The sequence below is a fragment of the Macrotis lagotis genome, chromosome 6 (assembly GCF_037893015.1).
Source record: "Macrotis lagotis isolate mMagLag1 chromosome 6, bilby.v1.9.chrom.fasta, whole genome shotgun sequence".
Taxonomy (NCBI): Eukaryota; Metazoa; Chordata; class Mammalia; order Peramelemorphia; family Peramelidae; genus Macrotis; species Macrotis lagotis.
This window is the reverse complement of record NC_133663.1, coordinates 6,652,985-6,718,214: the sequence shown is the minus strand read 5'-3', so window position 1 is coordinate 6,718,214 and position 65,230 is coordinate 6,652,985. Positions and strand designations below refer to the sequence as shown.

The window sequence follows — 65,230 nt, the reverse complement described above, 5'->3', positions numbered from 1 at the left end:
AAAACTCCTAAGGTAAGTCCTCAGGGTTAAGCAATGAATGCCTTTGAGCATCCCCAAATAAATCCTGGTTTATGCACAGGGGAAGAAGAAACAGACAGCACAATGATGCACTAGCCTGGGTTGCATTTAACTGATGAAAAAATGAAAGCTGGCCAGCTCCAGCTGATGAATGGTATTTTCCCATTGGGCAATAAATGAAGCTACTGGCATGTTTATAAAACAAAAAAGACAATTGCAGTAAGTTCACAAAGAAGTGGGACCTACCAGGGTGGAGAATGTCAAGCCTTTGGAGCCTCCCCCTTCCTGCTGCTCTAGTGATAAACTGAGATTTTCTGGTAACCTATTCCTGTGTGTGTCTTTTTTTGTTCAGGGTTTCTAGAACAGACTGACCAGAAGAAACTGATGATTTCCCAAAAACACCTATGCTTCCCTTGACAAGGTCAGCTACTCTGCATTGTTCACCTATGTTGTTTTTGCTTCCTGCAATCCCCAAGGACCCCTAGGAGGTTTGAAGTCTAGGGATGAGTTGACCTTACTAAGCTCAACTTTGGAAGGGCAAAGGATGGCCATTGTCTAGAATTCTTCCCATAAAATCATTGATTTACAAATCCAAATGGAGCAATGAGTGAAAGGTGGCTGGGCAATGGCTCAGCTTTTGTGTGCTTCTCCCTCTTTAGACAATTCTTCACTGGGAAGCCCCTGCCTTAGATTGTTCCATCCAGAGAGCAGCTCTCTAGGCTATCTATTGTTCTTGTCTCCTTTTCTCCTATGGTGACCCACATTTTTTACAAAATGCAATGTACAGGGCAAATTTTATTTCATGTAATTCCACTATTGAACTATGCTCAGGGCTATTTCAATTCTATGGAAGGAGGTGAATACTAAGGCTGTTCTTTCCCAAGATGTTTTGATCCTGACAAGAGAGCATGAGGCTAGAGGATGGAAGGCTTTCAAAGAATCTGGTGTATGAGGAGAGAAAAAAAATGAAATAGCAGGTATAAGCTTCACATGGTGACCCTAGAAGAGAAATGGGCAGTCAGGGCAATAGAATTAATAACAATCTCCCTCAATGAGAATACAGTACTAGATGGTTTTCAAAGGGCTTAAATCCATTAGCTTGTTGACCTTTGCAAGCACTATTATGGATGAGTAAAATGGAGCTTGGATGAAGTGACTTCCTCATGGTCCCACAGTCAGTAAAAATAGGCAGAAGGAGGAGGCAGATCCAACCCAAGTTGCTTCTTACTCCAAGCTCAACACCTAGGTAGTTCTATCACGACTCCCCATGCTAGTGAGGAGGAGGATGGTTCAATTCTGCGACGTCTAAGGCTGGGGATCCCCTTGGTGACTGGTGCTGATATTGCTGCTAATGAGGAGGTAGACAATGTTAGTAATAACTTCCATCTATAGTACCAGAATCTCGTGTAGTAGAGAATAGGTGGATTTCCATCATCTTGATGGGGATTTATATGACATGGGCTTCCATGACTTTGGACAAGCTATTACCCCTGCCCTACATGTTCCCCCTCCTCCCTTCTGCTTGCCAGAGCCCCTCCCCCCAGTTCTTTTCAAGGCTCAGTTCAAGTGCTAGCCCCTCTAGCATTAGAGAGTTTAGAGTTGGAAAGGACTGAAGAAGTCAGAGAAGCAACCTCCTTGAATTTATAGAGAAGGAAACTGAGGCTGAGAGAAGTGACAGCTGCCTTTGGTTGCACAGCTAGGGGCTGAAATGGGATTTGAACCCAAATCTTCCTGTCTCCAGTCACAGCACTCTGTCCCCTACAATCCACTACTTTTTATGATTCTTGTCCCATTCCCTCACAGACCAAATCACTCAGTTTTCCCTAGTTTATGCTAACTGTATTTCCTGCTATGTGAACCTATATCACCCCAGGGGAAGGTGGACTGCTTGAGGGCAAGGATGGTCTCACTTTGGTATTTCTTTCCCTAGCAGCCCAGAGTCTAGCACATCCAAGGTCTGTTCCATTAAGGTTTGTTTATGGAATCCTTGAGGCATTGATTCTGGGATCCCCTTTAAAAATTCAAGTGTCAGATAATTCCCTGGTTGAATTGAGTCACCTCAGGGGCTCCTACCAATTCTCAACCAATGAGCTGCTGCTTTGATTATAATTCAAATTTGCCCAAGATCAGATAACACTGCAAATCTGATCCTTCTTGGCCAAAAGGCCACATTTATTTCAATATGGCAAAGTTCTTACTGAGTTGGAATCTGAGTGCTTGGTGATCTTCCCTGCCCTCTGCTGGCTATTTGCACTAATAGCTCCCTCTTCTGTGGAAATGAATTCTAATACCTTAACTCTACAAGAAAGAGGATCATGAGATCTCAGGCGGACATAGCATGGGAGGGGGCCTTCTTGAGACATCATCTAGCAGATCCTCCCATTTTCCCTTGAGAAACTGAGGTTTAGAGGGAACAAATGACTTATGCAAGGTAACCCAGCTTAGAGCAAACCAAAAAGTCAAATTCAGATCTTCTGCTTCTAGTCTTTTCAGTTCCCCATTCAAAGTGGGCCCTGAGTCATTGGGGGAGCCTTCCCATTCTCAGGAGATCAGAGACTTATAGGTGAAGTTTAATCTGAAAGTAAGACTAACAAAGAGAGAAAAAATGAAAAATTTCTAAAAATGAAAAATAACCAAGATGTCAAATGCAAATACAATCCTTGCTTTTCCGATGGTTTAAAAAAAATTAATTATACAGTCCAGGTGGATAATTTTTGGACCTTTTATTGACTATCTTTCTTTTCTATTTTTTGTTTGTTTTATTTTATTTTATTTTTTAATTCTCATTTTGTACAAATGTTTTTTTTACATTAATAAAATATTCTTAAGAGTAAACAAAATACCCCCCCCCCCATGAATATAGACTTGCTTGGGCGATAAAGTAAAGGGGAGAGAAAAGATTAAAATAAAAAAAATAAAAGTAATAATTGTAGCTATTGCCAGGTGGCACAATGGACGAAGCACCAGCCCTGGAGCCACGAGCACCCGAGCCCACATCCAGCCCCATAGACCCAACAATCACACAGCCGTGTGACATGCAAGCCACCTGATCCCCACTGCCTTGCAAAAACCAAAAAGAAGGGAAAAAAAAGACCCAAAATAAAATAAAATAGTAATCATAGTAGGGGTGGCTGGGTGGCAGACAGAGCATTGGCCCTTGAGCCAGGTGCACCCAGGTCCAAATCTGGCCTCAGACACCCAAAGATCACCCTGCTATGTGGCCCCAAGCAGGCCACCCAGCCCCATTTGCCCTGCACCCTCCCCCCAAATAATAATAATAAAAATTTGCTTCAGTCTTTGTTCCAACACCACCAACTCTGTTATGGGTGGATCACATTCTTTATGGTAAGTCCATTGCAAAAGTTGCTTCCATATTTTTCCAACGTTGCCATTGCTGATTGCAACTCCCTCCTTTCTTATTTCTCCACTACCATGTACTATATTTTCTCTCTCCTTTCACTCTGACTTTGTTGTAGGGTCACTGAGTGGCACAGAAGATGGATCCCTGGTCCTGGGGCCAAGAATCCCTGAGCCCCCATACCACCCCTTAGGCCCAGAATCCACCTGGCCCCATAGTCCTGGACAGGCCTTCCAATCCCAGCCACTTGCAAGAAGGAAAAAAAGAAAATGTGTTATATCTGACCACTCTCCCCCATGGTCCATCCTCTCCTCCTTTATTCACATCCCCACCCCTTCCCCCTGTCCCCCCCACTCTCCTTCTTACTCCAGATGTCTATACCCCATTGAGTATATATGCTGTTTCCTCTCCTAGCCATCTCTGATGAGAGCAAAGGTTCCCTCATTCCCCCTTGCCTCCTCCCTTCCATATCATTGCAATAGCTCATTGTAATAAAGAAAAAACTTATTATATGAAATATCTTGGCCCCTCTCCTTTTTCTTTCTCCCATTACATTTCCCTTTTTTTTCTATTGACTCCATTTTTACACTATATTTTATCTTTGAATTTAGCTTTCTCCTGTGCTTCAACTATACAAGCTCCCTCTACCTGCTCTATTAGCTGAGAAGGTTTATATGAGTATTATCAGTGTCATTTTTCTATGCAGGAATACATGCAGTTCATCATCATTAAGTCCCTCATATATTCCCCCTCTCCTCCAATCTCCGTGCTTCACCTGAATACTGTATCTGAAGATCAAACCTTCTGTTCAGCTCTGGCAATTCCAAAAGGAACCTTTGAAATTCCCCTGTTTCATTGAAAGTCCATCTTTTTCCCTGGAAGAGGACATTCAGCCTTGCTGGGTAGTTCATTCTTGGCTGCATTCTAAGCTCTTTTGCCTTCCGGTATATTATATTCCAAGCCCTATGAGCTTCCAGTGTAGTTGCTGCTAAGTCCTGTGTGATCCTGACTGCAGCTCCACGATATTTGAACTGTGTCCTTCTGGCTGCTTGTAATATTTTCTCTTTGACTTGGGAGTTCTGGAACTTGGCTATAATATTCCTGGGGGTTGGTTTTTTGTGATCTCTTTCTCGGGGGGATCAGTGGATTCTCTCAATTTCTATTTTGCCCTCTGCTTCTAGAATATCAGGGCAATTTTCCTGTAGTAATTCTTTGAAAATGATGTCAAGGCTCTTTTCCTGATCATGACTTTCAGGTATTCCAATAATTTTTAAATTATCTTTCCTAAGTCTGTTTTCCATATCAGTTGTTTTTTCAATGAGATATTTCACATTTTCTAATTTTTCATTTTTTTGGTTTTGAAGTATTGATTCCTGATTTCTGGTAAATTCATCAATCTCCCTGAATTCTATTCTTTGTCTGAAGGATTTGTTCTCCTCAGAGAGTTTTCTTATCTCTTTTTCCATCTGGCCAATTTTTCTTTTTAAAGCATTCTTCTCCTCAATAACTTTTTGAACTGTTCTATCCATTTGACCTAAGCTGGTTTTTAGCATGCTATTTTCTTCAGCATTTTTTTGGATTTCCTTGACTAAGCTGCTGACTTCATTTTCATGTTTTTCCTGCATCTCTCTCCTTTCTTTTCCCAGTTTTTCTTCCAACTCCCTCATTTGATTTTCAAAGTCTTTTTTGAGCTCTGTCATAGCCTGAGCCCAATTTCTGTTTTTCTTGGGGTCTTTAGATGCAGGAGCTTGTGCTTCCTTATCTTCAGACTGAGTGGTTTGATCCTTCTTGGGCTTATATGCAAAATATTTCTCAATGGTCTTCCTCTTATTTCCCTGCTTGCTCATTTTCCCAGCCTGGCCCTGGTTTTGGGGTGCTTCCTGAGCTTTTGGGACACTCCCACAAGGGTCTCAGTGTGTGAGGCTCTGTCCTCCCTCCTGGTCTGTGAATGACCATAAGCACCCCCCTCTGCCACGGGGCTGAGGTGGGGGGGCCCTACTGTTCTATGGGGGGACCTAGACTGCCATCAGGATCTGAATGTGATCAGAGCCCCAGAGTCCTGTCCAGGGGCAGAGGACAGAGCTCGGCAGTCTCTCTCTTCACTCCCCAGGTTCAATGGGCTCATGCCCTGGGGGCTCCTGCTTACCAGCCCTGCCTGCTTCTGTTTCCAGATCTGCACTGTTGAAAGACCACACTTCTGTGTGTCCTGGGGGCTGGGCTCCACCTGCTCGCTCTGGCAGAGGTCCCCCGTTGTTCCCCCACTTTGTGCCCAGTGCTCCCCGGGGTGCAGCTCAGGAGACTCGCCCGTTGCTGTGAGCCGCGGCTCCCTGGGGCTGCCTCTGAGAGGTTGAAGTTCTTTAGCTCTGGTGGGCCCCTCCTCTGGCAGGCTGCCTCTCTGATCCCAGGGAGCAGAGCCTTTCTGCTCTTTTCCAGGTTACCTTGAGTAGGAGAACTGCCTCACTGGGTCCCTTTGTGGGTTCTGTCTCTTGAAAGTTTAGTTAGAGTCCTTAGTTTCAAGTTTTATCAGAGAGCACCTAAGACTCCCTTCTTGTCGCCATCTTGCTACTGACTATCTTTCAAGGACTTCAAACATCCCCAATGCTAGACCATGATGTTCCATGTCTGTCTAAGGAGTAATGTCCATCTCCCAGAGAGATAGCATGGTGAGAAGTCAAGAAAGCCACTGGCAGTTGGCTGTGTTGTTTGACAAGGAAGGAACTGAGGTGGGGGGCAAAAGGGACAGGGGGAGGGAACAGCCTCTTTCTGAGCCCACTTTCATGGAAGTCTATGGACAAATTGTGTCCTCTCAGCTCCAATTGCCACTGGCAACCAATGTCCAATGGCCCATAATCCCCCTCTGATTCCAGATGTAAGAAGGAACACAGCTCAGGAGAGACAGCTGTCCTGGTTCTTGGAGAAATTGTCTCTGACTCAATAAATGGAATATATTTGCTCAAAGCCAAAAAAAGAAAAACAAATACTCTTTTCTGAGTTTCTTATGTGAAAAAACTTTATTATTGATAGTCTAAATTTGTCATATTAACAGAATGCTTTATGATTTTCTTTTGGTTTGCTTTTCTGTCAACTGTACCCTCATGGGACAAGTCTGTCCATCTTTACAGTGACATTGAGATACAGGAAGATGTCACTTGTCAAGAAAAACCTTTGAACTAGGGGTTCCCCCTCCCACTCCCCCCCACTTGCCATTTGTGACATCATCCTGCCTTTCCAGTCTTATTATATAATTACTCTCTTGGATCCAATCAAATCAACCTTTTTACTATTTTCCTCCCACAGATAACATTCCACCTCCCATCTCTGTTACTTTACACAGGCAGGTCCTCCTGACTCCTCACCTGAACTTTTTAGAATCTGATCTCCTCAGCTCTTAACACCCTCTCCTGCCTCATTACTTTTGTCTTGACTAATAAATACATTGATCTTTCCCCTGATAGGAAGTAAATTAGAGGGCAGCACCAGTCTTACTTTGGTAGTAGTACATTGCCAGGGGCTAAGGATCCGTTTTCTGTTTGTCTTTCTTGGGGCCATGTCAGATGAAGAACAACATTTGAAAATAAGATGAGTCCATGATATTAGCCCCTCATGAAGGGGTTGAATACATCAGAAAATGGAAAATTGGTGTTTCAATGGGCTGGCCATTGTTCTTTACAGAAAACACTCTGGATTACAATCTGCTTGTCTTCTGGCCATCTTCATATGGAGGTGGGGGGCCCAAAGGGGTACTAGATTCAGGATATAATTCATGGTGTGGAGACCGGAGGTCAACTGTTGGATCCGTGACTGTTTCTCTTCCTGGAAGAACAAAGATGGAATGAACTTTCTATTAGGCGTGGAAAACAACTGTGTCATCCAGCTGTTGACATCTGTCCTTTTTTAGACTGATGGAACACTAGAAAAGTTATGTATAGCAATATTTAACATAAAGACATATACACAATTAATTACTAATCATTTAATCACCAATTAATTAATTAATTATTGATTAATTAGCTTGGATAATTAAGTTAAGTTCCCACAATGTTATTTTTTCAATTTGGTTGAATGAAATACTGGGTGACTGGCTATTCAGGAACCATGCACCATTTAACAGTCCAACGTAGAGAGCATATCACCTTTGGTGGCTATAATGTCCCAGCATGATGAGAAGACATTAGGGCAGACAAGGACTCAGCTTAGAATAGATATCCTTAGCTACTTTCTCCTTATCTTTTCTTAATTTGTTATCCAATCATTAATTACAATAGAGAGGATTGGTGACTTTCTGGTTTTAAATAGTAACCCAAAGGCTAAGTTGAATTTTGTTTGAATCTATCCAGTTTCAGAAACAAGTTCAACTATGTTGGAGGTGGAAGGCTCTGTGAGATCAAGATCATTTTAGGCATTAATTATTATCATTATTAGTTTTTGCAAAGCAATGGGGTTAAGTGATTTGTCTAAGGTCACACAGCTAGGTAATTATTAAGGGTCTGAGACTGGATTTGAACTCAGGTCCTCCTGACTCCAGGGCTGGTACACTATCCTCTGCTCCACCTAGCTGCCCCTTATCAAATGGCTTTTAAAGGGCATCACATAAAGGTTAAAAACAGCATAGATGGAAGGTAATAAGCATTTTCTTGGGGGGGGGGTCTATTATATATCAGGCCTGGTTCTGGGCAATTGACAAATACAGAGTTCTTGATTTCTATAAATTCACATTATACACAAATTGATTTTCGTGGCATAGTTCACATATGTAAAGTGAAAATTATCTATTTCATATGATCTTCACCACAACTGTGGGAAGTAGGTGGTATTAATAGTTCCATTTTAGAGATGTAGAAACTGAGGTAAACAGAAGATAATGACTTCTGAGCATCCTATAGACAGCAAATGACTGAGGCCAGAATTGAGCTCAGATCGTCATGATTCTAGACCTGGTGCTTTATCTACTGAACCACCAGATGCCTCAAGTTGGATGTGATGTCAGAGGTAGAATAAAAAACATGATTTTTGTGAAGCTGCAAATCTATATGTACAATTTGCTATTCCTTTTAAATATATATTGTTGGGGCAGCTAGGTGGCGCAGTAGATAGAGCACCGGCCCAGGAGTCAGGAGGACCTGAGTTCAAATATGACCTCAGACACAATAATTACCTAGCTGTGTGGCCTTGGGCAAGCCACTTTAACCCCATTGCCTTGCAAAAACCAATAAATGAATGAATGAATGAATAAATAAATACATATTGTTATCATTTAACTTTCTTAATTTTTTTCTTCTCTCCCTCTCTTTCCCAGAGATATCTGCCATTAGACACTGAGTATTAAGAGTCAAAATAGGGGCGACTAGGTGGCACAGTGGATAGAGCACCAGCCTTGGAGTCAGGAGTACCTGAGTTCAAATCTGGCCTCAGACATGTCAAAATACACCAAGGGACCTCTAGGTCCCTTTTAATTCTGTAATTCTGGCTTTCAGTGTTACTTTATTTCACTACTTGCCTTTGGACCCCAAACTACCCATGTTTATCATTCATTTCATTGAACAGATGTGGCTCCATATAACATTTGGACATATCTGAAATTTGGAAATTTCTGAAATCACAGGCCAATACATATGGAATAAAGAATATATTAATATTGATGATGAGGAAGAGAACAGTAGTAATAATCATTTATGCTAGGCAAAACAAGATGACAAAGGAGAGCCAGGCACTCCTCAGAACTCTCCCAACATTTCCTTTTAACCAATTTTAAAATAATACTGTGAATTGAATTCTGGAGTAGCAGAGGCAACAAATGGTCAAGAAGAAAGAATGTTCCAGTCCAAGGGAGGTCAGCATAAAAGGGCCATCATATTAGGGTGGTGGTCAGACTTAGAGGGCAATGTCAGCTTCACCATGGCAATGCCAGCAACAGGTGTTTGAGACAATTGCAACTGCAACAAGGTGGCAGAAACAGCTTTATGAAGTCTCAGTTGACACAGTAATGCTGTCAGGGATTTTAAAAAAGGTAAAAGGATTCACAATATAAAAATATTTATAGCAGTTCCTTTCATGGTGGCAAAGAATTGGAAATTGAGGAACTTTATTTGAGGAATGACTGAACAAGTTGTGGTATAGGATTGTGATGGAATTCTATGTTGTAAGATGATGAGCAAGATGCCTTCAGAAAAACCTGGGATGGTAGCATTTGGTACTTGTCTTTTGTTTTCAAAGAGAATCAATGACATCTTAGGAGGTCCATGACATCATGATGTCTTGACTTATATATGAATTAGTTTTAAATGAGGCAGCATTGTGTAGAGTCATCAGCTCCACTGTCTCTTCCAGAATCAAGTCCAGTGGCAAGATCAAAGTCAGGACAATTAGTAATGGTCCAGATTCAATAGATGACCTTGACATCTATGATGTCTGACCAAGATTCAAAACATTGCCTGCTTCGGCTGCCTTCATGGTCATTGGAACAATTTATTTTTCTCCACTTATTCTTCTTTGATGAAATCTTCATATGATTTGGGTAGACATCCCTCTAATTCATCAATGTGCTTGAGGCCCTCAATCTGTTTAACCTGTTTTTCTGAGATGATGGATGGGTTGTTCACGGAGGACAGCACCGTTGTTGTGGGAGATCAGCAAGCTGTTTAAATAGCTTCTCAACTACCTTTGATGCTCACTTGCCACCCAACACTCATCCATGATTCCGAAGTGTAATATTATTATCAGTAGTCACCTGCCAAGAAGACTTCTACAAATTCAAAAGTGAGATGAGCAGAACCAGGAGGACACTATGCTAGCAGCAATAATGTACCGTGATCAACTGTGGAAGGTCTTAGCTATTCTCAGTGATAGAATGATCCAAGGCAGTTCTCAAGGGCTTATGAGGAAAAGTGCTATCCATCTCCAGAGAAAGACTCCAGGAATCTGAATTAAAATTAAACCTGACTTTTTATACTTTCTTTTTTTCTCTTATTTTTTCCAACATGGCTAATATGGAAATAAATTTTACTTGACTTCACATGTATAATCTAAATCTAGATGACCATATTCTCTGCAGGGGAAAAGGTAGGGAGAGAATTTGCAATGTAAATATTTTGAATGTAAATATTTTACATGAAGTAAATAAATTTTTAGTGGAATAAATCAAATGTATTATGGGAAAAAAAGCTAAAAATATATAAAGCTTTGATACTTATAAATGGTCATCCATATATCATATCTTATCCTGTCAGTAGTCTTTTGAAGTATTATTGTCATCTTCATTTACAGATGAGGAAAAGAAGGAAACAGAGACATTAAATGACTTTTCTAAGGTCCCATATTTGGAAGGTATAGGGGTAGAATTTGAACTCCAGCTCTAACCATGCTACCTCATCACCACCTGGTTGACTAGTTTCTGCTTCTTTACTAGGTAAATGTATGTGTATGATTATCTACTATATAGTGGAAAGAGGATTGGTCATATGATCATTCTTATAGTGCCACATTTCTAAGCTGCATCCCTCCTGGGAAGCATTATCATTCATTTTGAGGTATAGGCTGGAGAATGGCAAACAGGAGAGGTCTGGCACATGGCCAAGCACAATCACTAATTCTAAATTTCCAGTTCATTATTCTCCTGAGGAAACATCAATAATTAGGCAATGGAAAATTAAGAAAATATGGAACATTAAATAGTCCCCAATTGGTAATTGGTATGCTTATACTACCATGAAGATATATTAAAGGACCATTGATTGACTTCCTTCATTTTTCAGAAGGAACCATCTAGGTCAAAAGTTGCAGTCAGAATTTGAACCTCTGATCTCAAATTTGGATCTAGGGGGGTGGCTAGGTGGCACTGTGGATAGAGCACCGGCCCTGCAGTCAGGAGTACCTGAGTTCAAATCTGGCCACAGACACTTCAAAATTACCTAGTTGTGTGGCCTTGGGCAAGCCACTTAACCCCATTGCCTTGCAAAAACTAAAAAAAAAAATTGGATCTGGGGAGGTTACCATAGCTACCTCGTTAGTGGATAATACTGAGAGGCAAGATGGACATCATTCCTTGGCCCCATATTTCTGTTAATTACTTACTTTCAACTTCTGATGCAGTTGCTATGTTGTTCTACCAAGCAGCCCCAGGTATGTTCAACGGAGGAAGTCGATAGTGACTGAATTAGTTCTCTGGTAGAAGCAGTTGCTTCAGCTGCCTGGAGCTTCTTGTCTTCATCCATCAGGATTGATAATATCCCCCAAGCAATCAAACTGTGATAATTGCTCTCTGTTGTGGACATACTTTATTGTTTTCTTCTTCACACCAATTTAATGTCTGTATTTAAACTTAAAAGGAATCCAAAGCTACAGGCCAAAAAACACCAGAAAATAAAAACAAAGGAAAAAACTCCACAATGTCAGAATTGCAGTTTGCAAAATAACGCTGCCCCTGATGATGCCACTGGTTAACTCTTGGCAACCTGTCTCAAGTCTTCCACAGGAAAACTTGGCTTTCCTTGCAAAGTGTGACTTGGAAGGGAGTATGAAGGGATGTAAAGGAGGGAGTCCAATGGGCACAGTCCTTCTTTGTGGTGTCCTGTCCCCAGGACCCAACTTGGGTTTTCCAATCTCTGAGCTTTGAATCATAAGGCTCTTGTTCAGATGCCTTCTCTCTTCTTCCTTTTGCATTATTCAAATCTGCATGTAAGGAATTCATGTGGCATCTTCCCCACATCATCTTCATTAGTTACCAAGTCTGTGAGATTATTTTTAGAAGCATTGATTGTCCATAGATTGAGTATTGATTTTCCCATTGGAACATTTGAGCAAAAGACTTAGTCACTGGGGATGGCTCAAGAAACCAGTTGGGAGACACATCTTGGTAGATTCTAGGGGGTGGGTCTTTAGGTACAAGGGTGGCTCCCCCAAACTCTCGAAAGTGGGTCACATCCTCCCCAGGCAGCACTTCCATCTCTGATTTTCTCTGCTTGTTGGTAATTTCTTCCTGATCACAAGCCCAAGTTTGATTTTTTTGGTATTAGTCCTCCTCCTCCTCCTTTTTGGTTTTATGGTTTTTTACTCAGCAGAATAAATCTATTTTCTTTTCTTCATGGAAGAAATCAGAAATTAGAGGATCCTATGATAAGAAATTTTGCCCAATCAGAGTAGAGCAGAGGTCATCTTGTCCAACTTTCTGTGTAAAGGATTTGTCCAACTGACTGAGTAAATTGAATTTGCGAAGTGATTTGCTCAAGGTCACATAGGCAGTAAGAGCCTAGCTTTGAATGCAAGCCACATATGACTCCAAATTCAGTACTTCTAATCCCTTGAAGAAACTCATGCCCCACCTTGAGTCTTTTCCTCTCCAGGCTTAGCATCTAGTCCCTTTAATTGTTTCTTATAGGTATGAAGCTGAGACCATCCCAATTCTCATGGCCCTTCTTGTAATGGCCTGTAATTTAACTCTCATGATTAGTTCAGTCAATTCTGTCTCAGCTATCTCATATTTTCATTCCCATTCCCAGTGAAATCACCCCTAATAATTTAGTGTGGCTCCTATAACACCCCAATTAGTCCTCAGTAGTTTTTCCTTGCCTTTAAAATCAAGGTTTTAGGGGCAGCTGGGTGGCGCAGTGGATAGAGCAATGGCCCTGGAGTCAGGAGTACTTGAGTTCAAATGCGGTCTCAGACACTTCATAATTACCTAGCTGTGTGGCCTTGGGAAATCCACTTGACCCCATTGCCTTGCAAAAACTAAAAAAAAAAAAAAAAAACCAAGGTTTTAGAATATGTGTCCAGTGAGTTTCCTTCTAATCTGTGACCCATTTGTCTATGATCCCCCCCACATTTATAGTCTCTCCCTCTCAAGTCTGTTCTTTGGTCAACTTCCTGATACATGGATCTGTTCCCATTACTTTTTTAAAATTTTTATTTATTTAAGACAATGGGGTTAAGTGACTGGCTCAAGTTCACACAGCTGGGCAACTATTAAGTCTCTGAGACAGAATTTGAACTCTGAGATAGAATTTGAACCGAGGTCCTCCTGACTGCAGAGCTGGTGCTTTCTCCACTGCACTGTTACTTCTTAACTACAACATATTCACTGACTCTCGAATGACCATGGAACAAAATATGATTTTCTGATGCTAAAATTTAAGGACCTATTTAAGGACCTAATTTCACATTTGAAAATTGCTGCTCCATTCTTGTCGGCCTATATTCTATCTTTGGGCTTTTCCTGACGTCTCCTTTCCCAGGTCTTCTTCACTTTCTTTAAGCCCCTTCCTTCCTCCCAAGTTCTAGTCAGGTGTTATTTTTTAGACCTTAGATCCCCTCCTTCAGCTTCTAGTCATCTCCCATTTCCCCAGAGCTTGGGTTTGATTTTTCCTTTTGCATTTGCTCTATTCCCCCCCTCCCCCATTTCAGTTCTTCATTTGCAGGATTATCAGCACCTTGAGGGGACAACTCCCAGCCTCTATCCATCTTTGTCTCTATGGTGGCTCACATGGCCTGGCTCAGAGTAGGCACTTCATTATCTTTAGTGAAACGAATTAAAATGCTGGGCCAGGTCTCTCATTAGTGGTAGGTTTCCAGAACATTAAGCATTTTAAAATGGTGTCTAAATTGATATATTGAGAGGCCTTTGGTAAATAGTAGAGGTGAGTAAAAGAGTGGTGGGTTGGGAGTCCAGGAGACTAGATCTGAGTCCTACCTCAGCCATTGACTTTGTACCGGGATGATAAGGAGAATAGCCTTAGGAAAATCATTTCACTTTGCAGGGCCTTAGTTTCCTCATCTACAAAATGAGAATGCTCACCTTCTCATTCCCCAAGAATCTGTCCTTCAGACAACCCTTTAGACATGAGCCTCTTGGTTCCTAAGCCTATGGGAAATCACATCCCTTCCCCCAATGATCCAACATTGGTTAAAGTAAATAAGAGAAGGCCCAAGACAAACCAGAAATGGTTTCAATATCATTGATGGCAAACACAGCCACAGTCCGTCCAGGAGGACAGGGATGAGACCTCTTTAACCAGCACTGGAGGCAGAGCAGAACCAAGCAGCATAAGATGGTGATTAGAGAGAGCAGCATGAGGCACCTGGAGCCAAAGGAAGAATAGGAGAACTTTAGGGAAAGGGCAGCAGACAGTCCTTCCAAAGGTTAATAGTCCCCAAGTCCCACCCCAAACTACCACTCTGACAGAAAGTGTCCTTACCAGATGTACCAGTCACTCAAGGGTTCTTCATCTTGGCTCATACACCTGTTAAAACAAGGAGAAAGGTGTCAGACTAGGAGACGGGCAACAAGAACCAGGACCGAACACCAAGGGTGCTAGCTTTAGAGATGAAAGAGTATTTAGTAGCCAACTAGCCTAACTTTTCAATTTAAAAATGAAGAAACTGAGGCATGGAGCATGAAGAAATTTGCACAAGGTCATATAGACAACAGTGGCAGAGTCAGAGTTTCCTAAGATCTTGGATTTCAAGTCCTCAGAAACCATACAGTTTAACTTTCTCATTTTACAAATGAAGAGACTGAGGAACTCCATTGCAGATGTGAACATTTTGTCTAAAACATCATGGAGTAATTGGTTGGACCAGTATTTGATGCAGGTTACTCTCACTTCTGAGTCCCTCCTCTTTCCTCACTCATTGCTTTGTTTCACAGGGGCAGCTAGGTGATGCAGTGAATAGAGCACCAGCCTTGGAGTCAGGAGGACCCAAGTTCAAATCCAGATCCAGCCTCAGACATTTCATATTTACTAGCTGTATGACTTTGGACAAGTCACTTAACCCTGATTGCCTCACATCCAGGGCCATCTTGATTCATCTCTGGCCACTGGCCCCAGATGGCTCTGGAGGAGAAAGTGAGGCTGGTGACTAAGCACGGCACCTCCTTACTCATATTCAATTCACGTGCTTCTCATGGTATCTCCTTTCTGAGGGTGTGGTCTTCTTTGGGAATAAAGGACAAACATCATCATCACTTTCTCCACAATATTTTTATTGGCCATGCCTCCTTCACCAGACCTAGACCTTATGCCTCTGAACAGTTACTGCTTAAAATGACTGTATCCTTCACATACCCATGGACCAAAACAATCCTTTTGTCCAAGGACCTTGCATGCTAAATACAAATAGGGAGACAGTAAAAAATATATAGGTACAGACAGAAGATATCCAAGTTATCTAAAAGGCTGTGGAAGGGGAGAGGGAGGAGTAGAGAAGGGGGGAATCAGGATAGACTTCATTTAGAAAGTGATGTTTGAACTGAGTCTTGAAGGAACTCAAGGTCTCCAAGAAGAGCAGATGAGTAAGGAGAATATTCCAGGCGTAGGGAATAACCAGGGCAAAAGCTTGGAGATGGGAGATTATGTGTTATGCAAAAAAGAACGTATGCCAGTATGGCTGAATCATAGTCTAGAGAGTGTAGCAATGTGCAAGAAAACTGAAAAAAAGCAAGAAGGGACCAGATTGGGAAATGTTATAAATACCAAATGGAAGAGTTGATTATTTTATTCCAAAGGTATTAGAGATGCACTGAAACAGCAACAACAACAGCAACAATTTTAATAAGAGGAGTTACATGATCTGACATGGAGATCAGAGGGAAATAAAGCATTTCAGAAAGTTAATAGGAGATGAATTGAAGTGGGCAAATCCAGAGTGAGACAGATGACCAGACGACAGTTGACAGTTACAACAAAACAAGACATCATTAGGTGATGTCAGTATTGATGATAATGATGTGAAGGAAGAAAAGAAGACATTAAGAGACAAGGCTGTAGAGCTAACATTGGGCAGGACCTGAATACTCAGACACTGCTTTAAAGGTGATCAATGAGCCCTGCTCATGGTTTATGCTTGGAGGGATCTGCTCTAGCTAGGTTTGCCCTAAAATTCAGGTTTATTCCTTTGAGTCCTTAAAAATTTCTAATGGCCACAGTGGATTAAAATTATATGGGGAATTTTCTGGAGCCCTCTCTAAGGATCAAAAGCAGAATAGCAAATTCTTTTTTAGTTTACCTTGATGACAATTTCCTCTTTAAAAAGGTGAAGAACACAGTGAAAGCCACATTTCTGGACACAGTTCTCACCTATAGAGAAGTGACTGCTGGGTTTTAATGGGAGGAACTATGGGAGAGGTTGCCGTTTTTGTTTTTCAGCCATTTCTGACTCCTCATGATCCTATTTTTGGGTTTTCTGGGCAAAGATACTGTAGTAACTTGCCATTTCCTTTTGTCACTTATTAAATAGATTAGGAAATCGCACAAACAGTGTTAAATGACTTGTCCAGGGTCACAGAGTTAGGATCTGAGCCTACATTTGAGTTTGTGAAGATAAGTATTCCCGATTGTAGTCCCAGTGCTCTACTCTAAGAACCACCATAATAACTAACTGTCCTATAGTGCCATAGAGGAGATGAAAAATAGGTCTGGTTTTTCATGTAGCCTGGATATAGGGTGAACAGCTACCCAAAGGAGAGTAACCTAGCAGGGGCCCATGATCTAGAATTCTAGAAGGGAAGCTATCCCATAAAAACATATGAAGTTCTCAAGACTGAACTTGTAACACACAAAGAAGCAACTGCTGATGGGAAAAGATTGGGAGTTGTAGAAATCAGAAGTGCCAAAACAAAACACGTCCCTGTGCTTCTGAATAGGACTGAAAGATAGTTGGGAAATGGTTCACAAACTAAAATGTAATAGAACATAGATAATGCTAATATGTAATTCTCTAAGTCAATGATGCATTCAGAGATCCTTACATATGATTTCGTAGTTTCTATTTGAAATGTCTACCGCTAAAGACACAAATGTGGATGCACAGGGAGCTCATCAACCAGTTTTGATTTAAAAACAAAAACATGCAAAAGATAGAAGCGAGAGCAGGTAAACGAGACGATCCAAAAGTGCGGCACAATCTTTAAAATACTGTATGAGGAAAGCAAAAACAACAACAGTATGAAGAGTGTTGAACTGTGAAGGAAAACTGAAGACAACAAAGAGAAGTTTGGCTTTTTGGTTCATATGGTTTGCTCTAGCAGCAAAAATTAGGAGATATGCAACTGGATAAGATCACTTCTGGGCTGTTTGGGCTAGACAGAATGAGGACAGTTGACGATGGAGATAAAATAAAAATATCAAACTCTTAAGTTTGTTTCTTTTATCTTCTAAGGAAAATCATGTCTAGGCAGAAACAGAGAATCAAAATAGCTAGTAAAAAAGTGAAGCTAGGTAGGGAGCAAGTAGGAGCCTGGTGTGAGCTTTTCTTGATAAATTCTGCACACTGGGCCCAATGAGTTACTTTTAGAGAATTATAACAACTGATGAATGTGACTGTGAATCTCTAAAATCATAATAACAGTTATCATCTATAATATCACTTTAAGACTTGAAAATCATTTTGTCATATCTCACTTAATGTTAAAAAATAAGTTATCAGTTGTTCCCATTTTATATATGGAGAAACTGAGGCTGACAGATTGAGAAACTTCCCCAGGATGATACAATTACTCAGGGTCAAGACTAGGATATGAACTTGGCTTTCTGAACTTTGAGTCCACTATTCGATTCAGTATGCAGACAGTAAAAGATGATGGCTTATGTGAGAGATCCTATAGAAATGGAGACAGACAAATTTTGTCCCAATTTTCAAAAAAGATTTAAAAAAAGGGAGGCTGGAGTTTGCAAACTGTAGCTTAGGGAGTTTGACTAATTCCTGGAAAATTTTCCACATGCATTATTAAAGGCATGGATGGTTAATGAACATCTAGATAAGGATGTGGTGCCAAGAAGACTCCTTGGAATTAATGTTGAATTTTTTGCACATTGTTTCATCAGAACCTCCCTAAAACCCTAGGGATGGAGGGGCTATTCTTCTTCTTCATCATTTACAGATGAGAAAACAGATTCAGAGGTATCAAATGATTCTCTCAAGGCCACATGATTAGTAAGCTTCTTAAGTGGGATTTAAATCTTGGTTGTCCCTACCCCAAGTCCACAACTAAGCTATCCACAGCGCCTTCCATAAACCTCCCAAAAATGTCCCATTAAGAATGACTTCATTTGAGTAACTAGATTAGACTTTGGGGCAAAGGATAGCTGCAAACATTTTTCTAGCTATTTTCACATTTGGATTTTACTCTTTTTATGGTCAAAACTAATAAAGATGGGCAATTGTAGGTTAAATAGCGGAACATTTAGATAGATTCAATTGAATGGTTGCATCCAAAGATTTATCGCTATTGGTTCAAAGTCAAAATTAAATTACGTCAATAGAAGAATGTACTACAGATCTATGCCTTTATTAATAATGGAGAGGTAAATTTATCAGTCGCAGATGACATATCTTGGGGTGGGAGAGGCAACTGTTGTACTCAATGATAGAAAGTTTTGTCAGATTGGATCATTGGTCTGAACCCAACAATAACAACGACATTTAACAAAGTGCAATGTAAAACCTTCCATTTGGGTTTCAAAAATCAAGGACACTAAAAAAGGGCAGAGAGTTTGAAAAATATCTTGGGGGTTTTAGTGGGCTCAAAGTTCAAGACAAGTCAAGGGGTGATGTGTCCTTCAAAGAAATTAATATGGTCCTAGGGATGTCTAAGAGAAACCTTGAGTCCAAAATGGTAGCCATATTCTACTGTGCCCTGATCAAGATAGTGAAGACTATTGCCTCCAATTCTTTTTGCCACACCTCACTAAGCTGAGAATGTCCAGAGGAGGCTGCCTCCAGAGGGGGAGAGGTCTGAAGAGGAGGTTCTGCTAGAAGTGATGGAAGGAAATCATTTAGTTTAGAGAAGACTCACTGGACACCATGTCCATCTTCAAAGTTGTGAAAGACTGAGATTTGGAGGCGGGACAAAGGGAAGAAAAGAAGTCATTTATCCAGTGCCTACCATGCCAGTGTCTTACAAATATTATCTCATTTGATTGAGAGCTTAGGCTGTGAGTTTAGACTTGACTTTTTTGCCCCCAAAGGCAGATCTGGGAACAATGGGTAGGAATTGCAAAGAGCCGATTTAGGTTAGATTTCAGAAAATCGGCCTTAGAGAGTAGAGCTGTCCATAGGCTGGCTGGGTGGTGGCAGGGTCTTTTCTCATTAATGGCTGGCAATTTGGACCATTAGCTACCTGCTATGGAACGTTGAAGGAAAATGTGTCAGGGATAGGATAGACAACCTGCCAACCACAACCTGCATCTGCCAACTCTAAGGTTCTTGGCTAATAGGATTTTAGAGTCCGTCATTAAATCCAAGTGATGCTGGGAGAAGTCATACCCTAACCCTCCACCAGCTCACTCTAGTTATCATATACCCCAGGAAAATATTAGCAGGGCCAAGAAGGATATAGGCCAGGTACCAGGATGGGGTGGAGGAGAAAATGCATAAAGAAAGAAGACATTGAGGCTAAAGAAGAAAGAAAAGACTGCTTCATTATTTCCCCCAAGGCTGCTCCTCCATTCTTCCTTTCTACTGTGCTCTCATATGAGGGACAATAGTTTTGCAGCCTTCAAGTACATGGAACTTTTGCCTTTGCAGATAAAACTGAACAGACCTAAGTCAGCTGGCCAAATTAAACAAAATATTCAGAACTCTTCTTATTTTTTGTTGTTGTTTCATCAATCATCTATTCTAGGAGAGATCTTTGGATTTCCTGAGGTTCAGTTCCTTAGAGGAAGGGATTTGGTGTTATTCGACGTTGTCTCCTGGGCTTACAACCTGGTAATCTTTATATGAAAGATAAACACTAGGTAAACATGATTAGCCGCCATTTCATTCCACATTGAAGATATGGGCCTTGAAGCTTAGTGCTGTTTGGGCTTAGGAGAGCTATAGCTTCTTCATTTTCTTTTTCAGCATTTAGTAGACTAGAATAATGTTTTTCAGCTCTTCTTTCTTTTTTTGAATTATTACTAAAATAACACTCAAGATTTTTCATTTTCAGAGTATTCCAAAATGATTTATCAGTATCCCTAAAAAGGAGATAGGTCATTTTTTTTAATACTGAACCTATACAAAATGAATTCAAGTATCTGTAGCCTCTCTTCTACTCAATTTAAACACTTACCCCAAACTATACACTGAGTCAGTTAATTTAGTACTAATGGAGAATCTCCAAGACTGGTATCTCTGCTGCCAATTGGAAAGAGAATAGATATGGAGAGTGAAGGTTTGCATTCAAATTTCACCCCTGTTTCTTATGAGCAATAAAATTTTGGGAAGCTCACTTGGACCCTGAGTCTCAGTTTCTTTATCTGTTAGATGAATTTGCTGGGCTTGATCTCTAAGGTCCCTTCTAACTCCTGACCATCAATCTGAACCCAATTTGAATCTCAAAATTTTCCCCTCCTCCTCCTGCCCAAAGGGGCATCTGATGGACAACATGGGCAAACCCAGATTATTAATTTCCCCATTCTCCCACCTTCTATTTACTTCTTCCTTTAGTCAAAACATCCCTTGCTTGGGCCATTCTATTTAACAGCTTCAAATGGTTTGATGGACTTTTTTTCATGGGTTCATGATTTTTTTTAAAGTTTGGACAATTTCATTTCAATACGATTGATTTGCTTTGTAATCCTTCACATTTTCATGCACTTTAATCACTCTCCCCCCAACATTCTTAGAAAGCATCCATAGTTTTCACTAGATTCCAAGAGGAGTCCAAGTCACAAAAACCATGAAAAATTCTGGCTCTATGTCATGTGGAGTCCTAACTTTAGTAATGCCCATCTAGCCTAAACTGCATTAAGGTAGGTAGTTATCCATTCATTTTCCCATTCCTTGCCTTCATGATAACAGGGGTGCCTTCTCTTTTCTCCTCCAAGATTCCTTTTTTAGTTTTGGCTTCTAATCACCTTGAGATCAGTTTTGTTAGGGTGGCACCCAGGTCCAAGAAATCCCTGTTGTGGGGTGCTGACCTTGTCTGCAGGACTTGCCATGCTGCTCCAAATTTCTATAAAGCTAAAAGGGTCTCTTGATAAACTGTTAAATCAATCATTGATTGCCCTGTCTAGCCAAGGGACCTGCTTCCCAATTCTTGCCCAAATTGGAATAGAGTTACTAAGGTTGAATATATTACAGGTTTAAAAAGAAATGGAGAAGCCATGCTATTATTAAACTAGTTAAGATTCTACCCCACTGGTAACTGAGACCAGAGATGGGGTTATTTGAAGAGAATGAGGTAGCTACTTTGATCTCTGCTTCACTCTATGAGTATCCAGGATTTCCTCATTTTCCTTGGAATTTAACCCAAGGACCTATCATCAGAGACAGACCTGCAACATCTGGCCACCTCTCTTTTACTCAAGTTAACCTAAATCTTCCTTCCACCCCCCCCAAAAAAAGTCCTATTTGCATTCTTAAATCATTAATTAGGCTTTTCCCCCATGGTTCTTTTTATTAGATTTTTGGCTAATCCAAGATTTCTTGGAAGCTCCAACAATGCTTTGATCCTCTGACATTTTGAATGCTAAATTAAAGGTCCCTTGTTATTTACTTACATTTCATTTTCTTCACAGGTTGGGTCTGGGCTCACCAGCTGAAACAGAGATTTATAACAATAAACACTGAGCATCTTATCAGCCTAATCCTCTTCATCCAAATGGTGTCTGGAGACAAATGTGGACTTATTGAGCTTCCTTTGTTTTTTAATTAAAAGCTCTGGAGAAGCAGAGCACTCGGAAAAGGAGTGGGATTCCAAATGAAGAAAGAACATGTCTACTTGTTTCTTGTTATACTGAACAAGGAAGCAATGTCTATTTCTCACTCAATTCCCACTTCCCTCTTTCTCCCCAGGTAAAGACTGGGGTCTGGGGATTGCTTTGAATAACTTTTCTTATTTCAGGTAGGTGTTGCTTCAGATAGGAACTGGAATAATAGTTGGGGGAGGGATGTTACATGCTTCTCTTTATTTCACAAGCTGATGTTCCAGTCGTTCAAAGGGCTTTGTAGCAATTATTTGTTATTTAACCTATCTGCCTCAGTTTCCTTAAGAGTAAAATGGTGATAATAGCACCAATTTTACAGCATTGTTGCATCAAATTATACAATCATTATAAAGTTTTTGACACAGTGGCATGTCATAGATGTCAAATCCACAGTTTAAATTCATTGTTTCAGAGAATCCTAGCTATGGGATACTTCAAGTAGCCTTCAATCCAAGGTCATCATCATCTTACAAAGGAGGATCCTGAGACCTAGGCAGAATGGTCTTGTTCAAGGTCATACAGGCATCGGACATATGACTAACCTAGGATTGATCATCAAGTCCTATGTTTCCAAATCTTTGGGGAGTTGTTCCCATTTAACATTTCACCATGCTCAGACACATGGAGAAATTCAATCTTCCTCTATAGGCATCAAGTGTTTACACCATTGAAGTGCCTTCTCCAGGCTATGAAACCCTCCCCCCCACCTTCAAGGAGTTTCCATTCAAAAGGAGGAGACAAGGACCCATATGAGTAGACCCTCTAGATGCTGATCATCAGATGTCCTTGAGAGTTAAAAGCAAAATCAAATCAAATCCAACCAGTCTAATTCAGATTGCATTGCATTGTCTTGACAATGTAGAAAGCAGAACAGAAAAGCAGACCATTTCAGAAAGGTAACGAGCATAGGTTATCTAGAAAAAGTTTGTTCGGGGTTGGGGGTTGGAATGGCAAAGGAGATGATTGATACACAGATCCCAATGTCCCAGCATCAAATATTGAGGTTCACCTCTGGTTCATTCCTCATGGGACATAACCATCTTTAGGCCACCACCACCACCAGGTGGTCTGATCTCTAAAAGGCCCCTTTTCTGGACCTTGCCTTCCTCTGCCATCCCAGCACATTCCTAGGCTGTCTTCCCTGTGTGACTGCCCTGGGCAATGGGACTGTTCTCTGGGTAACTGCCGTCATCTTACCTCCACCATTCCTCCTCTGTCCAGCAGGCTTTAATATTGCTGTGGCTGCCTCTGGCTATCTCCCTTCTTTCTCTCTCCGGCTGCCCAATTTTAGACTGACCATGTAGTTGAGGCATAGCTCTTTGGGGAGGTCTTTGCTTGAGCTGAGGCATTTGACTAGTTCCATTAAAGAAGGATAAGCAGTGACGGTTGGCTCATGGAATCCATGGGTGGCTCATGAGTTAAACTGATCTCCTGGAGGGCCCTAATCCATTTCCTGCATGGCATGGCAGCTGCCCTGTCCACAGTCCTAAGGGGGAATCTCTCTCTGTTCCAGTCACTTATCCCTTTGCATCTGTGATTTATTGCCCAAGTATATGGCAGCAAAGAAATTGGTGGAGGTACAGATGGGAAACTGAACGAGGCATCAGAGGGCATGAGAATGAACAGTTTAGCAGCAGAGAAAATGAGGCACCTTCCGTTTTTGTTCAACGATTGCAAGTCAGTTTGCATACTAATCGAGTTGAAAATGAACCTGCAAATGATATCTCCACAGGAGTTTATTTATGGGTCTAACTCATCCTTGGGGATCAGGCTGAACTGAGAGGACTGACAAATCTCCTAGCTCTGCTCACCCACCTAACCTGCTCTGACTGAAACATGTAGCTGAGATGAGCAGTGATGCCGCTAAATGATCCCCTGGGTGATCCACTGAGAAGCCGACAAACCTCTGGGCCATTCTCAGTCTTTGGGGCAATTTGGAACTGACCACATGTAGTTGGTGTTCTGGTTCGATATTTAGGTGTGGAGATGCATTTCTTCATTTCTTTTCTATCCCTGCTGCCTAACACATAAATGCTTAATCGGCCTGTTGATTGATTGGTAGCTAGTTGGATGGTACCAGAGGGAACAATAAGAGAGCTAATAGTTCTTCATGTATGGCTGGGGGGGATAACTGAGGATGGCATTTCACATTTCTAAGCTCATAGGATTTCAAATCATTTGAGAGCTGGAAGGTACCCTAGAGGATATCCAATCTAATTGCTTCATTTTCCAGATGAGGAAATTGAGTGACCCTGAACAAGTCACTTTTCCTTCCTGAAACTCAGTTTCCTTATTTGAGTGAAGTCTGTGATCTATATGGGGCTCCTTTGTTTCTTCTGGCTCTTAGCTAGGGTTCTACCATCCTATGAATTGTCCTGGTCAGGATATGGTCCCCCCTTCCTTGAAATCCAAATCAAGATTAGAGGTTTATTAAGCCAGTGCCAGGTGGGAATCTACAAGCTATCTAATATCCCTCCCTTTCAATTTACAAAAGAGGACACTGAGGTTCAGAGAACTCAAGAGACTTTCTTATAATTCCAAAAATGATAAAAATGAGATTCAGACCCAGAATTTTTCCTCTTTCCTTTCATCCTCCTATTTCCAATATATTTTAGATGTAAGAGTCTGATCCTATGAATAAGTTGATTAAAAAGACTGTTCTTGGCTTTTATTTGGAGAGATACAATTTTTGCTTCTAAAGGAACAGAGTTAATGAAAAGAAGAGGTGGGGAAGAGAAATAATATGAGTATAATGGATATATATTTTATGTTTCATCTCTGTCCTAACTAATGGAAAAACATCTAACATGTATGGTATTTTTTTTTCTAGAAAATGCTTGGCAAGTTATTCAAAGGATAGACAAGATCAGTTCTGCCTAACACCCAAGTCTGTTCCCAGAGGTGAAATTTTACCTGGAAGAGAAGCAAGCCTACAGCTCCAATTCTTGAGAGCAGCGAAGCGAAACTTGCCCCTTTGGGTGGCCGCATCCTGCTGATCAAGGAAGGCTGACTGGATGCTTGGTGGTCGAGTGTGTCTTCCTAAGCTTTGGAGCCCAGGCGTTGCCCTCTGGTTCATGCTCTGAGCATAGTGTGTTAATGGTCTCTGCTTCTGACTGGTAAATTAGAAGGTTGGGGAAAGAATGCTAGCTGCCCACACACACACTCCAGCAGGCACTGGAGACCAAGGCATGTTCCTGGAAAGGTCAGGCCCTTGGCAACGTGGATGTAGTGGGGGACTGGAAATGAGCACCTGAAAGGTGCTCTGGCATCCAAGGGCCACAGCAGGAGCCACTATGCCTCTTGGTCATGGATCCTGGCCTCTTTTCAGGTTACATTTTCTTCTCTTCAGGCCAAATACCTTCCTTCTCTCCTCTAAGTTGCCCTCACTATGCATTAAACTTACAGGAGGGCATAAACTAAAAGTCCCCTTAGATAACTACTGATTGAGTGACTTTAGCCATATCACTTATCCTCCTAGCCTCAGTTTCCTCTCCTAGAAATGGGAATAAATGGTATACCACTAGTACCTCCACATCATATGAGATGTGTATTAAATGTTCTAGAAATGTTGGTTATGATTCTACAAATCCTTATCATCCTGCCTGTAACTCAAGTGTTTTCCTTCTTTTCATTGCCTTCTCTACGGACCCCTGTGAACTTTGATCGAGCATGGCTCTGAACTCTGATTCTTGCAACAAAAGGAGAGCTAAGACAGAACCAGAGGGGAACTGTTCCCTAGTTCTTTCAATGGTCAATGAATGTTAGCCCAGATAGACTCCCTTCCCCTGGTTGCCAAGGTCAGTGGAGAGAGGACAGGTGTTTTCTTTTTTGTTTCTTTTCAATCAAGTGTGCTATAATTCTCCTCCTCCTCCTCCTCCTCCTCCTCCTCCTCCTCCTCCTCCTCCTCCTCCTCCTCCTCCTCCTCCTCCCTATTTATTTTGTCCTTTGTTTTTTTTCAGGAACTAATATTTTATTTCTTTATTTTTTCCAACTACATGAAACAATAGTTTCCAGCAACCATTTTGGGTAAGATTTTGAATTTCACATTTTTTTCCTTCCCTCTCTTCCCTCCTCCCCTAAACTAAAAGCAGTCTAATATAGGCTATAGATGTATAGCCATGCAAAACACAGATATATTGATCATGTTGTAAAAGAAGAATCAAATAGGAATAGGAAAAATTCATTGGAGATAAAACAGCATAATATCTAAGACAATCTTTAAAAAGTGAAGATGGAAAGCTTTGGCCTACATTTAAACTTCAGAGTTTCTTCTCTGGATTTGGATGGTATTTGCTGTCATGTCTTTTAGAATTGCCTTTGATTATGATGCTGCCAAAGTGAACAAGTCTATCATAGTTGAGCATCATCTAATGTTAACTATTAGTGTGTAGAATGTTCTTCTGGCTCTGTTCTCACTCTGCATCAGTTCTTGCAAGTCTTTCCATACTTTTCTAAAACCCAGTCATTCATGATTTCTTACTTCATCACATCCATATACCACAATTTGTTTAGTCATTCCTCGATTAATGGGCATCCCCTCAATTTCCAATTCTTTGACACTATGGAAAGAATTACTATACATACTTTTGAACATGTGGAGATTTTTTATTCTTTTTCTGATCTCTATAGGATACAGATCTAGGAGTGGTATTGCTGGATCATAATTACTGTTGGCAGATCTGCTATAATTCTTAATCATGACAAGCCACTGAGGCACATTGACCTCTTATTTAAAGTGAGGCACTGAATGAATTCTGAGGCCTCTTTCTATTCAATGAGTGTGACAGAACACAATAATTATTGTGGAGTTAAATCTTATATTTGGAACCAAAAGACCTGTGTTTGAATCTTGTTATTTGTGTGGCTTTGGGAAAGTCACTTAACCCTGTGATCTTGGTTTCCTCATCTATAAAATGAGTGGATTGAAACTGATGGTCTCTGAAACCACTTCCAACCTTAGTTCTACTATCTCATAAACTGAAACTCTAAATTTATGTCCCTCCAATCCTAAGGATCTTTCTAGACAAAGAGAAGAAACTCATTCATTTTACTTTGCTTTGTGGGGAGGTGATTTCTCTCCTAGATGCAACCTAAGGAAGACTTGGTTAGTTGGATGTCATGGAGCACCGAGTAGAATTCATACATCATCACTGTATGCATTTGGTACAGGCTCTCCTTCTTTCCCTGGAGAGGACTCTTATGGTTGCAGTCTAGGTTCTTAACATCACAGAGTCAAACATCTCTTCTGTCCTTTAGGTCACATAGTGGACTAGCTCATCAGGTAAAGATGGAACTTTAATCTTCTCCTTTAATCATTAAATGACCATTCTCAGTGGTTAACATGCCCAGTTTGATATGCTGCAGAGGAACAGCTGAAATAGATGATGTAAGATGAACAGATTGATGAGTTCAACAATTATCAACTTCTTTTGCAGCTGGATTCATCCAGGAATAGGAAATAGTGGGAAGAGCTGGCTTCAATGGAAAGTGCTCAGCTCTCTTCCATTTTTCCTTTCCCTTTTTTTATTTCCTTCCCCTCTTCCACACCTTTCTGGAAGCAACTTCCTAGAATCTACCTGATATTTTAAAAAACGTATTTATTTTTTCTACTACATGCAATGATAGTTTTCAACATTAAGTTTTTTGCAAAGTTTGGATTTTTACATTTTTCTACCTCCCTCCCTTCCCTCACCCTCCCCCCCCCAGAAAGCACTGGAAGCTAAGCTATCCCTGTATAACCAGGCTAAATATAAATCCATATTTATCATAACACCTGACCTTCTTGACTGCTCAGATTGTTTGTGGAGATTCAAGTCACCACTCTTTCTTCTGGTGATTTGAAGACTCACTGAGCCTTATCATCAGCCCTTAATTGCAATCTTAAGACATCTGGATCTTTCCATGCCTTTTTTCCCACAGGACATTCTTTTATGTGTTATTGCTCCTAATTGGAGTGTAGAAACAATTGTCTTATTTTTTTTCTATCAGAATCTCCAACACTGAGCATATGGTAAGCATTCAATAAAGGGTTTTTCATTCATTCATTCACTTAAGGAGGATATAATGAACAAGTCAACAGAGTATAAAGATTTCAATAGCCCCAAAGCCCACGCCCTTTGTGAGAGATGCACATCTAGCAATGGAACAAAGGAGAAGGTTAAAGACTCAAAATTTTCATAGTGAGCTCCTTCAATATGTCATAAAGAGGATGAAGTCTATATTGGAAATCACAAAAGAGTTTTCTAGGAAGTAATGATAATAATATTAATAACAGTCATAATGTGTATTTATAAAGTATCTTAAGAGTAGCAAAACATTTTATAAATATTATTTTACTTTATTCTCAAAACAGCTCTTAAATTTCAATACTTTTATTACTTTCATTTTACAGATGAGGAAACTGAGGCAGACAATGGTTGTGTTGCTTGGTCACTCTACTGGTAGATGTGTTAGGTTGGATTCAGACCTAGCGCTTCTTGGTTCTAGAGCTTGACTCTTACATCCTCTTGATTCTCAAGCCTTTCTACCTCCATAAGATGAAGGGGAGCTCCAAGAAGCTGCGAGGTCAGAGGAAATGAAAGACAGCATGTGCCTTTGGTATAGTAGCTAATTCAAACAGAAGAAACATTGGAGGAGTGAGGAGAATTGAATTCATTGGACATTGATTCAGAAGACCAGTTTAGGTTCTGACCCTCTGCACTTATTTTTACCCTTCCTCTCAGTTCCCTTGTCTGAAAGGATGGCGATGATAATCCTTGCGCTGCTCATTTTGTAGGACTGTGATCAGGGTCTGATGAAAATTTTGCAAATGTAAAATGTCAGATGCCTTTCTTTTTAACTGGGAGCTCTGAGTTTCTTGGAAACTGAACACTAGAGAGGAAGCTTGTGACAACGAGATTGGAATTTAGCAACTATATTTGTCTTCATAAAATTTCAGTTCAAAGGAAACTCCTCAATCCTAACCTGGATAATGATCTATCTGCCAAGGGAGCCTTTGAAGACATTCAGTGAAGAAGTCCCCATCTCACCCCACCCCTGTCTCCAAGTGCAGCCTAATCGGCACAAGTATGGAAACCTTTCTCCTTATGTCCCACTTAAATTTAGTACATTGCAACTTCCTTCCTTATTCTGGGTTCTAAGCCCCAAAGAACCAGCTTAATATATCTCTATGTAATGTCGAAAGAAAATAATCAGCCTTCCAAGTCAACCTTTGCTTCCAGTCTATCAAAGCTAATCATTCCAAGTTTGTGCAATGAAGTTGTGTATATGGTGCCAAAACCCCGACCATCTAGTTGTCCTCTCACTATGGCTCCTTGACCTTGGAGTCAGGAAAGAGCTGAGTTCAAATTCTGTCTGAGTATCTGTTAGTTGTACGAAAACAGAAGTGATTTAGCGTCTCTAAACTTCTGTTTTCTCATTTAGAAAAGGAGACTGTAGTTGTTGATGTTGTTATGACAAGAAATGAAACAACATTTCCTGTATCATCTGACCAGGGCAGAATACGAGAAGATGAGAAATTGCCTTTCTTTCCCCACTTCATTCTGAACATTAAACTTTTCTTAATCCAACCATAAATGATTTTAGGTGGTTTTTATCCTGCCATATCCATGCTTTATAATGAAGAATAAAAAAAGATGAAGATAGTTGAATTGATGGATGGGTCGAGAGATAATTATTTAGGGGGAGAGAGAGAGAGAGAGAGAGAGAGAGAGAGAGAGAGAGAGAGAGAGAGAGAGAGAGAGAGATCCAAAGTAAATTATTTCAGAAAAGGAGTTGGAAAGGGGACCTAGTTATATTTCTAATGTGACATCCATCATGGTCATTCGAACTTCAAAGCATTCCATTTGGATTATTGGTTATGTTTGTTCTTTACGATGATGCTATTGCAAGTCGTACCATCTGTCTATACTTAGTCTTGCATCAGTCTTTTGGTGCTTTTCTATATTCATCACATTAATTATTTCTTAGAGTAATATTTCTATAGGATCATGTACTATATTTAGTTAATCATTCTCCAATTTGGGGGAATTACTTTGCTTCCAGTTTGTCATAACCCCCCCCCAACTTTTTGTGATAAATATTTTAATGATTTTGGGGGTCTTTTTAATCTTTCCTTGAATTTCTAGGAGTATAAGCATCAAAGTAGAATTTTTAGTTCTAAGTCAAGGATCATTTTAGTCACTCTGGATAATCTCAATTTGTCTTCCAGAATATTTATTAATATTCCCCTTTTGTTGGTATTATCTGTTACCACTGAAGTCACATAGTTGTTTTTTGATCACCAAGTCAGAAGCTGAGTTCAAATTGTGCCCACTCTAATCCCCAAATCCTCCTTGTTCAATGTTTCCCTTACTATTTGACCCTCATCCATGGCTCTAACTCTCTGACTGTTTGCAAGAAATTTGGCCATACTCATTTTATCATCTTTTCTGGGTAATGCTCTGCATTCTATGACTTTGGTTATTATCTGGTTGTTCATATTTTGGTGCTCTTTGCTACACCCAATTTTCCTGGATCCACATCTACATCCAATAGCAAAATGGAAACTTAAACACTAAGGAAATTAATTAATTCAGCTTTTGCTGCCTTTCTTTACATTTCTCTCACACTGAGCAACTCAGCATGGACCTCGTCTGAAGGATTTCTGACCATAAAGAAAACTGAGAAGAATTAGTTGACTATGGGGGTGGCTAGGTGACACAGTGAATAGAGCCCTGGAGTCAGAAGTACCTGAGTTCAAATCCAGCCTCAGACATTTAATGATTACATAGCTGTGTGGCCTTGGGCAAGCCACTTAGCCCCATTGCCTTGCAAAAAAAAAAAAAAACTAAAAAAAAAAGAATTAGTTGACTATAGAGAGGGAAAGAATTTATGACCATTTAAGAGACAGAGAACATTATGAAATGCAAAATGCATGATTTTGATTATATTAAATTAAAATGATTTTACACAAATAAATGCAATGAAGATGAGAAGGAAAGCAGAAAGCTAGCTAGGAAACACTTTTAGAGCCAGTATTTTTTTATATTAAATATTTTGTTTGCTTTTCCAACTACATGCAATGATAATTTTTTACCAATTTTTTTTGCAAGGTTTTGAGTTTTACGATTTTTCTCCCTCTCTCCCCACTCCATGACAGAAAGCAATCTGAGACAGGCTCCATATTAATAACCAAGTTAAACATAGATTGATGTTAAACATATTGTAAGAGAAGAATCAGAACCAAATGGAAGAAAATATTAGAAAAAATGACATAATAACATAAGAGAACTTTAAAATTTGAAAATAATAAGTTTTGGTCTTCATTTAAACTCCATTCTTCCTTCACTGGATACAGACGGTATTTTTCATGACAAGTTTTTTAAAATGCCTTTGATTATTGTACTGCTGAAATGAAGGAGTCCATCAGGGTCGACCATCACCCCATGTTGTTGTTAGAGCCAATACTGTTTTTCTGGAACTGCTCATTACACTCATCAATTCGTGGAAGTCTTTCCAGGCTTTTCTGAAACCCTGACTCTCATGATTTCTTTTAGAACAATAGTACTCCATCACATACAAAAACCACAACTTGTTCAACCATTCCCCAACTGATGGGCCATCTCCTTCATTTCCAATTCTTGGTCACTACAAAAAGAGCTGCTATGAGTATTTTTTATAAATGTGGGATTTTTACCCTTTTTTCAAGATCTCTTCAGGATGCAGACCCAGTCTTAGAATTTCTGGATCAAAGGGTATGCACAGTTTGTTTGCCCTTTGGGCATAATTCCAAATTGCTCACCAGAAAGGGATAAATTCCCAATTCCACCCACAATTAGAGCCAAATAGAGAACTGAATCAAATTTCAAAGAATACAAATCATTCCCCAATTAACAAATTGTCAAAGGATATGTACAGGCAGTTTACAGATAAAGAAATCAAAGCTATTAATAGTTATATAAAATGCATAGATTAGAGAATTGCAATAATAAAACAGATCTGAGGTACCACCTCATACCTATCAAAATGGCTAATATGATAGAAAAAGAAAACGATAAATATTGGAGGGGATGTGGGACACTAATGCACTGTTGGAGTTATAAATTGATCCAACCATTCTGGAGAACAATTTGAAACTAAATCCAAAGAGCAATAAAACTGTGCATACCTTTTAATCTAGCAATACTACTACTAAGTTTGTATTTCAAAGAGATCATAAAAAAGGGAAAAGGACCTATATGTACAAAAATAATTATAGTGACTCTTTTTGTAGTGGCAATGAATTGGAAACTGAGAGAATACACATCAATTGATGAATCACTGAACAAGATATATGAATGTATTGGAATGCCATTGTTCTTGTAGAAATCAGGAGTAGGTGGATCTCAGAAAAACCTGAAAAAAGTTTACATGAACTGATGAGTGAAGTGAACAGAACCAGGAGAACATTGTATACAGAAACAGCATCATTGTGTGATGATCAATTGTGATAGACTTAGCTCTGATTAACCATATAGTGACCGAAGATAATTCTGAAAGACTGTAATGGAAAATGCTACCCACATTCAGAGAAATAACTATGGAGTCTGAATATAGACCAAGCATACTACTTTCACCTTTTCTTTCTCATATTTTTTTTTTACCATTTGCTCTGATTCTTCTTTCACAATATGACTAGCATGAAAATGCATTTAATGTTATACAACCTATATCAGATCACTTGCTCTCTTGGGGAGGGGGAAGGGAAGGGATGAAAATGTAGAATTCAAAATATACAAAAATAAATGTTGAAAATCTCTTGAAATGTAATTAGAAATTGCAAAAAATGTGATGTTCCAGGATTCACAACCAGGTAGCATTAGCAGAAGAATACCATTTAAAAAAAAAGATAAAAAATAATTTACTGGTTGACCCATTGGTGGATTCTTGGATGAGAACAGAACTAGCTCTCTAGTGTTGTCACTTTTATGACAGTATCGGAGGCAAGAACATCTTCTTTTCACCCTGTTTGACATTGTACCAAAGGATCTCCCAATGCCAGATTAGAGTCTATATAGGCATAATGGTTTCATGTGCCTCAAGCCAGTAGATATTTATATTTCGTCTTTTGACCAAAAAAAAAAATCCCAACAAATCCAACTAAACAAACCTTGACATTGGTTTGTTCGACATTCATTACTAGATTGTACCAGCAACTCTGGGACCATGTCTGCAATGGGCCATTAAGTTTGACTCTTTGCAGATTTAACAACACAAATTATGGCACGCTGAGAAGTGATCTGACATAACTTAAAGTTAAATATTGGCCACAAATGCCATCCTTTATGTAATGATTGACGAACCAGGTTAGTAGAGATGGGTGAAGGGGATTTTTAGAAGAGTGCCCCCAAATAAATTCAAGTGTTTGTTGCTGGTGATTTTGTTTCTGGGCTGCCTTTTACTTATTGAGAAAGGATTCAGCTATTAATCTGCCTATAAAAGATTTAGTTAAACTCATCAAGCAGTTATTATATGCAAAGTGCTATCACCAGGGAAACAATAATCATTAGAAAATGGACCCAACACTCAAGAACTTTGAGATAAAACTATAAAAGGACAAGTATATAAATAGCTAAGATGCAAGAGGGAACATATTAAGGGGAAAAAGGGGGGAGGGTCAGGCAAAGAGTATGGAAAATTGGAGGTAGAAAAGGTTACTTTTACCTGGGCTTAGCAGGATAAGCTTCAGAGGATAAGTAATGCCTCAGCTGGATCTTTTGCTTTTTTTAGGTTTCTTGCAAGGCAGTGGGGTTAATTGGCTTGCCCATGGCCACACAGCTAGGTAATCATTAAGTGTCTGAGACCGGATTTGAACTCAGGTACTACCTGACTCCAGGGCTGGTGCTTTATCCACTAACCCACCTAGCTGTCCCCTCAGTTGGGTCTTAAAGGAAGTTAGAGACTTCACCAAAAGCAAACTGAATGAGCCTGGAAATACCATCCAGGTCAAAAGGGTAATGAGGGCTGAGGGATGAGAGAAGGCAGGACAAAAATTGAAAACAGAAAGATATCTAATTTATCTAGAATTCTGAATGGGTGAAGGGGATAATATAAGGCTGGCTAGATAGGTGTGAACCAGATCTTATAAGACTTTATTTCTAGGATCAGGAATTTAAGCTTTTTTTAGTGGGTAGTCAGGAGTTAAAAGAAAGTATTGAGTTAGGTGGCCCAGGATGATGACTATGTTAGGAGGATGATAAGTGAAGTGTAGTTGAATTGGGAGGGAGAAAGACTGCAAACAAAGATCTAATAGGAGAATATTACATTAGTTTAGATAAGGAGTAAGTTTTAGATTTGGGGTTCTTAAAACACAATTCAGTGAAAAGTTTGAAAATAAGATCTCTTATTTTGTGTCAACTAGTCAAACCTTAGTATACTTCACAGTAAATCAATCAAGAAACAATCATTTATTAAATGCTTATTTTGCTGAGCTAAAGAAATACAAAAGCAGATCACTTTCTCCTAGACTTATTATGTTCCCACCCAGATTTTATTTTGGGAAGAGTAAAAAAAAAATCTTGTGCTTAGACTTTCAGAAATGTGAATAACAGGGTCTCCAGCTCTAGCATAGGCATTCAAGTTCATAAATCCAATTTTGTATTTTGTATTTATTTATTTTTTATTTACATTGCTTATGCTGGAGCTGGAGACAGCCTCCATTTCAACCCCCAGAAAAATGGAGATGATATGAAGGAGTTATAGTATCTAAAGAGACATAAAATCCATATAAAGCACCCACAGTAGTAGCCCACGATTGATGGAGCATACCTTAGAAGGCAATTCACCTAGGAACTGCCATCAGAAAAATATTCCAGTTGATGTTGATTCCATTTGGTGATGAAAGAAAATATTTTGGGAGATGCTGTATATTCATGTCATTGGACTTGAATGGAATTATTCTTGATTTTAAAGAATTGATAGGAAAGATGGAAAATGAGAAGTCTTCTGCTCTTCCATCCCCTGACTTCTGCAATTTGCTAATCCTTCTGCTATGGGGCTGTATGCATGAAACCCTTATTTCCCTGGGAGAAAATCTAGTCAGTCATTGATCTTTCATAAGATTGCTAAACTCTTAGATTCGGGAATATTCTTGAGATGATCCTCAAGGTTAATGCTTCTCAAGAAATGGTCTTTTCTCTATTCGAAATCTATATTCTGGTAGAAAAGCCGTCCCTTCAGCTACATTGTGACGGTACACTTATTGCCATTTGCTCAATCAAGTCATCCTACTCCTTTTAAAAGAAATCATGAAATGCTCATTCTCAATGATATAATTTACAATTAGTGAAGTCTTGAGAGATAGTAAGGAAGTGAAACAAGAAAAAAATTATTGCAATCATTTGAGAGACTTTTTCACGTTCTGTGTGACTTGGGGAAAGACATAAGCGGTAGAATGTCAGGGAGTTTCCAGGAGCCATAATCCAGCACATAGGGCAGTCTAATAAAGGCTCGAAGAACTCTTAGAGGGAGGGGATAGATCTCATCCCTTTGACTGGTGGAAGATTTTGAGAACTTCCAAAGGTTGGAGGATCATTTGGATTTTCTATCTAATCATCAGAAAAAAGCCATAGTCACCATATCTAAGGTGAATTTCTTTCTTTCTTTCTTTCTTTCTTTCTTTCTTTCTTTCTTTCTTTCTTTCTTTCTTTCTTTCTTTCTTTCTTTCTTTCTTTCTTTCTTTCTTTCTTTCTTTCTAAAGGTTTTTGCTAGGCAAACGGGGTTAAGTGGCTTGCCCAAGGCCACACAGCTAAGTAATTATTAAGTGTTTGAGACCAGATTTGAACCCAGGTACTCCTGACTCCAGGGTCAGTGCTTTATCCATTGTGCCACCTAGCCCCCCCCAAAGGTGAATTTCTTTAGGAGTCAATGAATGGAAGAAGAGGACTTCCAGTAAATAGAAGCTGTGACTTTTGTCCTGCAGGCTCTCAGAGCTTAAATCAGCTTCCCTTAAACTCTGTGTCTACTTGATAAAAGGTGAGTCCTAGACTTTGAAGCCTTATCGGATGTTCTCTTTGTACTATCTTGGTAAATATCCCCTTCTCAAGTCCAAGAGGAAGCTTACCAATGAAACAGGCCCCACCTCCGGGAGAATGACCTTCTATCTAGTTTACCTCTACCTGGAAATAATTTAATAATGCAACAAAGGAGAATGGATCCCCTACCCACTCACTTGTCTTTCTACCTATTCTGTTATTTCTGATAGTTCATGATAGGGAATTATTTTTAACCACATTTCACTGGTATACAAATTGGAGATAGGGGAAGAAGAGCCCCCAAAGTAGTATTTGCTCCTCATTCTCCCTCTAGAGATAAACTTAGGCAGAAAAAAATGCCACATTAAAAGCTGCTTCAGGTTGCAAATCTCCTGAAAATTCCTAATAGAAAGTTTGTTCCAAGACTCTGAGTTCTGGGGTGAAGCAGACCCATATTTTCAGAGACTCTTGAAAGGCTGCCAGCCTTTGACTATCCACGAGTGCCAACTAGACAAATTATTCATTATCCAATGCAGACTTCTGCCAGCTGCCATGCTCACATTGGGGAAACTGGTTGTGAAGAGATTGACAACTGCAGGCCTCAAAGGTCAACATGACCTCTACCCAGGCTCCAGCCCCCATGGCTTTGGGCAGGAGTCTTTTCTCTCTGTCATTTAGAGTGGAGTGTGGGCTGGGAGAGGGTGACACGAAGTGGCTAAGCAGAGAAAGGTTTATTAATTGGAAACCAAGGAAGGGAAAAAAGGGGGTTTACAGCAGTGTGTATAATGCTAGGCCGTGATGAAGGTGGGGAAATACTATTCCGCATTCTCAGATTGGGTTTTCTTGAGCATCAGGAGGTAATGCTTTGATGGATAATTTGAAAGTCCCATTCTCCCAGTGGGTCTGACAAGCTCCATGACATAGTGGTGTCCCTTACAATTTGGACTCATTGCCTCAGTAGGCTCATGAAAGACTGAATAATGCTAACAGATGGAAATTGGATCCCGACTGCTCTATTTAAAAATTAGGGGGTGCATGCTTCAAGCATTTGGCTCCATATTGGGAGGAGCAGCCTCATGCCAACACCATGCACTATTTTGAGAGACTCTAGGACTTGTGAAACTATGGAGCTTGAAAGACTACAGCTCCTCTGAGCTCACTGTGTCCAAGACTGGCAAATCTGCCTATTGCAGCCTCCACAGAGAACTCCTCTGAAAACAACATTACCCTCTGGTTTAGCAGAAGTCTAGCAACCTCCCTTCTCCTGATAGATCCTCCCCCTCCCTCTACCTCTCCTTTTCTTCCTCTCCTTTCTCTCCCTCTTCTCTCTTCTCCTCTCCTTTTCTTTCACCCTTCCTTTTCTCCCTTCCTCCCTTCCTCCCTGCCTTCCTCCTTTCTTCTCTTCCTCTCTCCCTTCTTCCCTTCCTCCCTCATTCCCTCCCTCCCTCCTTCCTTCCTCCCTCCCTCCCTCTCTTCCTTCCTTCCTTCCTTCCTTCCTTCCTTCCTTCCTTCCTTCCTTCCTTCCTTCCTTCCTTCCTTCCTTTCTTCCTTCCTTCCTTCCTTCCTTCCTTCCTTCCTTCCTTCCTTCCTTCCTTCCTTCCTTCCTTCTTTCCTCCCTCCTTCCCTCCTTTTCCTTCTTCCTTCCCTTTCTCCCTCTCCATTTAGTTTGTTGAGAGTAGGTCTCTTATCTCTCTCAGTCTTGCAGTGTAGCAACTGCTCATATATCCTATCCCACTGATGATTACCATGGAAGCTTTGACCTATGGCAGCTGGACCTGGAATTAAGAAGAATCATCTTCCCGAGTTTAAATGCGGTCTTGGATAGGTAATAATAGTGTGATCCAGGGCAGATGACCTAACTCTGCTTTTCTCAGTTTGTCTCATCTTTAAAATGATTTGGAGAAAAATATGACAAACTCCTCCTGTAGCTTTGCCAAGAAAACTCCAAATGGGATCACAAAGACTGAGACACTGTTGAAATTACTGAACAACAAAAAGTTATTGCATGAATTGCCTCACCCTTTGGCAGCCTAGTGACCCCTGGACTCCTGTGAGTCCGTGATATTGGGGCAAACTTAGTGCAGACCCCTGACCACCTTTTACTTTTATCACAGCTCAGAGCACAAGTGGTTCACCAGACTCACCCTTCCCAATCCAAAAATTATAAATATGGATAAATATGTAGCATGGCAAGGTCACCCTAGTCCTTATGGGTGCTGCCTCTGGGGGAATCTTTCCTTTTGAAGAACAGTTGAAACATTTTTTCCTAACAATCTAGTATTGGGCTAGAAGTTGGAAAACTACTCTCACCCTCTCTGAATTTTTCACCTGATTTCCAAAATGTTTTTTTAATTATATAGAAGAGAGGATACACACGAAATAAATCTCTTCTTTGTTTAAAAACTTTTTAAAACAATTATTTTAAGAAGACAAATGTTTGAGAGGAAGAAAAGTCATTATACCAAGTATTTTGAATGTAAGTTTGAAATAAATAAGACCAGGAATCATTCCTTCATGGTCAAGGTTTAATGCAATCGTTCTCAAAAGAATTGAAAATTATCCACAAACATGCGAAAGATGTTTCAAATCATTGTGAGAGACACATAAAACAAGTCTAAGACTTCACCTTCTACTGGCAAACAGCAAATCTGGTAAAAGAAAGACATAGTTGCCATGAAAATAATTGCAGAAAACACAGGAAAACAGATTGTCTGATGCTTCATTGCTGAGGCTGTGAATCAATTCTGCTGCCCTGAAAAACAGTGGGAACTGTGTGAGCAGAGTTCCCACACTAAGGAATTCAAGATAGCAAAAGAAGGGAAGGATATTCCCAAATTTCATACCATGTTACTATATAAAATAGGAAACTATAAAAACTTCAGTAATTGCCAATCCATATGATGACTTTTGTAACTATATAAACAATGGACAGTAATAATCTATATACCCATTGAAAATGTTCTTGATAAGGGTGTTCATATAGAAATAGAAAGTGATCTACTGTAGACTATGTATTTACTATGACACAATTTGCAGAAAAAGGAGAGTAAGTGCAGTTTGGACAATTCCAGTGACTAGGGACATACATGTTCAGTACTTCATTAATGAACTCTGTTCTTAATTTCCAATTTTTCTTCTTTAGCCCCAAACTCTATTCTGATCTTTCTTTTGCAAAGTCTTCATCTTAAAATATCCAAACCAAATTTGCATTATTCTATTTTACACCCCTTAAGAAAGGACTACTATGTTTGGTTTTCCTACTCCTACAAACTTGAGGTCATCTTTCATATCATCCACTTCTTTGACTCTTCATTCTTTCACCCAAGTTTTGCCCATTCTTACTCTCTATATGTCACCTGTCTGTTCCTGCCTCTCTATCCCTACTACCATCAATCCATGGCTCATTCTTCTTTTCTTGGGTGATTGATTGATCACAATTGAATTCATGGTCACCTGAACTTTTCAAGTCATTTTCACATGAAATTTATCAAACTAAATCTCTGCCATCCATCCAGAAGTCCCAAAGCATCTTGTCATCCAACCAGCCAGATTGGAAGAGACCAGTGCCAATACCACTATTCCTACCCTGGGGCCTTTGAGATATCTCTTTTCCAGCTGCATGGTATATCAGTCATCTCACTCCTCATCATGTGACTCTGACTACAATATCAGTAACTGCTCCAGATTGAGCAGAACACTCTGATTAGATGGTAGCTTGCATCTATGTGTGCACAAAGGAAAAGAAATAAAGAAATCCTATAACCCACTATAGAAAGGTTGAGATAAGCATTTATATAGTGCCCACTAGGAGCCAGGTACTGTCCTAAATACTTTAAAAATATTCTTTTCATTTAATCTGCACAAAATTTGACAGGTGGTTGGTATTTTACATTTGATGAAACTGAGGTAAACAGATTAAGTGACTTGTCCAGGGTTACACAGTTGAGGAGTGTCTGAGGCTGGACTGGATTTGGATTCAGATCTTCCTTACTCCAAAAACGTAATCTATCCATTATGCTATCTAGCTGTCCTTGAACTCAAAGAAAGAACTTTAAGAGTTTCCAGCCAAATAATCATAAGGGAGGAAGAAAAGAATGAGGACAGAAATGGCCTTACCTCTCTTCCAAAGTCTGCTGAATAGGCAGCTCTTGTTAAGCAGCTCTTTGTCTTCCTTGATGAATCTGTCTCTTCTCTGTAGGAGTGGGATCTGAGAAGTTGGGACATGAGAACCAACTAGTGATCTCTGGCTAGCCATGTACTTGTTTGAGGGCCTCACAGGAAAGAGATAGGGAAAATATGTCAGCCGCCAGAAAGAGTCTAGGTCTGGGGATAGCATATATGGCAACAGAAGGGACTACCAAGAGATGGATACCGCTACCTTGAATAAATGTTTATTTAAATCATGAATTTATACTGTCACTATTTTTATGACTTCATATTCCATTTTATAGTAATCTTTGGTTATAGTCCCATGTTACCTTTTGGGGGAGAAGAGTAGCAATATCCTAAAAAGTTATCTTATGCAATAGGTTTTCATAGGTTGTTTTCCTATGTATGTTAGTTTTGATGACACTAATATTTTTAGGATTGTATTCAAAATCTCTTATTCCTCTTGAGTCATCTTTCTTTTTTAGAGCATCAGGTCATGGGGTTGTGCCTTTACACATTTATCTAAAAGACAGTCTTCAACAAGACCGCCGAAAGGCCTTTGAACAAAAGTGCCATCCTGCTGTGCATGCTGGTTCTGCCATTCTCTGCCCCTGACTCTCTTCCCATTTCTTCTCTCCTAGGGCTCCATTTGGGGTACATTAACTTGGGAACTACACAAGTGGACACTTTGACCCTGCATGGTCCGGTACTTATATGTAGAATGCAGGGAGATGACGGACAGATACCGGAGAGACAACCCCGGTTGATCATCTCCTTGATGGCCTCAGAGTACAAAATGTTCTGAGTCCTTTTACCAGAACCTAGCTGAACAAAGAAGAAAAGAGTGCTATTACTGAAGAGCCCATTAGGTTTAAAGAAAAAAATGCCATAATTTTAGTTTTCAAAGTCAGTCCTACACTACCCAGGGCTACAGTATTTAAAATATGAGTCTCACTGATTCCCCAAATAACATCAAGACATCTCTCACAAATACAATTCTCCTTGACTGAAGAAGGATGTTTGGAGGACAAATACAGAAATAAAATTGAACATTGCAGGAATATCTTAATTACTTCCAGCATGGATATTAAGTACAAATATAGTTTCATTGGATAGAGAATCTCCTTCCTGATTCTGAATCCCAATAATCCATGCCTGTAGAAGATCAAAAGAATCACAGAGTCAGACAAAACCCAAAACAGTTGCCTGGTTCTTTCTCCCCTGAATAGAAATCTCTTCTACACCAACCTTGAGAAGTGATTGGTCAATCACAATTTGCTTCAAGACTCCCCAGGTAGTTAGCAATGCCACTACTTGATCTGTATTCCAGAAAGATGAAAAACAAAAACAAAACAGAAAAGGACCTTTATGTAGGAGGATATTTATAGCAGCTCTTTGTCTGGTGGCAAGGAATTGGAAGTTGAGGGGATGCCCATCAATTGGGGAATGGCTGAACAAACGGTAGTATGTGATTATGAGGGAAGGTGATTCTGCTCTAAGGCTTGAAGAAATGATGAGCAGAATGGTCTCAGATAGACTTGGAAAGATTTGCATGAGCTGATAGAAAGTGACATGTAAAAAAAAAGAAAGTGACATGTATTGTGTACAAACACAATATTTTAGGTGGATCAGCTGTGAATGTTTTAGCTTTTCTCAGCAATATTGTGATGCAAGACAACTCTAAAGAATTAATGTTAAGGAGTGCTGACCATTCCCAGAGAAAGAGCTGATGGTGTTTCAATACAGATTGAAGTCTATTTATAAAAATCTATTTTTTTCTTGAGGTTTCTTTTTTTGGGTGGGTGAGTGGGGTCAATGATTTTTTTCATAACATGACTGCTATGAAAATATTTTGCAAGTTTACACATTTATAATCTATATCAAATTGCTTGCTTTTTCAATGGGGATGAGGAGGTGGAGCAGGAAGAAGGGAGAGAATTGGGAACTCAAAGTTTTTTTTCTTAGATTGATTTCTTTTTTTTTTTTTTTTGTTAAATTTATTTAAAGCAACTGGGTTAGGTGGCTTGCCCAGGCTGCACAGCTAGACAATTATTAAGTGTCTGAGTTTGGATTTGAACTCAGGTCCTCCTGACTCAGGGCAGGTGCTCTATCCACTACACCACCTAGCTGCTCCCTGGAACAGATGTGTAAAATTGTTTTTACAAGTAATTGGGGAAAATAAAATACTGAATAAATTTTTTAAAAAGACTACCTAGGTAGTGGGGATGCCTAGTGAGTAGACCTGAGATCAGGAAGCTCTAACCTCAGATATATTAACAATATGACCCTGGGCAAAATACTAACCTTTGTTTGACTTCATTTCTTTATATGTCAAATGAGGGTAATAATAGAACTTACCACCTAGGGCTGCAATTAGGACAAAATCAAATAATATTTGTAAAGTGTTTTATAAACATTAATCCCTATCTGTTATTATTCAAAACCCATGAAAGTGATTTACTTTCCTTCCAAGGAAGTCCATTCAGCTTCTGGACAGCTGTCATTTTATGGAGATGTTGACTTCAATCAGACTTAAATCTTCTTTTTGGGCTTCTACCTAGTATGCCTAGCTCATTTGAGGCCAAAAAGCCCTTTTGAGTGTGTGAAGCTCTCAGATACATGGAGACCTAATCAGATTCCCCTTTGTTTTTTTTTTTTCTTCTCCAGGCCTAACACCCCCATTTCAACTTCAAGTCATCTTGGTAACAGTTTGATTTTAAAACTTTTTCAGTCTGCAGTGATTGTTCTCTGGATTTTCTTCCAGATTCTCTTCCATTTACCAATGACCTTTGTCAAATGTATCACTTAAAATTGATAATAATTCTCCTAATGGAGTCTAAGAAGGAGGCAGTACAGTGGTATTATCATCTCTTCAGTGCTGAAAACTCTATCTTTCTTAATATAATCTCACTAACCTTTATCTGCTGCCAAATCACAATGTTCAACCAATCAATCAATATCTATTTAATTTATGTGTTTAATTTATTTATTAGTTTGCTTGTTTGTTTATTAGACTTTTGCAAGGCAAATGGGGTTGAGTGACTTGCTCAAGGTCACACAGCTAGGTAATTAGTAAGTGTCTGAGGTCGGATTTGAACTCAGGTCCTCCTGACTTCAGGGCTGGTGCTCTATCCACTGTGACACCTAGCTTCCCCTAATCAATATTTATTAAGCCAGGCACTGTGCAAATTGTTAAGGATACAAAAAGAGGGAAAAGACCATCCTTGTCCTCAAGGAAGTAACTTTCTAGTTGACTTATTTTGAGTTTCTGGTCTATTAAATTCCAAGTTTCTGATAAATTGCCTATTGCTCTGTGTTTTGTTGAACCCAAGTATAAAACGTTATATTGTTCACTCTTAAATTTCATCACATTCGATTTGACCCAATGTTTTCTCATCAAACCTCCGTTGCATGGAGTGTCTGTCATCCTCCTTACTAGTCATCTCTCTGAGTTGTTATATCAGCTGTAAAGTTGGCAATCCTGTGTATCTTTGTCCAAATCCTTGACAACCATATATGCATCTCAGGAGAAGCTCACAGCCCGGAGCCATTGGCTGCAAAATAACAACGATGATCCTTGAGCTGACAATTCAAATTTCAGATTCATTCGACAAAATGATCATCTGAGCCGCGCCTCTCCATCTTGTCCATAAAAAATACTGTTCCTTAGATCTGCCCATTGGATAAACTGATCAGAAAAAGAAAGTGGTAGTTTGCCATGATCTGATCTTAAAGAAGTCAGGCTAGATTTTACTGATCTGTTTCCTTTCTTTTTTTAAATTAAATTATTTTTTTCAACTACACACGATGGTAGTTTTCAACAATCATTTTTATTGCAAGGTTTTATTTTTCTCCCTCCCTCACCTTCTCACTCCCCTGACAGAAAGCAATCTAATATAAGCTATATATATATACATATATATATGCTAAATATAGCTCTATTAATTATATTGTGAAAGAAGAATCAAATCCAAAAGGAAAAAATAGAGAGAAAAAAAGACAATACGCAAGACAGCTTTTAAAAATTGAAAATAGTAACTGCTTCGTTTTCTAAATGATAACTCACCTTCTTTTCAAAGCATTTTCTCAGGAATCACAGCACTCTTTCTCTCTCTTTTTTTTTGTAAACAGGATATTTACTTTTCTCTAATCCTTTGACATGTCTCTTCCTTGAGGATTTTCAAAAATTACTCAGGGATTCTTCAGTCACACCCACTATTCCTTTCCATATTCTGGGGGCTTTTTTGGTCTGTTTTTTGTTTTGTTTTGTTTTTAGTGTAGATGGACCAAGTCGCTTGCACTCCTTAGAGTAGCTACAGTGGCTCTTATTATTGTCTTGTCTACCTTGGGTTTCAATTTCTTTTTGGCATTTATTTTGTTGTTATATTCTTGATTGTTCTATTATTTAAAAAATATTACCTTTGGGGAAATACATTGCTCCATAAATCGTTATTATATTTTCATCCATTCTCAACTATAGTCCTCCCCGTTTTCTCCCCTCAACTCTGTTTCTTCATTCATTTATTAATTCATTTATTGATTGATTTGGGGTCCTACTTATGTTGTCTTACCAGACTCAGCTCATTCTGAGTGTTAATGATGCTATCACATGGGTTCTGGTAGAATAAAGGACCATCTAGAATAATTTTAAATGAGAATTTTTATTTATGCTCCAGTTTTTGCCAGTCATTTTTTTATTTTCAGGATCATTGAATCATAGGATTTTAGATTTAGAGCTGAAAGGGATCTTAGGGGATCGTGTGCTCAACTTCTTTGTTTTGTATGTTAGAGAAGAAGACCCAGGACTTCTTTTCCACAATTTTAGCATTCTTTCCACTAACAATTCAATTTGGCTGGTGGATTTCTTGTGTATACAGATTAGCTTTACCAGAGACTTTCCACTTTATTCTATGATGCCTTTTCTATTTGTCCATCTCTCCTACAATGACTTCTTCTGTAGAATTTTAGGTCTTGGCAAGCTAACAACCCTTTCTCTGAAGATTTCAAAATCTCCATCTCCATCTCCATTTCCAGCAGTTCCTGGATTTCTTCTTCTTTGTGATAAAGGATGTCACCACTTCCCTCAAAATTTCCCATAATTTCAGATAGTCAGATGAAGCAGGGGAGAGAGGGTTGGGTTTGAAGTCATAATTCAGATCCTGCCTTTGACACTTCCTAGCTCTTTCAGTTAATTTCCCTCTGCCTTAATTTCTTCATCCATACAAAGGAGATAATAGCACTTCATTTATGGGGTTGTTTTGAAAATCAAATAATATAATACAAGTAAAGGGCTTTACAAACCTTAACATACATATAAGTGTGATTTATTACTGTTATTATTATAGATCATTTTTCATATAAATAATCAGGTTTTTTCTTATTTATTAGACTAAGGATCAGAAAATTTCTCTACCTGGAATATTGAAATGAACATTTCATGTGGCATAACCATGTAAGAATCCTGGTTCAGAGATAAGAATAGGAGTTCCAAGGGGGCAGCTAGGTGGTGCAGTGGATAGAGCACCAGCCTTGGAGTCAGGAGGACCTGAGTTCAAATCCAGCCTCAGACACTTAGTAATGACCTAGTTATGTGGACTTGGGCAAGCCACTTAACCCCATTGCCTAGCAAAAACTAAAAAAAAAGAATAAAAGTTCTAGCAAACATCTGGATGATTCCAGTGGCCAACACTAACCATGATTGTGGTCTAAGGCAGTCCCCTCTTCTCTGGATTTTATGGACAACCTTCCAACACTTCTCACAAAACTTAATTAAGTTTAATTAATCAGCAATTGTGATTGTTCTCATTCGTAGAACATTTTTTCAGATTACAAAACATCTTCTTTACATCTTTTGTTGCAATTTTTATTTCTTCCATTGTACAGATAAGTAAACTGAGTCTCAAAGTCATGAAGTCATTTGAACAGTCACTCAACTAGACAGTGTGAATGTCAACTAGATATTTGTGAAAATATGTTAGTGCTTTATATGATCTCATTCACTTCACCAAAGAGAAAGGAAAAAAAAAGAAAGTCAAAACAAGAAAAGAAGTCTTATGTCTTACTTGAAAGCAGGACCATTCTCAGAAACCTTCTCCTCTGTTGCTTGCTCTCTGGTTCCATCTTAACCTTCCCTCCAATGTCTTGACTGAGTCCAAGTAAATTATATAAATCACTGTCTTACCATTCCTTACATTCATTCCTATTGATTTCTTTTGGAGACTTGCTTATAATTAATCTCTTTAGGTAGAAATACTTAGTATTATTAATGAAAAAATACATGGTGGATATGAGAAGCATCAATGCATAACATATGAGGAATTTCAAAGAAAAACCAAGCAAAGTACGCCATCAGGGAAATGTATGAACAGAAAAGGAGATGGGATGGTCATGTGGCAAAAATGTGGGATGACAAGTGGGCAGGGCTATGGCACACTGACATCCTTGGAGTATCAAAAAAAATGAAGGGGAGATCCCACCATGTTCAATGGATGGCCCTCTGGCAAATTTGTGATAGATCAAGGACAAAAGGTCAAAGAGTTAGGGAAGGGGCACAGTCTATCCCTTTGGAGGGAATAATCAATAGTGAGAAAGAAAAGCTCCATTTCAGTTTTTGTATAAGAGGATGCTGTTTCTTTCATCATGTTTAACTTCCATCCAGTCCACAAGGTAAGCTGATGATGAAGGTGAGGATGTGTTCCCAGATGAGGGGCTGTCTGAGATCTCTCCATGATCCCTTAGAATCAGAACCATCTGATTCATTCTATCCAAAATGTGTGGACTGAGGGTTGTAAATATCAGCTGGCAATTTTTAATTTATTATAGTGCTTCTCCATTAAGGTACCTGAATAGCAATTTTAAAGTGATACTTTAGTTTTTAAAGCTTTTCCTTTATCCCTTCCTACAATGGCTTAGTCAGAATTTCCCCCAAATATCCTTTAAGGTCCTAATTAGCCAGGGAAGAGCAGAAAAATGCTTATTTTTGTGTTCTAGTCTATCTTATTTCCTTCAGGACTTTGAAGGACAAAAAGGGAGTAACTTGAAAAAAAAAGGAGCTGTGTTTTCTTGTCTTTTTTGAGTTACTGATATGGTATTGTAAGACCTATGGAAGGACCAGACTATGAAATTAGATGATTATATCTGGCACTTTGTGAGGAACATTATCAAGTGAATTTTTTCTGTAAAATAATTTAGCTATGAATGTGGAAATATAGGAAGCCTTAAGGTCCATTATCAGCTAATTCATGCACACTATCAGAAATTTCCCATTGGCATGGAAGAAAGGAAAGACTATAGCATGATAAATACCAAAAATGATTGCTAAAAACCTCAGAAATCTCATGACCAGGAGGAATTTATCAGACCTTCTTTGTCATAGTTTTTCAATAAATTTTGTTACTGAGTCTCCTTTCAATCTGTTTGGAATTGAAGCTCCCCATCTCCCTGCCAGCTTTGTTCTCACTAGCTTGTGTTTTGTTTCTTTTTTCTGTAAGCTCACTGCTAAAGGAATATTACCTCATATTTATTTAATCAAATTTCAAGATGCTTTAATGATTATCTAGTGTATTCCCTTTATTTTACAAATTAGACAACTAAGATCCAAAGTTTGGGTTTTAGGGACGATGGTTTGAAATGAAATTCCAATCTCCTGGGCTTGTCATGGAATGTACTTCAGAAGGGCTGATAAGAAAGTATTTTCTTGGATTCTTGAAAATTTAATCAAAAAGACTTTAAACTAAAACTGGAGAAAGAAGAAAAATAGAAACTCCAACTGAACACACACCCAGCTAGCAATACCTAGAGAGAAGCTACAATGTAAGATAAAGAATTTCATTAGATATATAGAGATAGAAACAAGACACAGACATTCAGGAAGAATCCAGTAGGAAAAAACCTTCCTGGTGACTGTACATAAAATCAAAAGTGTGAGAATCCAACACTATATCCTGGAGATTCTAACATGAGTGGTCAAATTTGATCCTTTATTTTTATCACTGAAACTTGTTGGGAGACTCACGGTTGGACTATGAGTAGGCTGGAGACTAGTTTAAGAAGAAAATAAGATTAGATGTGAGACAAATGATGTCAGGTATCTCATCAAGCTTCAAGTCTTCTTTAAACACGGAATTATTTAATTATTTCTGACTCTCTTGGCTTTTAGTTTCTGGCTTCAAAGGAGAAGTTAAAAGAGCTCAGCCTCACTTCTGATTGATGAAGGAAAAGACTGAAAAAAACAAGAGAGGAGCTGGAAGTGTCCATCTATCACAACCTTATTTCTAGGTAGCTACACTAGAGACCTCAAGGAGCTTCCCCTTGGGAAAGATCTATAAAGAAATAGTCCAACCGTGAGTCTCCCAACAAGTTTCAGTGATAAAAATGATCAAATTTGACCACTCACATTAGAATCTGGGTCCTCTCACTCCCAATGGGAGAATTCCTTCACTCTTTATTGTCTACTTCATATTCCACTATATACATCTTCTCTGATTCCTGTTTTGTTATGACTTGGATTCATGGGTTTCTTCACTATTCACTGTGCATTCATTGTGGAACTGATATTAGGTGAGAGGGTAAGTTTTGGAGATAGAACTTGGGTCCTCATTCACTCCCAAAATAACAAAGTGGGAAGAAGTTAAATAGAGCCTGATTATATCCCTAAACTATTAATCCCTAGATGTCCATCCATCCTAAATTAATATCTGAGATATACGTCTAGCCTTTTATCTCTTTCTCTGAAGAAAGCAAAGTGACATCTGGCCCCAATTTCTTGCTTTCCCTCCTGGAAGAAAGAAAATTTCCTTTGGAGAAGGTTGAATGGAAAAAACTGTCCATCCTTCTTCCCATTGTACAACATATAAGAACAGCCCATACTACATGTGGGGCTCATTTTTACTTCATATGCCATATATGTGTATATATGTATATATGTATATATATATATATATACGTGTGTGTGTGTGTATGTGTGTATATCTATTTCACTTCATAGAATAGTAGAGGTAGAATTAAGATATCTAGATAAATTTTATATGTAAGAATATATATAAAACTATAGATAAATATAAAGAGGTATAGATATTGTATTATTTTATATATTCACATGGTTATATATTATATATAATAGTTAATGTATAAGATAGGTATTATAAGTATATGCACATACACATATATGCACGCATGCATGCATACATGCATCATGATGATGATGATGATGATGTTAGTCCTTCATTCTCAAAGAAGACCATGATATCAGGAAGTTGATGTCATGACAAGCACATGAATTGAATTTGAATGAGGGAGACTGTGCTCAGTCACCAGCCTCACTTGCTCCTCCAGAATCATCTGAATCCAGTGACCAGATAGGAATCAGGACATCAAGAGTTGCCCTGGAGGAGGGTTAAGTGATTTGCTGCCCTAAATATGTGTGTCCATTTATCTCTTTATCCATCATTTATCTAGCCATTCCTCAATCCATGGGCATATACTTTGTCATTTTGGCAAGATTCATTAGAGATGAGGGATACCAGATATCCAGACACTTCCTGCTGTTCTCTTACCACCCTAAAAGAAGGCAACTAATAACTACTTGCCTCACTTTAAAAATAATTTCACCCTTCAAAAGGTAGAGAGTGAACAAGATGAAATTCAGTGCTAGATCTCCTCACTACCAGACAACCATTTTCTGCAGGGGATGAAGTGGTAGGAACCTTGGAGAACAAGAGATCAGTAAGTATGTCTTAGACTTTGTGATGGAGAATAAGAGGAAAGTGGAGAATCATCTGACACCTTTCCTAAGGGGAGACTCCATTTCAAAGAAAGGCTAGGTCGGACTCCAGGTTCTAAAACTGCAAGGAGACACCAGTCTAGGAGGAATGGGAAGTTCTGAGGATGAAATGTGGAAGAAGTAAAGGAAAACAGTTGTAATAAAGAATAAAAAGACAATGTGTCCAATGAGACAAACATGGATACAAATGGAACTCATAGACCAACTCAAGGTTTCAAAAACTAATATGTACAAGATGGAAAAAAAAAGATTTGTCATAGAGGGTGGTGGATCTGAAAGAGCCCTGGAAGATAGGGTACATTTCCTAATAAGCTGAAGTTGGCAAAAATGTCATCAGACCTTGATTTGTCTTTCTTCAACTCAAATGGAGAAATAGAAGGGGAACCCAAAGGGGATGGGAAGCTTACTCAGAGTGAATGGGCTTATGAGAATGAAGAGTAGACTTTACTTCTGTTATCTCAATCTTTGGACAAGAAAAAGGAGATGCTAACAGAATCATGAATTTACGACTGGATGAGGTTCTAGAATAATCCAACTCAACCTACTCATTATAAAGTTGAGGAAACTGAATTCCAGGGGAATCATGGACTTTTCCAGAGTCACACAACTAGTACACAACAGTGACAACATTTGATTTCTGGTTTCTCCTGATGCCAGGTCTTCCTCTCCAGATTCCAAGGGAAGATGTTAATCTTGTCCATCTCTTTGACCCTCATCAGAGTACAATGTAGGTATTCCACAACCGAGACCTGCATTTTAGGAAGAATGTTAATAGTAGAGAGGGTTCAGAGAAGGAAAAAGGGAGATAGTAGTCTCAAAACCATCTCAGCCTCAATTGGGTTTTAATAAAGGAGTCTCAGGCTCACACAAGGTTCTACTGAAGAAGTGAATTTGTTATGTTTGGAAGAAGATTGGGGAAGGAGCAACATATATTTATGTAACATCTTGAGGCTTTCAAAATGCTTTCTTTATATTATCTAATTGGATTTTTCCAATAACTTGAGAGAGTTCAGAAGAACCCCAGCACTTGTCTTGACCAACCCATTATGAAAGGAATCACCATTGTAATCTCTCTGAATATTTTGCAGATGGGAAAACTGAGGATCAGAGAGGCAAAGTGACATAATAGCTGCCATAAAATATTTTGCAATCGTCACATACAAGGGGAGGTTATTTTCATTCTGTTTGGTCCTAGATCATGGAACTTTCTGGGTTGACTAGATATTATAGAGAGGTAAATTTTGATTCAGAATGAAAAAGACCTTCCTACCTCATCATTTAGCTTAGTGCTTTGCATCTAGTACTCACTTAATGTTTATTGATTATTATTCATCTGAAAGCTTTTTCTACATGAAATGTGCTATTTCCTGCAGGAGTGAATTCCCCCTTATTGGAGGCACTTAAATAAAGACCTGATGACCCTAATGGGGAATCCATCATGAAAGAAAATTTTTCTTTAGGAAGGAATTGGATCAGATGAATGCTCAGAGTTTTTTGATGTTTTAATAGAATATGATGAACCTCCACATTTTGGTTTAGCAATATGGTAAAAAAGAGAATGGAACCAAGAAAATATGGAATCAAATTCTAACTCTCCTTCTTCCAATCTCTGTGACCATGACCAATTCATTTCCTCTGTCTGGGTTTCATGTTAGTCCCCTATAAAATGAAATGATTGCAATGAGGTGGTACAATGGTTAGAGCACTAGGCCTGGAGTCTGGAAGACCAGAGTCATCAAATCCATTCTCACCTATTTCCATGTTACTGTGGGCAAGTCACATAACTTCTGTCTTCCTCAGTTTCCTCAACTATAAAACGAAGCATTAACATCTATCTCCCAGATAAGTTGTATCAATAACATATGTGTAAGGTACTTAGCACACAGTAGATGCTTAATGAATCCTTCCCTTCTCTGCTATACTGGGCCCTCTTAGATGAGTCACTTCAGTAATGCTCCTTCACTTTTCTCATTCATAAATAGGTGAGGCTGTATTTGAACTCAAATCTGCCTGACTTCAGGTCTAGTGCTCTCCCCAGAGCACCATTTAGCCAGTTTCCTTTGTGCATGTAATGGTGTTATGCCATCCCATTAGACTAGTCCTGGTTACAACCACAGGAACCCCGAAGAAGATGGAGAGTCATCTTTCAAGTTGAAATATAACTAGAAACTGGGGATAACATTGATCTTTATTTGTATTTAAGAACTTGTCTCTTTTCATGATTCCAAAATAATTGGGTGGAAAAATGAAAATCTTGGTCAAATAATAAACTCACATTAATAGGGCTGCCACTTTAATTGCATCAAAGATCTCAGTTCGGTTTTTGTACAACAAAGTTCACCAAATGCTTATTGCTGATACTGTCTACACAGTGCTCAGAACTCCTTGGAGAGGTCAATAGTCTTCAGAAGTTATGTATTGAATTGTTCATTGGTTATCAGAGCTGTGGGTCTTCAGGAGGTGGCATTCTGTCTCCTCTGGAAGAGCCCAAGAGCAGGCCCTAGGAAGAACTTAAGGCTTTGTCAGAAGAAACGTAAAACTCCAAGAGATGGCAGGCATCCTTCCTTTTCATGGAGAGAATTCCTCTCTGTATGTTGATCTGTGTGAGGAGGGTCTTTCTCCATATATGTATATACACATATAACTTCACACACAGAGATGACATTTTCCCTGCCTGTTATATACAGAAAAACTACTTTTCTCATGATGCTAAGTAATGATTTTTGAGAAACCCCAAATTTAGGAATTGTAAGAGATCTTGGTATCTTCGAGTCAACTCATAGACTTGGGTTCAAATCTCAACTCTCCTATTATCTGAGTGACCTTTAACAAGTAGTTCCATCTCTTAGCCTCAACTTTCTCAGGCATAAAAACAAACAAAAACTGCTGAAGGCTCTGCATCACCATGTCGTGAATCTCCCATGAAAAACTGTATACCAAGGGTTTTTCAGACTTGAAAGCCCAATGTGGAGCAGTGGGTGTGAGGAAGGAGAGAAAAATAGAGAAACAATTTTAGCATCATCCTAGAGAATGAGATTTTGCCCTTTTTAGACAGACTTCCTTGCTGCCTAGTAGAGCCATAATGAGAGACCATTCAAAATATAGGACATGAGCGATAATTATAAAAATAGCTCACATTTATGTAGCATTTTAAGGATTAAAAATTTCCACTACATAAGCTCCTAAATTTAATATATTCTCTCAACAGGAAGAAATCTGGACAAGAAAGAATGTTGCTCATCTCTCCATGGGCAGGAGGAACAGTAAGGAGGCTTTAGAGAGAGAGAAGCCTTGTCAACCAGCAAAAAAAGAGGTTTCTTTAAAGAAAGTCCAAACCAAAACAAACCCATCCATTTAAGAAGGGCAGATAGGAGTCACTGAGAATGTGATGTCAACTGCTAGTTAGCATTCTGGGAAAACTCTTCTGCAGATCCAGAATGTTAATACATTTATTGAGCTTTCATTTCCCATTCTGTCATTTTCTTTAGAGAAACCAAGGCTATGGACTTAGTCTGATGGGTCTCATTACCACATCATTTTAGGTATGGTTCCCATACTCCCCTTTATCCCAGGAGGGCTTCTGTGGGTCAGTCATTGGGGCACTAACAAGAAAAATATCTCAGTATTCACCTTGAATTCCTGGTTGATAATGGCACAGACTATTTACATAAAATATTTCAGCTGCCTTAATTAAGTCAAATTGAGAGGAATTAAACTGGAAAGATCTGTTGTATGGAGCACTTATTCAAATGTAGTTGGGAATGGAAGGTAATAAGGTCAGCACAAAACTCTCATTATAAGCAAAAGTTAGGTGGAGAGGAACTGGAGTCTGACTAATGCGCTTAATTTTGGCATGTAAACTATCTCTTTTAGGGAAAGGGAGGAAAAATAGTAAAAGAATGGGGAAACAGAGGGAATACTCCAGAAGGAAAATCAGGACACATGACTCTTCTTCCAATGGCTAATAAATTGGACAGTGGATAAAAAAAAACAAAAGCAATGTGAGATTGAAACAAACCAAGACTTTGATGAAATTCTTTCCTTGTACTACAATAAAGGTAAACACAAGTCATTTTTATTTAGTAATCCAAGGATAAAGTTTGAATCTTAGTTCTTCTACTTTGTGATATTTAGTCATCTTATAGGACCAAGGATTTATATGTGGAAAGGATGCTAAGGAAACTGAGGCACCAAGAGGCGGATTGACTTGTTCAACTAGAAATCATCTGAGGTAAAACTTGAACCCTACTCTATCTGTTTCTAAGTCAGGATTAAAAGGAAAAGATTTTAATGAACTCAGGTATGTCTCCTAAGACAATATTTCATAATTCCACTTTGGGATTATTTCCAAAGTGAGTTTTCTTATCTAGAATGTGAGAGGAATGAACCAGTGTGGTCAACTTTCAATCCTATAGATCTAAACCAGATTGGGAGCAGCTCAGATGGTAGCATTTCTGATGCCTTCCAAGAGATGGCAGGTATCCTTCCTTTTCATAGAAAGAATTCCTCTCTATATGTTTGTCTGTGTGTGTGTGTGTGGTGTGTCTATCTCCATATATGTATATGCATATAAAATACACATATGTATGTATTATATTAATCTATACACACACATAGATGACATTTGACCTGAATTCAGGAATACCTCCTATCTCTTGGATGGCATCTCAACAGGACTGGGACTTCTCTTAAAATATGACATCATTAGATCTGATTCATGACTTTATAAGCATCATAGGGTAATAGATTTAGACATGAATAGAGCTTAAAAGTTATCTAATCTCACTTCCTCCTTTTTTAGATGTAGAAACTAAGGGAGAAAGAGATTAAGTGATTTGGCCACATTCACAAGGTCAGACATAACAGAGATGGGATTTAAAAACCCGTTTTTAACAACTCCATATCCATTTTTATTTTGACACTCCTACTTAGATATTCTTTCCTATGTGTAGAACATTAACACTATGGACTGGCCAAAATCAGGAAAGCATGTGGTTTTATTTTTGGAGAATTTACCATCTCACATCTGAGTGTGCTGGCTACCTAATATACAAATTTTGTAATCTTGTAATCTCTTCTTACCATCCCCATCCCCCCACTCAATTTAGCACCATCCTCTCCCAGTGGGTTTTTAGCAGAAAATGGTTGATGAACAAAAATATTGGTCTTTGTGGTCCTCTCCATTCAAAAGGGTATAAAGGACATTGACTCTGGATTTAGAAGGACTGGGTTTAAATCCCAACTTTTGTGCTCACTTTCTGTGCAGCCTGGATAAGTTATTTCCCTTCTGGGGTTTCCTTACTTAAAAATGATAAGATTAACCTAGAATCATCAGGGATTCTTCACCTGGGGTATGAGAAACTGTTGTTTTAACATGATAATCATTGTATTTCAGTATAATTGATTTCCCTTTTAATCCTGCATATTTTATTTTGTACATTTAAAAGCATTCTTCCGAGAAGAGACCTCTCCAGACTGCCTGTGCACAGAGACTAGGACTCAAGAAATAAAGAATCCCTGAGGCCTAAGATGCTGCCCAATTCTAAGTCTATATTCTATCTTCTGACTGTTTCTATTTTAGTTTTTTAGTTCAAGTCTACAACACCAACCTGTAGGCTGGGTGTTACCAAGTGACATAAGACATGGTCATTATTTCCAAGGGCCTCTCTAACCTAAATGGGATATGTAGACACCTACATATAAGTACCATGACTCAAATTAGGAAGTTTGTCTCCAGGAGGACTATAGTAGCAGTCCAGGTTTTTAAGCCTCAAAGAGTCTTTAAAGATCACCTTACCCAAATCCATTCTCTTGTAGATGAGATCAGCAAAGTCCAAGGAAGAAATGAGATCTATTCCATATTACAACCCAACTGGTACCACAATCCCCTGACTCCCACATGAAGAGATGCTAGATGCTGGGGATAGAAATACAGAAAGTAAACTAGTCCCTATTCCAAGAATCTTTATATTTTAAGAGGAAAAGACAAAACATAAAGGGTAGAAAGTGGAGAAAAGAGGGTGAATAAAGCCAGAAAATGGCATGGTGGTCTGAATTCCAAAGACACCAAGTTAAAGACCTTCTTAGCCTAGCCCTAGGTCCTGTGACAGACTCCAAGTTCCATTGGGAAGAAAAGGAAAATTATCAGAGGCTGTACAGTAGGTAGGTAGGGTTTGGCAAAACCTGAAAAATGATGAAGTTTCAAGGGTCAATTGGCGATCTTCTCTCTGGTTCTTTTTTCAGTAGTTTTGTTGTTGTTGCTGTTGGTGGTGGTTGACTTTCTTTTTCTTTTCCCATCTGATTCACTCTTTTGCTTCCATGGCTTTGAATTATTGTGGTTAACTCTTGACTGCTCTTGGAATTTGGGGTAGCTGATGCTAATCTATGTCCAACTGCACTTTCTGCTTTCTTTTCTTTTCTTTCTTCCCCAGAATGAAGACTTAAATTTTCATCTCTTTCTCTAGGATGTGACTGTCTCTTGGACCTTGCTAATTGTCCCTTATCACCAGAATATGCTGGTTCCATCCCAAGTCCAGGAAGGCAGGACATGGATGACACTGACTGAACCAAGATGGTTATCCTCATTGGCTATAGCATGTTGGAAGTCTTGTCTAAGCATCCCACTTTTTGCCTGACATTTATAATATTAAAGTTATTCTTTTGTTTCTAAAGACTTAGAATCACAAATTTGGCCAGCGCAGGTTGACCTTGGGAAAAGGACATTCTCTTATCTTAGTAATCTCTTGAATTATTTTCCTACCAGAACCTTAAGTTCAGTAGCATAGGGAAGTCCAAGAGAATTTTCCATCCCCAATACACAGAGATTCCCTTCCGAGCAACTTGCCATTTTGGAACATTTCCCGGGGCACTGACTTTCAAGACTCTGAGGCCAACTTTCTGCCATGCATGGGGAAATGATCATATGAAGTTATTGAATGATATAACATATAAAGAGTCTTAAAAACCTTAAAGAACAATGTAAATGATTTCTCTTACATGTAATCTCTCTCTTTTTTTTTAGTTTTTTTTTTTTGTAAGGCAAACGGGGTTAAGTGGCTTGCCCAAGGCCACACAGCTAGGTAATTAGTAAGTGTCTGAGACCAGATTTGAACCCAGGTCCTTCTGACTCCAGGGCCAGTGCTTTATCCACTACGCCACCTAGCTGCTCCTGTAGCTAAGTTCCTTTTTTTTCTTTTTTCTTTTTACATGTAATTTCAAGATCCCATCAACCATGAATACTTGGGTGGGTGAAGTGACCCTTGTCAACTGGGAGGAAGGGGACAAAAAGGGAGAGGCAAAAGTCTTGATCTGGCCATACTTGGTTTGGGGGTCAGATAAGAGTAAGCATGAAAGACTGAGAATGGGGCGGAAATAGGCAGATAAGGAAAAAAGAAAATGGAATTACAGTTAAGGGGATTAAGCATGGGCCTCTAAGTCAAACAGAACTTATTGTTTAATTTTGCCCATGCCTGAAAAATGAATCTTTGGGGAATTCCATATTTCTCTAAATTCTTTCATGGAACTAAAAAAGAACATTTGTATCAAAAATTATTCTCTTTGTTCAACCATACTGGCAAAACTAACCTCCCTTGCAGGCAGAATAGCCTCTTAGAGAAGGTGACCCCTTTCTCCAGTCTGACTTCCCTCCCCATGACTGTTGGGGAAGGGGAGTTTATTAGTTATTAATTTATTAGTTATTAGCTTATTAGTTTGTCATAAACTGGACTGGACTTAGTCACTCCCTTATGACATGGTTTCCTTGAGAAAATGTTCTATACATTGCAAACAACTGTGCTAGAAATGACCTTTTTGCTATTAATAATTCAATACAGATAGAGTTGGTATTCCCTTCATTGACATAGAACAACGTTTCTCCTTCCTAATCTCAGTGACCTCCTGACTGTTCCAGGATCTACCACTCTATCTCTTGGCTTCTAAGTATTTCTTCTAGTTGTCACTAGGTCTGGAAGGATCTGTCTCCTCACCTTCCTGTATTAAATCTCAACCATAATTGCACCTTCTACAGGAAACCTTCCCTATCCCCTCTTATTTTCAATGCTTTCTTTCTCCTAACCTATTTCCTTTCCATCCTGTATAGAGATTGCTTTGTATATATTTGTTTATTTGTTTGCATGTTGTCTCCCTCATTAGATAATAAAACTGTTGGAGGGTTTTGCCTCTTTCTGTAATCCTGGTACTTGATGATGTTTTATCCTGCATTCTGGAAGATCATGCTATCAGGGAGGTGAATCCATGACAAGCACATGCATTGGATTTGAGTGTGTGGGGGGGGAGATTGCTAAGTCACCAGTCTCACTTTCTCTTCTAGAGTCATCTGGATCCAGTGACCAGATAGAAATCAGGATGACTGAGATGTCTTTGGATGTGAGGAAGTCAGGGTTAAGTGACTTGCTCGAGGTCACACAGCTAAGTGTGCTCCGAATCCTAGTGCCTAACCATCTTAGGTGCTTCATAAATATTTGTTGAGTGAATGATTGATGAACATGGAGGATTCAAGGTTGACTACAGAAGAAATGCAAGTCATTCCAAGCCAACATGGTAATGAGCTCTGTATATTTGACTCTCCTTGTCCTAGACCACATATGTGTTGTCCTTTGCTGAATCCCCATTGAAAGAAGACACTTCAGGTTGGAAGGACCTAATAGAGCTGGGGTCTACTAACCCTTTTAATGTTCAAGGTTATATCCATGGCCCAAAGAGGCACTGAATGAAGACTATTGAAGAAGAGTTGGAACCCATTTTAGTTGTAATTGAGATCTGTCTTTGTAGACTTAAGTGAAAGAATAAAAGTCCAATAGAAGGTATGCTCCTTGGGGGTACAGGCAGTATCCATTTTTCTTCACATGTTCAGTAATTTTCCAGGCACACTTTGTAAATGCTTACAGAGTGAATGAATAAATGTGTTGTGTGTGTGTTTGTGTGTTTGTGTGTGTGTGTGTGTGTGTATGTGTGTGTAAGTTTAAGTACTGGTATCTTTATTTAAAAATCAATCCATCTCATGACTTCCCAACCATCCATCCTCCTCCTGTCAGCCTCTGCTAGGTTCTCCCTGAAGAACAAAGCCCTTTGGAGTCTTCTATCCCAGGAATCACAGATATTTACTTCAGATCGTCTATTATCAATGGTCATCATCATGTCATCTGATTATCAGAACAGAGAGATAGCATACGGTAGCCTTTCAAGATTAGAAGAAAGGACTAGGCTATTTTTTTTTTGATCTGGCGCAGAAGCTTTTGTATCTTTCTCCATGTGTGATGAGGGGTTGGAAGTGAGGGTGGACTGGAGGCTAATTCTCACTCTGCTAGGATTGATGGGGGAGGTGGGATCCAGGAGAGATATATCCTCAATGGAGTCCTTTGACTGACTTGGATAGGAATCACTGCAGAAAGCATCTCCTCCCCCCTTAGATATTGATGCCTTGAAACAAATACCATTTGCCCCATGCTGGTTCAGGAGCTGTATAAAAATGAAGGGAAAGAAAGGAGGACAATAGGAACCAGTATCAATTCACCTACTTTGCTTAAAACACCCAATACATATTCTAGCACTATTCTAAACCATGGGGAAGGGTGGTGCGAAAAGAGTCAAAAACAGTTCCTCACCTCAAGGAGTTTAATATCTAATGGAGGAGACAACATATAAACAAATATACAAAACAAGACATGCACAGGCTAAACAGTAATTATGAGAAGGAAGACATTAACTGAGAAGAGCTTGGGGAAGTCTTCCTGTAGGAGGTCGAATCTTAGTGGCTGCTTGAAGGAAACCAGGGAAGTTGGTAGGTGGAATTGAGGAACAATATTCTAAGCATGGGAGGTAGCCAGAGAAAATTACCTAAAGCTGAGAAATCCAGTGTCTTATTTCTAGAATAGGCAGGATGCCAGTGCCTCCAAATCAGACAGTACAGGATGGGGAACAAATTGCAAGAAAAAGAAAAAGAGGAGACCAGGTTATAAAGGGTTTTGGATGTCAAACAGAGAATTCTGGGGTTTTGTGTTTTGTTTTGTTTTGTTTTGTTTTCCTGGAGGTAATAGGAATCATTGGAGTAAGGAGCCATGGCGGTCTGATTAAATCTGTTATGTACTTTAGGGAAATAAGGAAAAGTAGTGAAAATTTGGGGAAATAAGGAAAATTTAGTGACTAAATGGAGGATAGATTGGAATGCAGTGAGTCTTCAGGCAGGAAGACCCAGTAGGGGACTATTGCAATCGCTCATTATGAGGTGGTGAGGACCTGCTCCAGAGGCTTGGGAGTGTCAGAAGAAAGAAGGGAAAATATTAGAGAGATATTGCAGAGGGAAAATCAATGAATGATATTGGAGAAAAAATTTTAAAAAAAAGATGCTGAAGAGATGATTTCCACAAACCTTTTCTAAGTGCTGGGTATCTCTCTGTCTCTGTATCTTTGAATCTCTGTTTCTGTCTTTGCTTCTCTGTCTATCTGTGTGTGTATGTGTGTGTGTGTGTGTGTGTGTGTATGTGTGTGTTTGTTGGCAAAGAAGAAGAGAATGGTGGCATGTGATTGAAGTTTCTGTAAAAACCAAAGCAATCCACTCAAGAGCTCTTAGTAGATGGGGGTGGCTAGGTGACACAATGGATAGAGCACTGGCCCTGGAGTCAGGAGGACCTGAGTTCAAATCCGGCCTTGGACACTTAATAATTGTCTAGCTGTGTGGCCTTGGGCAAGTCACTTAACCCCATTGCCTTGCAAAAACTAAAAAAAAAACTTTTAGTAAAGGAGTTAAAGATAGAAGTATGGAGACTGGAGATACAGTCTTCTCAAGAATAACCCCAGTGGGTTCTGAGGACAATAGCGTTAGAGTTTGGACTACAGATCCACACAGAGTGACATAAGTAGAAGCATAATTAGAGTACCATCTTGGACAACGAGATGGTCAGAAGAAAACAAACCAAAAAAGTTGCAAACTACCCATGGGTCAACTGGGAATGTGTTCTTATGTAATTAGCATTGAGTCCCGGAGAGTAGCTTAATGCTAAAAATCAAACACCCCTGTGTTCAGGCACAGCCACTGTCCATGGGTTACCTTCAAACTGCCAAGACTTGGGTCCTGCCAATGCGACATTGGTAATGGCAGATATCAGGGTTTCTCTCATTTAGATTGAAAAAACAGAGCATCTCCAATGGAGGAGAAAAAAAGGAAAGGAGTAGATTGGGAAGAAGAGTGCAGAGGATGGAGAGAGTGGTGATGAACTACGGGTTTAATTACATCCACTCCACGTGCTCCCAGCTGGTTTTTACCAAAGGAGGTTAATTTAATGAGGAGATGCATCCCCGGACCCAGAATGTGTGAGCAGATTGGAGCTTGTTTGACTTGAGCCCATCAGGATGCAAAGGTGGAAAGCTGGGGTATTGCCAAGAGGCCCCAGAAGTCTCACACTTATTAAGGCATTCAAAACACACCAGCCAAGTCCTGTTTAAAGGACCCTTGACCTTAATCCCCCCACTCTGGGACCTTGTCTTTCTTACAGAACCACTTAGCAAGTTAATGTAACATCAGTTTAGGGGACAAATGTGACAAGAGACACCTGCACCAAACATCTGGATATGAGGGTCTTAGGCAAGCAAGAAATTCATGAAATAGAAGCTTGAGCTTCCTAGCCCCCTCAAGGGAAAATTGCAGGTTACATAAGAAATAATATGACTGTGAAGCTCATGCTGACAAGTCCAGATGTCAGGGATGGGCAAAGGCACATCACCTTCATCACCACCACCACCACCACCACCACCACCACCATCATCATCATCATCATCATCATCATCATCATCATCATCATAATCAACAATACCCTCTCAGCCTTCTGCACCTACCATCTGGAAACAGGAAAATTTGGGAAGATCTTTCTGTACATCATTAGAGCAAATATGGGAGGTGGAAAAAGGAAGTCTAGTCTAACAAAGAAGGAGGACATTGCTCTTCCCAGGCAACTCATTCAAACTCTCTGAGCCTCAGTTGCCTTATCAGTAAAGTGGGGATAATGTTAGTAATTCCAGTAAGTCTCTTGTGAGGCTTGAATAAATATCTATAAAAGATTTTGCATACTTTAAAGCAATAGAAAAATATTAGTTATTTTTATAATTCTCTTCTTTGATTCTCTCTCCTATTCTTTCTGTCTCTGTCTGTCTGTCTCTCTGTGTCTCTCTGCCTCTGTCTTTCTCTCTCTCTCTCTCTGCCTCTCTGTCTCTGTCTCTGTCTCTGTCTCTGTCTCTGTCTCTCTCTCTCTCTCTCTCTCTCTCTCTCTCTCCCCCCACTCCCCTCATCTGGACACACACACACACACACACACACACACACACACACACACACAAACACAAATCCATGTAAGAAAGGAGCTATTATATCCAATTTCCAGATGGAGAAATTGAGGCAGCATGGTAGAGTGCATAGAACATTGGATTTGGAATGCAGAAAATCTTGATGTATATTAAATAAGATTGACTCAGATTAGTTATATGTCTCTGGAGAAGTCACTTAGTCCCTCTTTACCTCAGTTTCCTTTTTAATAAGATGAGAAAATTCAAATAGGACCTTTACTATCCCATCCAGCTCTCAGTCTTTTGGCTGAGGATTAACATGGTGAAACCCTTGGAAGATAGGGCAGGGACCAAATGGCCTAAGGAAGGGAGACCCACCATAGGAGAAAAATAGAACAGGTACAATTCCAGGACTGATCTGAATGGGGTGAGGCCTGGGGGAACCCCTTTCCTTCTGCTCTGGGCTGGATAGGAAGATCTCATCTTTTAAAAAAAATCAGGTACAAGAGACAGAGACAAGAAAGAGACACAGAGGCAGAGAGGTAGATAATGACTGGCAGAAATAGACAGAGGGAGAGAGAGAGAGAGAGAGAGAGAGAGAGAGAGAGAGAGAGAGAGAGACAGACAGACAGACAGAGAGACATAGCAGAGACGTGTGTGTGTGTGTGTGTGTGTGTGTGTGTGTGTGTGTGTGAGAGAGAGAGAGAGAGAGAGAGAGAGAGAGAGAGAGAGAGAGAGAGAGAGAGAGAATAGGCATTCGATTGGTCTTCAATAGCATTCTTTAATTGGCTCTTCAGGAGGCTCCGTTTCAAGCATTCACTGGCAGCCTCATTCTGTGAGGGGACCAAGAGTGGCAGAAGAATGGTTATGAACCTTGGGTCTATAACATATGTAGACCAGGTAAGGGAACAAAGCATATTTAGACATGGAAAATAGCTCTGGGCTGGGGCAGGCTAGCTGAAATGGCACAGGCTTGTTCTCATTGGCACAGGGATACAGAACCACAGACACTGAGGGAAATTACAAAGTGACATACTGAGACTTAATTCAGGGAGATGGAGAACTACCTTTCTGGCAACCCAAACTGACCAAAAGTAGAAGAGTTGGCCTTAAGAGATGGTGGTCTCCCTTAGAAGCTGTGTTAACACTTGTCAATACTCAGCAGTGGAGATTTCCTTTCTGTTTGGGTTGAACTAGATATTGACTAGGATTCCTTACAGATCCCAAACTCTGAAAGGGTACAATGGGAAGACTAGGGAACTTGAAGTCAAAAGATCTGGGTTCCAATCCTGATTTTCTCTTTAATAGATATTTGAGTTGGATCAAGTGACTTCAGTTCCATGGGCTCACCAGGTTCCTTTTCTATACAGTAAGGGTCATTCTAACTGGACCCCTGATCATCTAGAATTAAGATTCTGCACATCTAGGCTTCCAGGAAGGTTTTCTAGGTGGATCTATTTGGATACATTCATTCTAGCAAAGTCATTTCTAAAGTGACCTCTAATGCCTCAACATTAAATGGAGGCGACCTTGCGTTCAGGCTATGTCAGTGGCATCCAAACACTGCTAATTCCTGAGAAGTTAGAGGCTTGAAAATGGCCTCAATGGTCATTATAGGCTCAACTCATAAACCAATGGGGAATCAATTCCTACTATAACTTACTTGACAAGTTGCCCAGACTCTGAGGAGACCTCCAAGAAGGGGCACAAGCCAGAAGGACCTTGTAGTTTGACTCCATGGAGATATATTATTTTGACCTCAATAACTCTTTCAGATGGCTTACTAAAGGGGCAGCCAGGTGACACAGTGGACAGAGCACCAGCCCTGGAGTCAGGATGACCTGAGTTCAAATGTGACCTCAGACACTTCTTAATTACCTAGTTGTGTGAACTCAGGTACAACCTCATTTCCTCAAATAAATAAATAAATAAATACATAAATACATACACATATAAATAAATAAATAAATGAATAAATGAATGAATGAATGAATAAAGATAAATAATTAAATAAATAAATAAATAAATAAATAAATAAATAAATAGGGCTGACTAAGTTTGAAGGGAGATTGTAGTTTTTACTGGAAGGATCCAGTAAAACCCAGATCCTTAAATTAGTGAAGCTTTCATATGGAAGTTACTTAAATCACCTCAGGTGAGATTTCAGTATTATTACTGAGAGAAGAAGGAAATGTTGACACACCTCAAACATAGCAGATAAAGAGTTAGCTCTGGATCCACCTACTCCAAAGGCAGACTAGCCCAAAGCCTGAGACACTGGTCCTTGCTGGGGATTTTTCTAACAGTTTCCCCACAGAGGAAGCTGTCACAGTGAGCAGTTATTATGGTTTTCCCATCTGCCCCACCATTCCCAAAATGTCAGGATGAACCTCTCCCACCTCGGTTGCCCATCTGGCTTTTGTTTTTTTCTCCAGCAGAGCAGATGAAATCCCCCAGTAAAAACTCCTATTTTGGGAGCTCTGGGGCACAGTACAAAAAATGGTCTGCCTTCCTGAAACCTGTGCCTCTGTTGTACTAAGTAGAGATGGTTCTGGCTTCCCCAAGCCCCTAACTCAATAGTTCTGGGTAAGACTATGGGGAAGAGCCAAGGGGAAGGACTGAGGAGCCTGGGGTTTGAATTCAGCACAGAGACCCACTAATGGGGTATCCATAAACAATTTGCTTCTCAGATCATTCATTATTATCTGCCAAAGGGGAGAATAAGCTTGTACCATCTTCCTCATGGGATTATTGTAACGTAAAAACTTAGCCTTCATCCTATATACAGCTGAAGTCAGGTGTAACACACACACACACACACACACACACACTCATTTTATTCGTTAAAATGACTGGGAAAATGATAAACTTCCCACCACCATTATCATCCTCAGTTTTTAGAACCTTTAGACATTTACAAATTGGTATGTTTTGACTTCTTCATTCTACCATAGTT

General features: G+C 39.4%; 1 protein-coding gene and 1 long non-coding RNA gene across 5 annotated transcripts; one reads left to right on the top strand and one right to left on the bottom strand.

Annotated features, from left to right (window-relative positions):
• Nucleotides 1-6,368: 6,368 nt before the first annotated feature.
• TMEM207 (transmembrane protein 207) lies at nucleotides 6,369-25,347 on the bottom strand. Of its 3 annotated transcripts, XM_074190645.1 has the most exons (6): nucleotides 24,973-25,347; nucleotides 21,853-21,890; nucleotides 14,563-14,607; nucleotides 14,303-14,445; nucleotides 13,050-13,099; nucleotides 7,110-7,189 (listed from the first exon to the last, which is right to left on the bottom strand). In XM_074190645.1, the coding sequence occupies exons 1-5, from the start codon at nucleotides 25,045-25,047 to the stop codon at nucleotides 13,050-13,052; spliced, it is 351 nt and encodes a 116-aa protein (XP_074046746.1). In that variant the 5' UTR covers nucleotides 25,048-25,347; the 3' UTR covers nucleotides 7,110-7,189. The 3 variants fall into 3 exon arrangements, with proteins under 3 accessions (XP_074046744.1, XP_074046745.1, XP_074046746.1); XM_074190643.1 differs by lacking the exon at nucleotides 13,050-13,099 and having other exon boundaries at nucleotides 6,369-7,189; nucleotides 24,973-25,307; XM_074190644.1 differs by lacking the exons at nucleotides 13,050-13,099; nucleotides 24,973-25,347 and adding an exon at nucleotides 23,257-23,928 and having other exon boundaries at nucleotides 6,369-7,189.
• Nucleotides 23,251-29,620, top strand: LOC141490582 (uncharacterized). 2 transcript variants are annotated; one of them, XR_012469274.1, is made up of 4 exons: nucleotides 23,251-24,037; nucleotides 24,890-25,856; nucleotides 26,067-26,085; nucleotides 28,451-29,620. It is a non-coding gene; the product is annotated as an uncharacterized LOC141490582 (long non-coding RNA). The 2 variants fall into 2 exon arrangements; XR_012469273.1 differs by having other exon boundaries at nucleotides 26,019-26,085.
• The last annotated feature ends 35,610 nt before the right edge of the window (nucleotides 29,621-65,230 follow it).

Excerpts from the sequence above, each read along its gene's own strand:
- TMEM207 (XM_074190643.1), bottom strand. The coding sequence starts at position 25,047 with ATGCGGCCACCCAAAGGGGCAAGTTTCGCTTCGCTGCTCTCAAGAATT. Across the intron at positions 14,446-14,562 it reads TTGAGTGACTGGTACATCTG|GTGCCTCATGCTGCTCTCTC; the intron begins GTAAGGACACTT and ends CTTTGGCTCCAG. Across the intron at positions 7,190-14,302 it reads TGATATTGAAACCATTTCTG|GAAGAGAAACAGTCACGGAT; the intron begins GTTTGTCTTGGG and ends TTGTTCTTCCAG.